Raw genomic sequence first — 72,089 nt, forward strand, 5'->3', positions numbered from 1 at the left:
GACATTTATGTAATAATACTTGTGTAGACATGCGTTGTTTTCATTTGTCTTGAGTAGATATTTTGAAGTAGGATTGCTGGATCATGGGAGAGAACTATGTTTAACTTTCTATAATACTGTTAAATGTACTTCTAATATAGTAGTACCATTTTGCATTCTTACTGACAATATACACATTTCACTTGTTTTGCATTTTTATTGATATATGGTCTTATCAATCTTTTCAACCTTATTCCTTCTTATAGGTGCATAGTGGTATTCTATTCTGGTTTAATTTGCATATCCTTGATGACCAGAGATGATGAGGCCCTTTCATGTACTAACTGGCATACTTTTTAACATCTTTTGTAACCTGTTCAAACATATGGCCCATTCATGGGGATGTTTGATTTCTTATCTTTGATGTATAAGCCACTTATGGCTTCTCAATATAAACCTTTTTATACATACACGTTTTGCCATTTTTTTCTTCAAAAACCAATGTTTTGGTTTGATTTGGGGTATGAAAAATACACAATAATGAGATGCATGCCCACAAAAGACCAGCAAGGACCCTAGGTTTGCACCTCTGACCAATCTTTGGGATCTGTGCAAGAAGGAGGTAAATGCTAAGGTAGAATTGCAATTGTCTTGCCCAAATGTTGAAAAGTATCCCAGTTCAGAGGCAATCTACAAAAATTAGAAAAAAATATTATTATTTCTTGCTATAGTCACTGAAGGAAATCTCTTCAGGTCACTGGTTGATCACTGAAATGATTAAACAGAGGTTTTAAAGACCCGCAAGACAAGGAATACTGCCTTTGCAAAAATATCTTGGAAAATTCACTAATGGTACTACAGCCCTCAAAAAAGACTGACATGAAACCTCAGAAAGCAGAAAAAAATATGATTTCTAGTGTTATTACACTGTAATATCTAAAATGCCCAGTTGTTCACTGACAAAAATTTCAAGATATACAAAGAAATAAGAAACTATGGCCCATTCATCAGAAAAAAAAAGACAAACAAATACTGATAGAAACTGTCCTTGAGGAAGTCCAAGCACTGGATTTACTAGAAAAACACTTTTTATATCAACTACCTTAATGATCAAAGAGCTAAAGATAACCATGGAGAAAAACAACTAAAAGAAACACAGATAATGACATATGAACAAATTTTTTAAAATGTCAAGAAAGAGAAAAAATTAGAGAAAAAATAAAAAAGAAAGAGCTGAAAGGAAGTAGAGCTGAAAATTAAAATACTGGAAATAAAAACAAACAACAACAAAAAAAACCCCTATGTATGGAGCCAGATTTCCCCAATAATGGGGGAACACTTTGTAAAATAAATGATTGTCTAACCACCATACGGTATACCTAAAACCAAGTAATACTAAAGCAAAGTAATACTAAATGTAAACTGTAATTGAAAAATAATAAAACACCCTAGAGAGTTTCAACAACAGATTTAAACAGGCAGAAAAAGAATCAATAAAGATAGGACAATTGAAATTACTGTGTCTGAGAATCAGAAAGAACACAAACAAATAAAAATAAAGAGTCTAAAAGACCTCTAGGACATCATCAAATATATATATATATGATTTCCAGAAGTAAGAGGCAGGGGGAGGAGGGATATTGAAGAAATAATGGCTGAAAGATTCCCAATTTTGGTGAAAGACCTGAATATACACATTGAAATAGCTGAAAGAACTCCAGATAATATAAAGTCAAAAAATATCCAAACTGAATGCATTTTAATTAAACTATTTAAAGACAAAGGCAAAGGGGGAATTTTGAAAGCAGCCGGTAAGAAGAAACTGGTCATTTACATGGGATTCTCAATAAAGTTAACAGCCAGCCAAGAATTATCAGAAAATTATGGATGCCAAATGGCAATGGGGTGACATATTTGAGGTCTTGAGAGAAAAAAAAAAAAAAACTGTCAACAAAAAATTCATTATCTAGTGAAATGATCCTTTAAAATGAGGGAGAAATGCAGACAATCCTAGACAAACAAGAGAGTTTGTTTATTGTAGGCCTATCCTGCAAGAAATGCAACTGAAAGTCCTTCAGCATAAAATGAAAGGGTGCTTGATAGTCTCTCAAAGCCACACAAAGAAATAAGACTAGTAAAGGTAATTACATAGGTAAATATAAAAGCTAGAATTATTGTATTTTCAATTTGTGACTATAGTTTTTGTTTTCATATGGTTTAAAAGACAAATAGTAAACAAAATATAAATCTATGTTAATGGTCACATGATATATAAACATATAATTTGTAAAACAACAACACAAAAAGATAGGGAGAACTGTGTAGAAGCGGAATTTTTGTATGCTACTGAAACTAGGATAGTGTTAATTTATACTAATTTATTATAAATGTAGGATGTTGATTTTAATCCCCACATTAAGCATTAACAAAACAGCATGAAAATATACAGGAAAGGAAAGGAGAAGAGCGAACAAATTCAAACACAACAGAAGCCAAGCAGTATTAGAGGATCTGAGGAACTAAAAATATATGACATAAAAAAAAATAGCAAAGTGACAGAAGTAAGTCCTTCTTTATCAATAACCTTTTAAAATATAGATGAATTAAAATACAACTATAAGCCATCTACAAGAAACTTACCTCAGAGTAAAAGATACAAATGAGTTGAAAGTAAAGGAATGAAAAAGATATTCCATAAAAACAGTAATAAAAAGGGAGCTATGTTGGCTATTCTAATATCAGACAAAACAGACATTATATCAAATACCATTAAAAGTGATGAATAAGAACATAACATATTGATAAAAGACTTCATCCATGAAGAAGATTATATATATACACACTATATAATTATATATGCATTTATATATATAAATACACATACACACAATAGAGACATAAAATATATGAAGACAGATATTGACAGAATTGAAAGGAAAAGTATCTCTACAATAATAGCAGAGGACCTCAAAACCCCACTTTCAATATCAGATAGAGGATCATCCAGACAGAGGATCACTAAGAAAATAGATGACTTGACCAACCCAGGAAACTTATTACACCTAACAAACACTCCATGCAACAGAAGCAGAATAGACATTTTTCTTAAGTGTACATGGAACTTTCTCCAGGATAGATAATATATGTTAATCCAGAAAACAAGCCTCAATGAATTTAAGAAATTTAAATTATATAAAAAAAGGGTTAGAAATCATTTAAAGGAAACTAAAATATTCAGAAATGTAAAATTTAATAGTATATTCTTACTCAACCAATATGTCAAAAGATACTTTGAAGTGAATAAAAATTTATGAGATGCAGCAATATTAGAGTTCAGAAGGCAATTTAATAGCTGGAAATGCTTGCATTTATAAAGAAAAATATCTCAAGTCATATATCTAACCGTATGTTTTAAGGATCTAGAAAAACAAGAGCAAACTGAACACAAAACTAAAAGAAAGAAAAATAATAAAGATTAAAATGGAAGAAGTAAAATAGAGTATAGAAAAATAATATAGAGAACAAATTAAAACAAAAGTTTTTAAAACATATTTATAAAAACTGACAAGCCATTAGCTAGACTAAGAAAGAGAGAATATGCAAATAATTAAATTAGAAATAAAAAAGATGACATTACTACTAATCTGACAGAAGTAAATAGAATTATAAGAGTATACTAAGAATAATTGTACACCAAAAACAGATAAGCTAGATAAAAATGGAAAAATTCCTAGAAATTACCAAAACAGACTTAAGAAGAATTAGAAAATCTAAACAACCTTATAATAAGAAAAGAGATTGAATCAGTAATCAAATACTTCTACAGAAAAGTCCAGGAACTTATAGTTCAACTGATATGTTCTCTCAAACATTAAAAAAAAGAAATATCTTTGATCTTCGTCAAAATCTTTAAAAAATAAGAGGGGCAAGTAATTCTTAATTTACTCTATGAAACCAACATTACCTTGGTACCAAGGCTAGTCAAAAACACCACAGGAAAGAGAAAGAAATCAATATCTCTTAATAACACAGAAGCAAATGTCTTCAATAAAACACCAGTAAAGTGAATAAGCCAACATGTAAAAAGGATTACACACCATGATCAAATGGAATTTATTCCAACAATGCAAGGACTGTTCAACATAAAAAAAAATCGATGTGATATACCATAGTAATATAAAAACAACAACAGCAAAAAAAAAAAAAAAAAAAAAAGATGATCATCGAAATTTATGTGGGAAAAGTATTTGACAAAATTTAGTAGCACCTTTTCATAATAAAAACCCTTAGAAGATTAGAATTAGAGGAAAACCTACTCAAAATAAAAAAGAACATTATAAGAAGCCTCAAACTACAATTAAACTTAATAACAAAAGACTGAAAGTATTCTTCCTAACACCAGGAATGAGGCAAGGATTTCTACTTTAAACTTAGCCACTAAACATTTTACTGAAAGTTTTACCCAGAAAAATCAGTCAAAAAGAAATAGAAGGCATCACCATGGCCACTTGGCTTAGCTGGTTGGAGCATACTCCCATGCCCCAAAAATGGTTCATGCTTTGCAGGTACGATTCCCAGTGGGGGCACACACCTGGGTTGTGGGTTTGATCTCTGGTTTTAGTGCTCACAGGAGGTAACCAACTGATGTTTCTCTCTCCTTTCCTCTCTCTCTAAAATCAGTAATAAAATCAGGTGACGATTTTAAGAAATAGATAAAAGCTCTCCAATTTTGGAAGGAAGAATTTAACTGTTTTTATTTGCAGGTGAAATTATTCTATACCTAGAAAACTCTGGATGGGGGATCACCTTAATAAAGCTAACCTAAAAGAATTAACAAACTTGCAGTTTATAAAATCAACCCAAAAATCTGTTTTCTTTGTATTCATCTGCAATGAACAATTCAACAGGAAATAGTAATAAAACAAGTAAATTTGCATTAGTATCCAAAAGAATAAAATGCTAAAAGATAAAGTTAACCCATGAGGTAAAAGATGTATATGAAACACTAAAAAGGGGGAAAATTTCCTCAACATAATAAAGGAATGCCTAATAAATAGACCAACATCCTACATCAAAATATTTAATAGTTAAGATGGCAAAAGTACCCAAAGAGATCTGCAAATTAAATACAAACTCTATCAAAATTCCTACTGGACCCTTTTCATCAGAAATGAAAAGGGTGATTCACAAACCATATGGAATTGCAATGGATTCTAAAGAGCTAAATTGGTCTTGACGAGTACGCAAGGTCGCTAGTAAGCACCCTGGGCTGGGGCAAGCCCTAGCTAGCCCAGGTGGGTGGAGGATGCTGCCAGGCGAGGGAGCATGCTCAAGGAACCAGCATGAGAGCGCAGAGCAATCCACAGAAATACAGGATCTCTGGCCAAAGGGGTCATAAAGCGGCCCAAGCAGGAGTTAGACACAGACAGTAGACACCTCAAAGGCTCAAACAAACAACCCAAGGTCATTAGGGTCAAAAACTGAATCATCAGAGGCAGGCCCAGAAAGAAAGATAAAGGGAAAAAATAAATAAATAAATAATAAATAAATAAATAAAAAGACCCACCTACTACAATAGAAGTTTAAACCACAAAGTCAGGAAATCTAGACAGCCCAATTGAAGCAGAAGCAAAAATAATAAATAAATAAGTAACTTACTTAACAGAGTCTCACAAAAATGGGAAGGAAAAGAAGTTCCCCCCAAATGAGTGGAAAAGGGGACTTCCCACAGAGAGAGCTAAACGAAATAGAGGCAAGGGAACTATCAGATAATTCGTTCAAACGATGGTTCTAAGGAGCTCAATGAGCTCAGCCAGCTCAAAGATAACTACGAGAAACTGCACAGAAACTATCAGGATCTTACAGCAAACTATATCAACCTGGAAAAGAACATAGAAACTATCAAGAAGACACAAGAGGATATGAAGAATACCATTCTGAATTGAAGAACACAGTAGAAGGAATCCAAAGCAGGCTGGATGAGGCCAAGGATCGAGTCAGTCAGATGGAGGATAAGGTAGAAAGAAGCTCCCAGAAAGAACAAGAAATGGAAAAAAGACTCCAAAAGAATGAAGAGGCATTTAGGGAAATGCAGGACAACCTGAAATGCAATAACATCCGTATAATAGGGATACCAGAAGGAGAAGAAAAGGAGCAAGGGATAGAGAACCTCCTCGAAAAAGTAATGATGGAAAATTTCCCTAATTTGAGGAGAGAAAGGCTCTCATACCCAGGAGACACAGAGGACCCCACTCAAGAGGGACTCAAGGAGGTCCTCTCCAAGACACATCATCATTAAAATGGCAAATGTCAAAGACAAAGGGAGAATCCTCAAGGCAACAAGGGAGAAGGAGAAAGTAACATACAAGGGGGCCCCGATACACCCAGGAGCTGACTTCTCAGCAGAAACACTACAAGCCAGAAGGGAATGGCAACAACCATTCCAAGTCATGAAAAGCAAGGGCCTACAGCCAAGGCTGCTCTACCCAGCAAGGCTCTCAATTACAATAAAAGGGGAAATACGGAGTTTCCCAGACAAGAGAAGGCTAAAAGAATACATCTCTACCAAAGCAGCACTCCAAGATATGCTAAGGGGACTGGTTGAAGAAGGTGAAGGAAAAGAATGAGAGAGGGAGGAACACAAGTACAAAGAGAAAAGATGAGTAAGTTTCTATCAGTAATATCTCTCAACGTGAATGGACTAAATACCCCATTCAAAAGACACAGGCTAGCTGAATGGATAAGAAAACATGACCCACACATATGCTGCCTACAAGAGACCCACCTCAGAGCAAGAGACCTACACAGATTGAAAGTAAAGGGGTGGAAAAAATATGCCAAGCAAATGGGCAAGAGAAAAAGGCTGGTGTTGCCATACTTGTATCAGACAAAGTAGATTTCAAAACAAAGGCCATAAAAGGAGACCCAGAGGGGCACTTTACAATACATAAAGGAAGAATCTATCAAGAAGACATCAACATTGTAAACTTATATGCTCCCAATAGTGGAGCCCCCAAGTATATAAGGAAACTGTTGGAGGACTTCAAAGAAGATGTAGACAGCAACACACTGATAGTAGGGGATTTCAACACCCCACTGTCAAAAATGGACAATTCTTCCAAACAAAACATTAATAAACATATTGTGCAGCTGAATGAAACACTGAATCAAAGAGACTTAACTGACATATGTAGAACCTTACATTCCAAAGTAGAAAAATAGAAATTCTTTTCAAATGCTTATGGAAGTTGTTCAAAGATAGACCACATGATAGGACACAAAGCAAGCCACAGCAAATTCAGGAAAATTGAAAAAATACCAAACTTTTTCTCAGACCACAAGGGCTTGAAACTGGAAATCAACCTCAAAGAGAAACTTCAAAAACTTGCAGACTCATGGAGCTGAACAGTATACTATTAAACAATGAATGAGTCAATAATGAGATAAGAGAAGAAATAAAATAAATTCTGGAAACTAATGAAAATGAACAGACAACAGTCCAAAACCTATGGGGCACAGCAAAGGCAGTCCTGAGATGGAAGCTCATAGCAATACAGGCTTACCTAAAAAAGATAGAAACATTTCAAATAAAAGACCAAACACTACAGCTTCCAGAACTGGATAAACAACAACAAACAAATCCCAGAGCAAGTAGAATGAAGGAAATAGTCAAGATTAGAGCAGAACTGAATGACATAGAGACAAGAAGAACAATTCAAAGGATCAACCAAGCCAGAAGCTGGTTCTATGAAAAGATAAATAAAATTGACAAGCCTTTAAGCAGACTCATCAAGAAAAAAGGGGAGAGGACTCAAATTAATAATATCAGAAACGAAAGAGGAGAAAAAACTGATACAACAGAAATACAAAGGATTGTCAGAAACTATTATAAACAATTATATGTCAAGAAATTTGAAAACCTTGATGAAATGGACAAATTTTTAGAAAAGTATAATCTTTCAACACTGAAGGAGGAAGAAACAGAAAGCTTGTACAGACTGATAACAGCTGGGGAAATTGAAGCAGTAATCCAGAAACTCCCGGCACACAAAATCCCAGGGCCGGATGGTTTCACAGGAGAAATTTACAGAACATTTAAGGAAGAGCTAACCCCTGTCCTTCTCAGACTATTCCAAAAAATCCAAGAGGAGGGAAGACTCCCAGACTCTTTCTATGAGGCCAGCATCACCCTGATCCTAAAACCAGATAAAGACCCTTCAAGGAAAGAAAACTACAGGCCAATTTTGCTGATTAGCAGAGATGTTAAAATCCTCAACAAAATATTGTCAAGCCTCATCTAGCAATGCATTAAAACGATTACCCACCAAGATCAAGTGGGATTCATCCCAGGCATACAGGGATGGTTCAATATACGCAAATCAGTAAACGTGATACATCACATAAATAAAAGAAAAGACAAAAACCCCATGATTATCTCCATAGATGCAGAAAAAGCATTCGGTAAAGTACAGAACCCATTTATGATCAAAACACTCAGCAAAGTGGGAATAAAGGGGGCATTCCTCAATGTAATAAAGGCCATATATGAAAAAACTACAGGCAACGTCATACTCAAAGGGCAAAAACTGAAAGCTTTCCCACTAAGTTCGGGAACACGACAAGGATGTCCCATTTCAACTCTTCTTTTCAACATCGTGTTGGAAGTTCTAGCCACAGTGGTCAGACAAGAAAAAGAAATAAAATGCATCCAAATAGGATAGCAGGAAGTAAAGCTAGCATTGCTTGCAGATGACATGATGGTCTACACAGAAAACCCTGTAGCCTCTACCAAAAAACTCTTCAACCTACTAAGTGAATTTGGCAAAACAGCAGGATACAAAGTCAACATTCAGAAATCAAAGGCATTTTTGTACACCAGTAATGAAATAGAAGAAGAAGAAATCAGAAAAAAAAATTCAATAAGCGAGAAGAAAAATAAAGTACCTAGGAATAAATTTAATCAAAAAGGTAAAGGACTTGTACGCAGAAAACTATACAACATTGAAGAAAGAAATTAAGGAAGACACAAATAAATGGAAGCATATACCGTGCTCATGGATTGGAAGAATTAATATCATCAAAATGTCCATACGACCAAAAGCAATTTATAGATTCAACCAATCTCTATTAAGATACCAATGACATATTTCACAGAAACAGAACAGATTTCAAAAACTTATATGGAACCTAATGGCCCCTAATAGCCACAGCAAGTTTGAGAAAGAAAAACAAAGTCTGAGAGATCACAATACCGGATATCAAACTATAGTTACAAAGCCACTATACTCAAAACAATCTGGTACTGGTACAAGAACACATCCATACACCAGTGGAACAGAATAGAAAGCCCAGAAATAAGCCCAGGTCTATAAGGGCATCTACTATTTGACAAAGAGGGCAGAAGCATAAAATGGAGCCATAATAGCCTCTTCAACAAATGGTGTTGGGAGAGCTGGATGGCCACATGCAAAAAATTGAAATTGGAACATCAGCTGACACCGTATACAAAAATAAACTCAGGGTGGATAAGAGACTTAAATATAAGTCGCTACACCATCAAAGTCCTAGAGGAGAACATTGGCAGGAAACTCTCAGATATCCCACGCAGCAATTTTTTCATTGATATGTCTCCTAAAGCAAGGGACATAAAGGAAAGAATAAACAAGTGGGACCTCATCAAAATAGAAGCTTCTGCTCGGATAAAGAAAACATCAGCAAAATGAAAAGGGAGCCAACCGTATGGGAAAGTATATTTGCTAATGATACATCAGATATAGGTTTGATCTCCAAGATATATAAAGAACTCACTCAACTCCACTCCAAGATGACAAACAATCCAATCAAAAAATGGGCAAAGGACCTGGGCAGTCGCTTTTCCATGGAGGAGATACAGAGGGCCAAGAGACATTTTGAAAGGATGCTCAGCATCACTAGCCATCAGAGAAATGCAGATCAAAACCACCATGAGGTACCACCTCACACCATTCAGAATGGCCATCATAAAGAGATCTACAAACAGCAGGTCCTGGTGAGGGTGTGAACAAGGGGGAACCCTAGTACACTGTTGGTGGGAATGCAGACTGGTGCAGCTGCTGTGGAAAGCAGTGTGGAATTTCCTCAAAAAGCTGAAAATGGAACTGCCTTTTGATCTAGTGATTCCCATGCTGGCACTATACCCTAGGAATACCAAAACGCCAATACAAAAGGACCTATGCACCCCAGTGTTCATAGAAACAATTTAGAATAGCCAAGTGTTGGAAGCAACCTAAATGCCCATCAGTAGATCATTGGATCAAAAATTATGGTACATTTACACAACGGAATACTATGCAGCAGAAAGAAAGAAAGAACTACTAAACTTCGCGACAGCATGGATGGAACTGGAGAGCATTATGCTAAGCGATATAAGCCAGGGGGCGAAAGACAAATACCATACAATCTCAGCTGTAAGTGGAACCTAAGCAACCATACAAAGATGCAAGGAAAATAAGACCAGCAACACTGAAATGAAAAGAAACCAACAGAGACAAGAGGGAATGAGGGAGGTGGGAGCGGGGAAAAAGGAAGGGAAGGGGAAAGTAAGGAACATATAGCAAGGACTCATGGACAAAACCAAAGGGGATGATTTAAGGGAAGGACGGAGAGAGGGGGCAAGGGAAAATAGTGGGGGGTAGGCAGAGACAAAATTATTTGAAAAAATAAATTATTAAAAAAATAAAATAAAATATTCACATGGATTGTGGATATTTTTAAATATTCTTATTTTGCTCCTCAGGATTAAAAAATATTGTATATAATAAACATGCTAGCAATACTTAAAGAAAATGATCTTGAAAAAGAACGATGGTGGAGGACACACACTATCCAATTCAAAACTTACTGAAAAACTATAATAATCAAAACAACATGGTATTAGCATAAGGCTAGGTGTATAGACCAATGGGATAGAAATTAGAGTACAGTAATAAACACACACATCTATGTCCAATTAATGTGCTGACATAACTCAAGAGGTATAGAATAGTATCTTCAAAAATGGTTTGGGAACAACTTGACATCTGCAAGCAAAAGAATAAAGTTAGATCATTACCTTCCACTGCATACAAAAATTAACTCAAAAAGAATCAATGGCTTAAATGTAAAAGCTAAAGCTATCAAACTCTTACATAAAAATCTAGGAGTAAATCTTTTTTTAATGTTTAGTTTGACAGACATTTATTTCTTTAGTTGAACAACCTTTGCACATAAAATATATGGTTCAAGATTTTTGAGTGTTAAGGAATTTAGGTCTTAAGAAGTTTTATGAGTCTTCTACATGTTTTTTAGAAATCACTGAGTCATTTAAGGCTCCTGAAGAAAATAAGAAATATTGGTTAAAAAAGGAAATCAGCACTTAGATTTTGGAACCAAAGCACCTATTGAGTCAACAAAACCCGAATTGGAAATTGGGGGCAATTCCTTGCCTATATACCTTACACTCTCAAATTTACTCTGAAAAACAGAAACCTAGTCCACTGTAAGACATGAGGTAAACAGAATGCAGTAGCATGCTTTAACATTAATGTAGGCACAATTAATGGCCTGGAAAGTTCATGTAATAGTAAGGATTTTAAAGGTAATTTGAACAAGGATGAGAAAAATAATGGTAGACAATGCATAAGGTGAGACTGGAAACCATGAACTTGTATTAACACCAACTATATAACTTTTCACAGTAGCCTTATGGAGTTAATGAATATAGTGAGTTGACCCAATGGGACTTGTAAGACTGAATGGATTAAGCACTGATGTACTTTTTAATAAAGCCAACCATATTTTTTCCCCTAAGTAGCTAGATGGTTCATAATGGTTGCTAATTAACACAACACACATTAAAGTTAATTCCTTCTCATTTACCTTTTATCCAACTTCAGACAATTTCAATATACACTAGTTTCAATTACCATTTATACTTTGCATGAAATTTAGTATTCTACAGAATCCACAAATAACAAGAGTTATGCATGAGACTCTCCCTTTTATATGAAGGACAATGGTGCTGCTGAGATGTTTAATTTTAAGAGAACCTTCTAGCAACAGGATTGTTCAGTTCTCCTAAAAATGGTAGCATGCTTTCGAACTTTTCTCCTTTCAGAAGTAGCAGTTCAATTGGGTTAAGCTAATAGGGTGGACCCCTTAGTTAACTTTCACTTTTCTGTATAGGATAATGAGAGCAAATTTGGATCTTTCATATTTCCAAGCAAAATTCAATTTAAAAATCTTTGTTCTTGTCCAACTCCATAAAGCATCCCATTGCAAGTAAACCAGCAGAGTATTGCATTACTGCAATAAAGCTGTAGGTCTCATCACATACACCAACAAATCCACATGGCTAGTTCTGTATTCCTCTTTCACAGAATTTATTTTACACCTGTTATATTAAACAGCATTTTAAACACTGACATAGAAAACTCCTTAGTAAGATAAAGCAAAGACCAAAACTTTTTATGAGAAACAACATATACCTTTACTTGCAGTTTTCAAATATTATTGCACTTTAACTTTTGTAATTTGACAATGTATTCTTGAAGCAATCTGCAGACAACTAGTTTTAACAAATTAAATAATACTTTTAAAAATATATGACTGTCCTAAATTGTTTATTGGGTAATAATTGTACTGATATTACTTATATGAGTGGTAATGATGAAGCTGGAATGTGTTGCGCCTTCTCCAAGCTGCACGGCGAGGACCACCAATGATGTGGTAGGATTGTGATTCTTTCCAAAGCCATGGCTCTTGTCACCTACAGATGGCAGCTCTCACATCTCTCTGTGCTTGTGGACTGGTTTTCTGATCCACTGAGTATCGGGATCACTGCTGATAGCTTTGTGAAATGAAATGAAGATAACCTCAAAAGAAAATCTGTGCATGGAATCTTCACCAACCCACTGAGAACTCAGGACTCTCAGAGCCCCACAGTGGCATCCAGCTTGCTCCTGGCAGCAGACTGAAAGCTTTCAGCAAATGTTAACTTGTTAACACCATGATGGACAGTCTTGCAATAGACCACATCCTTAGGAAGTGAGTGTTCGTGGCCACCATGGATCACACGAATCCAATATATGACATAATCTTACTTGGCCTTGATCCCAACCTGCAGCTTTATTGGGCCAGTGGGGCATGGCGCCCTGTGAGGCATAGAGAGCTGGAGGTACGGCCAGCAGCACACCATGAGAAGGAAACACATTAAATCAGCCTGCTTCTTCTTCCATAGCTCCCGATGTATCAGTAAGGTTACCCGAGGGCCAAATGGATGGGAAGAACATTTCTCCCCAGGAGGAAATATTTATGAATGTAGATTTGGCCAGGATTCATAGGTATAATGCCAAAACTGTTAATGACAAAAGAAAAATAGACAACCAGACCTCATAAAAAATAAAATCATTTGTGTATTATAGAATGTTTTCAAAAGTGAAATGATAACCTACACATGCAGAAAATGAATCACAAACACATATCTGGCAATGATCTATAACCCAGAATATATTTTAAAAGTTTTTATAAATCAACAACAAAAAACTGATTTAATAATGGACAAAAGATTTCAATAGACATTTTTCCAAAGATATACAAATGGCAAAGAAGAAAATGAAAAAATGTTAAATAATTAATCATTAGGAAAGTGGAAACAAAAGCTACAGTGAGATACTTATTTATACATATTAAAACGGCTTATAAAAATAATTTTAATGGAATATAATGTCAGCAAAAATGTAGAGAAATTGTAACACTTGTTTATTACTGATGGGAATGTAAAAATGGTATAGTCATTGTGGAAAACACTTTCATGATTCCTCAAAATGTAAATTATAGAATTGCCAGATTACTCAGTAATTCCATTCCTAGGTATGTACCCAAAAGACTTGAAAACATATGTCTGAACAAAAAACTGAAGAGCATTATTTACCACAGTCAAAAAGTTGAAACAGCCTAAATGTTCATCAGTGAGTATGTAGATAAACTAATTATGGTACACTGAAATGTTATTCATCAACAATCTAGTTGATCTACTGGTATATGCTATAATATGGATAAATCTCAAAAATAGCAAGTAAAAGGAGCCAACACAAATGATATGTGTTTGATTCTATTTTTATGGAATATCCAGAAGAGGTAAATCTATAGAAATAGAAACAGCAGTCATGTTGGTGTTTTTCATGGCCTGGGATTAGAGGGGAATTTGGAGCGACTGCTTAATAGTTATAGGGTTTTCTTTTGAGGTGTATATTTCAAAATAATTAACTTTATGTTATATAAATTTTACCAGAATAAAAATGTCAGAGTACATAGCTGGGCGATTTGAAATAAAAATTAGGTTAAGTTGTGCATATGAATTTTGGGGCACATTAAAAAAAAAACACAATAAGTCCTTTAATACCATTTACTTCATTTCTGAAAAAAATGTTGGGATAAAGTGGTTTTTTGTTACATATTGATGGTTTCATCAAATTTGTACTTATCTTAACCGTATTGACTTATCTTTTAGTATTACTAAAAAAAGTGGTTTTATTTATTTATTTATTTATTTATTTTTGTTTCATTTTGTTTAAGCCCTTTAATGACCTCCCACAGCTCAGGACAATAATCAAAGTCCTTAGAGTAGCCTGAAAGAACATAGATGATTCCTGCTTGCCTCTTTAGCCTACTTCTGTGCTGTTCTGCTCAGCGCTCCCCACCGCCACTTGTTCCTGGTCCAGCCAGGCTGACTGTCTTTCAGTTTCTCAAAAATGCCAAGCCCCTTACAAAATTCAAGCTCATGTATAAAAAAAGTTATTTAAAAAAAAAGACATGATGTAATCATGTCTCAGAGAAATATATTCTTAAATTTAATTTATCAAACCCTTGGTTTATTACAAAGACATTTTCTTGGACAATAATAAGAAAATATTTTAGTTATTTTTGGAACAAAATTATTATATGTAACATGTGAGTGTTTATTATATTTAGACATTTAAAAATCAGACAAAGTTCCTAAGAAGGAAAAAAAATTCTTGTAGGCTTTATCAGCACATTTTCATTTAGGCAGAAGTAGTCTATTTACCCACTACTTTTCAGTTTCACCAGTGCTACTACTTTTAAAATAAATATTACAATGGCTGTGACAGCCCAAACTATATTATACAAGATGGTAATCCAGAATCATATTATTTAGGGAGACATGAAGCCCTGTGAGGAAAAGTGAGGAGTAATTCAGTTAAAGCTAAGCTTTTAAAATATTGTATCATCACTAAAAAGTTCATGGATATTTGCCTTCAGAGAGATGGCTGAAATTTGAATGTCACTTAAATTCAATAGGGCCTAGCTTCCCTTCATCTCTACTCTGACTCTATGTTGACTTCAACCCAGGTGGCCTGTGGCAGCTACTGATAGCACTAAACTCACACCATTCTTGATATTAAAACACAACTCAGAAATGAAATCCTCTCTTTCCTATCACTCACATTCAAGTCCAGGATCCCCTGCAATTGGACCAAATTAGGTCAAAGGCCTATCCCTGTACCACTATGAAAACTAAGAGAGTTTCGCAAAGTACAAGATACATGATAGCACTGGAGGCATAGATGTATTGAGAGTTGTGGAGCAGATGGTCCTCTGTCAGAGCATTAGGATACAGTGACCAGCAAGAAAGATGAAGATATGGTAGGAACAAGGGTAGTTCCAGTGCAAAAATAAACCTATAATAATGTACAGGACGACAATTTCCTAAACAAAGAATTACATTCTTCTTGGGCTTCTTCTGCCCTGGAGACATCAGAGAGGATTTAGGGATATGAGTGTCCCAGATAGGAAGTATAGGGAGTAGGCCAGGCGTACAACAGTTCTGTACATCCTGAAGCTTTCAAAAAATGAAAATGGATGAGGCTCTTCTTTGACAAAACAGAGACAAAACTAGGTATACCAAAGAAGATTGTGATTTAGCCAGAAATAGAAGAAGAGACACTAGGAGAGTAACAAATTTTGTTGTTGTTGTTATTGTTTAGCTACCCTCAGCCATATGTGAAATGGAAACTAAATAAAGCTATAGGACAGATATAATAGTCTGAGTAAAGATTCAAGTATCAGGAGTTTGCAGGATATATGGGTTAATTTTATAAAAGAAAAAAAGATGGCATAGGAATTCTTGGTATGTACATGCATTCTGCAAGACTGAGGTCTGAAATGTATCTTTCATACATGTGGTAGGCCAGAATCCAAAAAATTGTCCATGCCATAACCATGGGAACCTGTGACTATGTTACTTTATATGACAAAAGGAACTTTGTAAATCTGTTTAAGAACTTTGAGATACAGTCATGATTTTTGTCATGGTGTTCAAATGCAGTCTGGTTTTAGCACTTTCTTTTTTCACTTTCATGAGGAGTTACTTCAAATCATTGCTATTTTCTGCCAGTAAAATGGTATCACCTGCATATCTTAAGTTATTCATATTTCTTTTACCAATTTTCACTCTTTCTCAGAGTCTAGCATGATTTTTCATGTATGTTTGTGTACCAATTAAATACCAAGAAAACAAAAATTATGACTGCAGAAGAAATACACAACTTTAACATCAACAACAGACATTGAAATCATTGAAGATTTTGCTTACTGTGGTTCAGTCATCAGTTCAAATGGAGACTGCAGCCAAGAAATCAAGAGAAAGCTGAGGCTCCAAAGGGTAGCAATGGAAGAATTAGGAGAGATCAGCAAGAGCAAAGATGTGTCAATTGAGAACAAGGCGTATGTCATCCACACTTTTGTAGTCCCAATTCTATGTACACATGTGAAATTTGGGCAGTGAAGAAGTCTGATAGAGGAAAAAATTGGTTCATTTGAAATATGGTATTGAGGGGAACTCTGTAGGTACTTGGGAAAGCCAGAAAGATGAACAACTGTTTTCTAAAGCAAATTAAGCTTGAAACATTGCTGGAAGCACTAAGGACAAAACTGAAGCTCTCTCTGTCAGACCCATTATGAGAAGACAGTGTTCTTTGGAAAGGACAATAATTTTGGGAAAAATAGAAGGGAGGAGAAAAAGGAAAAGACAAAAATGTGAGATGGATTAACTCCATAAAAGAAGTCATAGGAATGAGACTACAGGAAGAGAACAGGGCTGTGGAGGACAGGGCATGTGAATATCTCTCAAATGTAGGGTCATCAGGAATGGGAGCCAACTAAATAGCACATAATACACACACTTTAAGATGTAAAGATTATCCTGGATTAACCAGATGGGCCCACTATAATCACATGGATAATTAAAAGCAAAGAAACTTTCCTGACCGTAATTAGAAAATCAGACAGAGAAAGAGAGAAAGCAATATGAAAAGAACTCAAGCCATCTCTGTCAGATTTGAAGATGTAGGAACAGGCTATGAGCCATGGAACGCAGGTGGTCTGTAGAATCTGGAAAACTCAAGGAATAATTCTTCCTTACATCCTACAAAAATGAGCCAGTCTTCCCAACACCTTGATTTTAGCCCTGTGTGAGCCATTAAACAGAAACGTAAGATAATAGATCTGCGTTGTATATAATTTTGTTTGTGGTAATTTGTTAGGCAGCAATAAGAAACTAATATAACAGTCTGTAGTTAATTATATATGTATATATACATTTATATTAAAATTATATACATTTATGTAATTCTTACATTATTGGTGATGAGCACAAAGAAGGGAATCAATGGAAAGAGACTCTGCCTTCCTTCATGCTAGTATCTATCCAATGCAGTACCGCATGCAATACTCCCCAAAACATGCAAGAAACTTGTATTATTCCAATTTCACTAATGAAGAGACAGATTTTTTGCCAAATGTTAGAAACTAATAAATACTAGAGTCAAGCTTCAAATTCAGATTTTTCTGTTTCCAAATTCTAGCCAATTCTACTCTATTAGAATTGGCCTCTGAGGAATGTCAGAATAATATAATCATTCCTAAAATCGACCAAGCAAGGAGTCAGCATAAACTGAGGCAAGCCTTTTCTAGTGCTTTAGAAATCCCCTCTGCGTCTATCCATAAATCAATCAACTTTCCATATCCTGAGCAGCAGCATCCGAGGCACTGAAAACAAGTGACTAAGAGAAAAACAAAATGTAGGTTCTGTCATCAAGAGGCTTGTAATTATTCTCAGAGACAAGAGAGGAAGAAACTTGGAAAATATAATTAAACACTAAATTATACAGAGCTGGAGATTCCTAGCTGGAAGCACCAGTGGGATCTGGAAAAGTCTTCATTGAGAGGGAAGGGTTTGAACTGATCTTCAGTGCCACTGAATTCCTGCGATGCCTTCAGTCCAGGCTTGCCCTTCTGTCTCAGTACCCGATGGGTACCAGGCACTCGCTGGGTGCAGGGAGGTATTGCCCTGTTCTGAAGGCATTCATATAACCATGGTATGAGCTTGTCATGGACCAACTTTGTGTTGGGATGTGATTTTTACGCATCAAAAACTTTAGCTAAAAATTGTATAAGAGAGTGTTATCAAACCTGATGTTGTAGGACTGATTCATTAGATTCAATATTATGCCACAGTTTGTTGTTTGTTTTTTAATAGGTTTATACCTACAGTAGTTCAAACTTTGGTAGTTTCCCTGTGTTATTCAAAAGACACTGTCTAGCCAATTTATATTTAAGTTGAACTCCAGAGGAGGTCACTTCTGGGACTCTGAAGACTGAGAAATACTGGATATTGGCAGAATTGGAGGAAATAGGTTAATGTTTATATTATTCTAATTTCACTACAATATCTGGAGAGTAATTCTTTGATAAAGTATAATATGTTTAGAATTTATTAATTTATAAATTCTTTGTATAAACATACAGACACACATACACATTGCATTATACTCACCTAATGTATACTGGGTGTTTTTTGCATTCTGATGTGAGAGTAGTTAATTTACAATTAAGTGCATTTCAAAAATGGTCTTTTTATACCTTGTAGCCCTTGAGTTCTTTTCATGCTTCTCTCTGTCCCTCTCTCTCTCTCTCTTTCTCACTCTCTCTGATTCTCTAATTACAGCCAGGAAAGTTTCTCTACTTTTAAGGATCCATGTGATTGGAATAGGCCCATCTGCCTAATCCAGGACAATCTTTACATCTTAAAGTGTGTGTATTACACATTATTGAGTTTGTTCCGATTCCTGATGACCCTACATTTGAGAGATATCCACATGCCCTGTCCTCCACAGCCCTGTTCTCTTCCTGTAGTCTCATTCCTATGGCTTCTTTTATGGAGTTAATCCATCTCACATTTTGTCTTTTCCTTTTTCTCCTCCCTTCTATTTTTCCCAAAATTATTGTCTTTTCCAAAGAACACTGCCGTCTCACGATGTGCTCTGGAGTAAGACAGCTTCAGTTGCATCTTTTTTGCCTTCAGCAATGTTTCAGGCTTAATTTGCTTTAGAACCCAGTTGTTTATCTTTCTGGCAGTCCAGGGTATCTATAGAGCTCTCCTCCAACACCAGAGTATGAATGAGCCATCTTTTTTCCTATCTTTTGACTGATTTATTTAATTCTATTTTATCCCCTAGGGAACTGACCTTGTTTCTCTGGTAGTTAACTCTCTTTTCAACATAGCATTAGAATCTTACATCTTTTGCTTTCACTCCCTTTGGAGAATGTCAGTGAAATACAGTTCCAGCTCAGCCTTCCTTTCTTTCATTTTCTTTCTTTCTTTTTTTAACACCCTGCAAAAAACCTGTTGCCAGGAAAGCTTTGCCAGCCCTCCTGAGCAGACTTGCCCACTCACTCTGAGAGGCATGAAGCCCAGATTACAGGACATAATAATGGAATGTATCTATGGTGTGATATATTCTACGTGGACAGCTAGTCTATTTAAGCCAGTTATCACGAAAGCCTAATTTGCAGAATTCCAAAATCAGTCACAACTTAAATAGCTTACAGGCAAGCCAAAGCCAGAAGGAGTTAAGAAAAATCTTTGAAGAGAGGTTGGGTATGTAGCTGTACAGAAAATAATTTTTTTAAATATTAAATATTTTGAAGGTGCTTAAGTTTGCTATTATAAGCATATTTCTTCAAGGTAACTACTTTATATATGATTGGAATTCTAAAATTAAGCAAATTAAAATGTAAAATAATCAGAATTTTCTACCCCATTCTTATTTGAATAAACCTTATTATACATTGTTTTTACCAGTGTTATTAGGTAAACAGTGTTAATAGGTTATTGCCACATAGAGTCAATGTCGTTCACATGGTTTACATCGATTACAGCAGCGCAGGTCTCTTGTCTCTCTTTTCTCTCTCTCTCTCTCTCTGAATATAAACTCATTATGATTTTCCTTTGGCTGGCATTTGCTCCTTTGACTTTCCCCCATATTTAAGAGATGGTGTATGCTCCAAACACATAACATTATCAACTTTAAGGGCTGCAATTGATTGACTATTTTGACAAATCTACCTCTCTAATTCCTGGAGCCATATGGACTTGGGGGATGCCATATGGAATAAAGTACTCTGTCTCATGAAATGATCCAAAAGCATTTTTTTTTATTAGCGGTTATTCCCTTGAACTGAAAATTCATTAGATTTTGAATATTCCATCTCTAAGGATAGTCATCTAGCCAACTACATATTCTTAGCAGCATTTTTACTGATGGAAGTATATTACTGAAGTAGAAGTCCTTGATAGGGGTCACCACATTTTTAAAATTTTCAGGAGAAAGATTACTTCCATATTCTTTGTACATTTATTAGGACTCCTTTTGCAGAAAGCAACAGAAAACTGCCAATTATTGGCTTAAACAGTGAGGAAAATGGTATTATCTTGTATAATAAGAAGTCTCTAGCATCACAAAGGGCTGGTTAAATCAGAGGCTCAGTGATGTCCCTGAGAATCAGCATTCTTTCTCTCTGTGCCTTCTCTCCTCCTAGTCTTTCAGCTCTACTGATTCTTCAAGTGGCTACCCTCATGGCTGCATCAAACTGGACATGACATTCATACATGACAGTGTCCAATGGAAGCAGATAATTTCTTCCTATCTTTTGTGAGAAGAAATCTTTTCTCACAATTCATTCTGAGCTATGTTACATGGACATTCCAAAACTAAGCACGTGCAAAAGAAATGGGATTTCTGTGACTGGGTTAAATGAAGCTTGTGGCTATAGGAGAAAGACCTGAATCAAATCAGTGTTATCCTAGAAAGGAAGAAAGAGGCAGGAGCTAGACAGAGAGCTTTGCAACCCACAAGATTTTCTACACTTCACATTTCCTTATATTTAGAATTGACTTGGCCAGACCACCTCTACCAAAATCTGCTAGTTAAATCTTTTACATGGAGTAAATAAATACAATTATACCAAAGACCATCAGAAAAATATTTAACTGAAATTTGACACAGCTCAGTAATGGGAATTTGTTGACATTGACCTTTCTTTCTAGGACTATAATGCCTACTTCTTAGAGAATATCATACGGAAAATAAAAGGTAATGTGGAATTGTTTTTCTCCTTCATTACAAAATAGCTATAGGAATGTTTTCAAATCACTAATATCTAATCTGTAATTCTTTTTTTATATATAGAATGTGATATTTTAACACATATGAAATATTAATGAAGATAAAAATGTAAGACGAAGGGCATTTAAACACTCAAAACTGGGGTTTCTTTTGGCAGACTAGGTACAAGACCTCCCAAGTTGTAAAAGTGTACTATTTACAACTTATGTATATACATCATCTGTTCTCATTTTTTTGTTTATAATTCATTTTGATTCATCTTTATATTATGTACTGAAGTTCTTTTATCTCATTAACACTTTTTTATTTCAGAAATCTGTAAATGAACATAATTAAGAAAGATTTTTAAGCACTAGTTTCTGAAATATTTATGATTAACCTGCTGGCTATGCTTGCCCTTTTTATATTTATATAATTATTATATATTTTCTAATACATAATTTTTCAAATAATTTATTAATGCTATTCAGGTTTTGACCTGTCTATTTCTTATTTCCGCATTTAAAGATTTTTAAAATATTTTTATTTATTTATTTTTTCAAAACATTTGTCTCTGCCTACCCCCACCGCTTTCCCTTGCCCCCTCCCTCCCTCCTTCTCTTAACTCTTCCCTTTTGGTTTTGGCCATTAGACCTTGCTATATGTTCCTTGACTTTCCCCTTCCCTTCCTTTTTGTTTATCAGAATCAATCTCACTTTTTAATATTCTAGTAGAGCTGAAGTTATTAAAGATAGCGAAGGTTGTGCCATTTTTCTATTTAGCTAGAAAAGAACATGGCAACACATTTAGAAGAACTTGAGGGGAAGAGTAGTATTAAATATTAATGTTCCATAGGAGGAACATATGAGACACATGGTCCAGATAATTTTCCAGGGTATTCATGGGGACAGCTTAGTGCCAGGCACAAATAATCTAAAACTGATTTTACTTTATTTTTCATTTTTGAGTATTTATTTATTTATTTTTATTGAATTTTGGGGGTGACATTTGTTAATAAAATCATGTAGGATTCATGTATACAATTCTGTAATATGTCTTCTGTATAATGTATTATGTGTTCATCAGCTCTAAGACTGCTGATTTTTAAGTAGCTTTTGAATTCTAATTTTGGTTGATGAAACTCATCCTTTAGTTGTTCACATATAATTTAATATAAATATTCTTGTATAATTTCCAAGTTCTTGTTTTTTCTTTTCTTTTTCTTTTTTAGAAAGCAAACGAAATAGACCTAGTAATGGAGCTGTGTCTGGCTCAAAGGAATAGCCAGCATCATTTACTGAACTGCAACAATTTAGTATGATTCTCACAACCTACATGCCATATTAAACTGTATATTTACCAACTAAGAACCAAGATTAGATTACAATTGCTTTTAGTAACAAATTAGTTTTCTTTCATACTTTCACCCAACTAAATCAACATTGAAAAAGAAAACAGGAAGTCAAGAACTTGGCACCAATTCTCAAAGTGTTCCTAGACCTTCAGTCCTCCTTAAATGACTAAATTACTATGGAAATCCATTTTATGCCTGTTTACTCTCCAAAATCCCTTAATGGATGGCAAAGAAAAAAAAATTGATAATGGTCATAGTGATGCCAAAAGCTGAAGCTCATTTTCCCACATAGGAATTTCCATACATATATGAAGCAGTGAAATTTTACAGAGACTTGCTGATTCTGGAGAATTATGCTGCTAGATTGGGCCTAAGAGTAGTTGTCTGAGAGCAATCTAAAGATAACTACTGGAAGTTAGCTAGATTTCTTATTTAAAATAGCACAGAACTATACATACGCATGCTAAGAAAGAAGCCTTGTTACTGGGTACCTATTGTGCCTCAAAAAAATACTTTCTATTTTTTAAAAAAATTATGTATTTATAAAAATACTTGGATGGAATTTAAGCTCTTTTTCCTTATTCCAGCTATTCATTTAACACATATTTAATTTAACACTTACCATGTGCCAGGCACTAATGTTTCAGTTGGGAAATACAAATAAGCAAAAAATAAGAAGATAATGTCAGATATTAAAAAGTGTTTTTAAAAAAGCAGTATATAAGGCATATGTGCATATTTATTTTCTTGGTGTGGGTATATCAGCTTCAATTGTGTGGCTGACCCTTGGACAGGATGGCAAAAGAGATGACATTTAAGCATGGTCATGAATGACAAAAATGAATAAGCTACTGGAATATTTGGACAAGGTTTTCCCAAGAAAAGGGAAGAGTTAATACAAAGGTCCAAAGACCTAAAAATAAAAGTGTTGTTATGTTTAAGGGCAGCGAGGAAACCATGCAGAGTTGAGATTGTCCTTGGAGGGAAACAGTGGAGAAGATGCAAAGGGAAAAAAAAGACAGAATCCAGATCAGTGAATTTGTCAGCTCTACAACAAAGTTTGGGCATAATTTCTTCCTGTTACAGTGAGCTTTAGGAAGGTAAGGGAATGAGTCATGAATTTAAAAATCATTTTGTCTATAAAATGTCTTTATTGTGGAAAATAAATTATAAGGAACAGAAACAGGAAGGAGTAAGTTACAGTTTGGGTGGATGACATTATTCTTTATCTATATCAAAGCAAATAATAATGGTGTCTTGGATGGTGTGTGGTAGAAATGAGATTCATAAGGCATAGATAAATTTGAGATATATCATGAAGGTACTTTCAAAAGGACCAACTGGTGAGTAGAATGTAGAGAAATAGTAGGGAGAAGAGAGTACATACATGATTTGGGTGGAGAATTTGCTTGTGAGGTGGTACAGTTAATTGTTATGGGAGAGGATGATAGAGGAACATACTGGGGAGTGAGGACATGGAGATCTCTTTTGTATATATAAAATGTGAGATGCAAATGAGACATCAGTGTAGATATTTCAAGTAAGTAGTGGATATGTGACTCTGGAGTGTTAAGAAAGGATTTAGATGTGGAATTTTAAATTTAGAAGGTATCAGTTTTTTTAAAAAGAAATACAGTTGTGGAACTGCTTAAAATTAACTAGGATATAAAGTGTAACTGCTCATCAAATTGGGACCCCTCAGGGAGGAAGACGGCAGTAAAGGAGTCTAAGTCAAACTGGCCTGGGCACGAGGAGGAAAACCAGAGCATGTCACATCATGGTTTGGGAACAGGGCTTTACTGATGTCCATGACAAGAACAGTTTGTATGGACTACAGAGAACAGAAATGTGATTGAAATGGATTAAAGACAGAATATAAAGTAAGAAAAATGGAGATAAAACACATGGACAATTTTTTTTTGCGTTTTTTCTTTGTTTTGTTTTTGATATTTTTTTGAACTTGGAAAAGTATCATAAAAATGAGGTTGTGGTTGGTGAGGGAAATCTGGATTCCAGAAAGACACTGTTCTCTCTTTTAAAGAGCAGACTTTTGGTAGGTATGTTTATATGCTGATGGTAACTATTAATAATACACCAAATAGGATAATCCTCCCTAGTTTCTTTCTTTGGAAGAAAGAAAATAGAAGTGTAAATAGCCTAGAGGGAAGAGTTATGGCAAAGAGTGACTCTGGCATGTCTTCATGACAGAATCAATCTCCCAGCTGTGCCCACATGACCCTTCTAAGATTCATTGTAGGTGATGGGAATAACTCAGGAGACTGAAGTTTGTTAAGTAAGAAAAAGAGGCTTTAAGACCAAGCCCTTGGAAACTCAGAACAAGTTTCATTCATTTATTCAATAAATTCTGAGCATCTAATATGTGCCATTTACCCTGCAAAGTACTGAGGATCAAATAATACATAAAACCGATATGATTCCTGTCCTCTTTAATATATTTCATTATATTTATGAAGTGTGAATTGTCTTATGGTATATACATAAAGAAAAACATGTACCCTTGCACACATGCATTAAAACTATATTCATGGCATTTTAAAATAAAGATTCTGTAATTGTCTATGTGTCCTAAAATTTTAAGAAAAATGCAGTTGCTAGGACTAATTATCATAGGCACTCATCCCCCAAATTACTACAGAAATCATTAGGGTTTCCCATAAAGACTGCAGACACTGGCAAATTCCTAGAAAGAGAAAAGCAAATATGAATTGTACTATTTGTACTAAATGTTTGGGATTTATTGGTAAATTTATTTCAGGGCTGTGTATCAGAAAAAAACAACAACTTTCTGTCCTATGTTGAAGGTTTAAGTGATTAATGTATTTGACTTATGATCACCGTTTGTTCATTACTTTTCCAATGAATTTGTTTTGAAAACAAGTGAAGAGCAGTTCTCCTTTCTTTTCTTAAGTGTTCAGGTATGGTGTACTCAGATTTTTCAGTGGATACCAGCTGAGGCACTGTGATTCTCTGTTTCAGTGGTTGGTTTGTTACCTTCTTGTAACTACCAAAGTGGACCCAAACAATATGTGATCCTAAAGGCATCCCTAGTTCATTGCAGCTGATAGGAGACCAGAAAATTAGTAGTAGTCACCCCTTATCCACAGGAGATATATCCCAAGCCCTGCACTGTATGCCTGAAACCACAGATAGTGCCAAACCCTATATGCACTGTTTTTTCCTATACACACATACTTGATAAAGTTCAACTTATAAATTAAACAATTTCACATAGATGGTTTGTTCTTACTTTAGATCTTAGCAAACTGCATACCATTTTTTTCTTTCCTTATGAATTCAAGGACTTCCACCTTTTCACTTAGAGGAAGTACTTTTTTTTAGTCTTTAAGATTTTTTAAATTTATTTTTAGATGGGGAGAAAGAAAGAGAGGGAGAGAAACATCAATGTGTGGTTGCCGTTTGCATTTCCCCCACTGGGGACCTGGCCTAAAACCCAGTCATTTGCCCTACACTGGGAATGACGTGTGACCCTGTGTTTCACAAGCTGGAGCTTAATCCACTGAGCCACATCAGCCAGGGCTAAAGGAAGTACTTTTTTAGAAAATTAATCTTTATTGTATTTTTCCCATTACTATTTAAGTACTATTGTGCTTTGGAGCCATTATTAAGTAAAATAAGAGTGACTTGAACTCAAGCATTGTGATACTTCAGCAGTTGATCTGATAACCAAAATGGCTGCTAAAAACTAAGGGCAGGCAGCATATAAAGTGTGGATGTACTAGAAAAAGGGATGACTTAAATACTGGATAAGACAGAGAGGGAAGGTACAAGATCCAATCATACTACTCAGAATCGTGCACAATTTAAAACTTACAAATTGTTTATTTCTGGAATTTTTCATTTAACATTTTCAGACTGTGGTTGACTACAGGTAACTGAAACTGCAGGAAGCAAAACCGTGTCTGAGGGGGACTACTGTAAATGGATGGTTTGGTATTACTGCAAATAAAAAAAAGGCCTGAGGGAATAAAAAGGAAAGTACTACTGCATTGCTTTATTATGTACATTAAAAACCATATACCCATATACAAAATAAAAAGAATTTTAAACCTGGAATATATATATATATATATATATATATATATGTGTGTGTATATATATATATATATGTATATATATATAATGTAAATTATTGGCAAGATTTTAGTTCTTGCCTTGCGTGATGGATTCATGTGTACTCATGATTAGTATATTACTGATACCATAAGACATAAAGTATAATTTAAATGCAAAGGGACTTTGCATGGACCAAGGTTGATGAGAAATAATAAATTAAAAAATTAAATAAACCCAGTTCTATGCACTAGAGTTTCTAAAACATAGGTTTTTAAAAGCTTAAGATGTTTATGGTAATATTAAACAACGTTTAAATGTTTTCCAAACCATGACTGTGTCATTCAATATTATCTAAAATATAGTACACATTGCATTCCCACTTAGCATTACTGATATTGGATATAAATCCACATTTTAAATAATACACTTTATCATTTATTTACTTTTACATCAAACTCTTGTAATTTAATTTTTTTTTTAATGTCACAATGTGACTGACGAAGAGCTTGTGTTAGGAACAGGATATACCAAATCCTCCACTGACTGGTTGACATGGACTTGTCTTACCAGTTACATCTTAAATTAGTGGTTTCTTTACAAAAATAACTTAAATCATATGTCCATTTCGTGTTGACTGAAACTACATAGTCCAGTTCTAAATCTGCTTAACTAGCTACACATAAACTGCACTATGTAATGATATTTTGGGCAACTGGATGCATGAAATTGCCCTGTCCATGAGTCCCTATGGAAGAACCCCTTTTTCTCTTTCAGTTGCCATGGCTACCATATGGGACTCATGCAGAACCAGTACACAAGTGGAGTGCAATAGTGTTGCCATACTGGTTATTAAAATACAAAGTTGAATCTTCTTAATTCCAGGTATAAATAGCCACTGCCCTGAGCCTCCCAAAATATCTACTAATCTGACCCTCTCTCTAGACTTTCATACCTCCCCAACCTGCAGCAACTAAAGCATTAACATCTGCATCTCAGTGGCTGGTGTTTATTCTGAATAGTATCTCTGGTCAATATATAGTTTTGGTATACATCCTTGGGCCTCTGACATTCAAACTGGGTATGAAAATGACAAGAAGTTTATATATTAAATATCAGTTCAGCTCAAATTCCTTTTTATTTGTTTAGGTAAAATAAATAGGCAGAAATTAATTATCATATTCTCTCCCTGAAACCTACTTTAAGACCTCTGGACTTAGCATATAAGGTTTCTTTGAGATAAAAAAATTAATCTGTAATTTTATAATCTAAAAGTGAAATTCTTCAAATTCAAAAGTACATTTATAGTGTTTCATAAATAAAATTTCACTTCACAATTTTTTAGAAATATATCTCTTCTAAACATATTTACTGATATTTTTATATGTAAATATTTTTTATATAAGCAAAAATAAGGGGAACAAAACATAACTAGAACTTCAAATTCAATCTTCATGTCTTGGTCTTATCAACTTGATAAAAGGAGACTCAAGTACATGCAATTAAGGGGGGTTATGAATTGTAAATGTTTCAGTGGTTGATCATATTACAAATTTGGGCTTTCTGTTTGGCTGGATACTCTGGGCACAATTTTTCTACTTTTATTCAATTAATTTAATAATGTCACTGCCTGAAATAACATAAGATATAGAAAAATATCAAAGGTATTAAAAAATGTCACCTTTCTTGTATAAAGAATGGTATTTTGTTTTCTTAAAAACAAAAACACAAATACAAAGGATTTGTGTTCAATTTTTCTCTGTGAAGACACCTAGGAATCTCTGTGTTACCCCACAGGTAGACACTAATTGATCTTCAAGTAGGTTCATTGGCATTACCAAAATGAGCAGGAATATGTTGGGCCATCAAATCCTCTGATCAGACACTGAAGAAATTGAAGAAGATACAAATAAGTGGAAGTACATACTGTGTTCATGGCGAGAATTGGTATCATTAAAATGTCCATGCTACCCAAAGCAATCTATAGATTCAACACAACTCCTATCAGGATTCCAATGGTGTATTTCACAGAATTAAAAGGATTGTTTCAAAAATTTATATGAAACAACAAAATTCCCACAGTGGTCCTGAGGAATAAGAACAAAGTTGGAGGAATCACATTACCTAATATCAAACTATACTATAAGGCCATAGTAATCAAAACAGACTGGTACTAGCATAAGAACAGACACATAGACCAATGGAACAGAATAGAGAGCCCAGAAACAAACTCACATCTTTATTTATTTATTTTTCTAACATCTTTCTTTTTTTCTTTTTTTATTGTTCAATTACAGTTGTCCCCATTTTTCACCCATTACTCTCCCCTGCCCTACCCTCCCCCCACCTCCGACATTGAATCCTCCCATCTATTCTCTCTGTCCATGGGTCCTTTATACATATTCCTTGACTTGACCCTTCCCCTTCTTTTACCCATTACCCCCTCCCACCTCTCCTCTGGTAACTGTCAGTTTTTTTCTTTATTTCCACATGTCTGGTTCTGTTTTTCTTGCTTATTTGTTTTGTTCTTTAAGTTCCACTTAAAGGTGAGATATTATGGTATTTGTTTTTCAGTGCCTGGCTTATTTTCACTTAGCATAATACTCTCCAGTTCCATCCATGCTGTCTCGAAGGATAGGAGCTCCTTCTTTCTTTCTGCTGCATAGTATTCCATTGTGTAAATATACCATAGTTTTTTTATCCACTCATTTGTTGATAGGCACTTAGACTGTTTCCAGCACTTGGCTATTGTAAAATAATGCTGCTATGAACATTGGGGTGCATAGGTTCTTTTAAATTGACATTTCAGGATTCTTAGTGTATAATCCCAGCAGTAGAATTACTGCATCAAAAGGCAGCTTCATCATTAGTTTCTTGAGGAAATTCCATAGTGTTTTCCACAGTGGCTGTAACATTTGGTAGCCCAATCAACAGCATACTAGGGTTTCCTTTTCTCCACAACCTCGCCAGCACTTGTTTTTTATTGATTTGTTTATAATGACCATTCTGACTGGTGTGAAATGGTATCTCATTGTGGTTCTAATTTGCATCTCTCTGATGACTAGTGATGCTGATCATCCTTTCATATGTCTATGGATCCTTGTGTGTCCTCCTTGGACACACTTGGAGAAGTGTCTGTTCAGGTCCTTTGCCCATTTTTTAATTGGGTTGTTTATCTTCATGGAGTTGAGTCATATGAGTTTTTTATCTATTTTGGAGATCAAACACCGTCCAAGGTGTCATTGGCAAATACATTTTCCCATGTGGCTGGTTCCCTTTTCACGTTGATGATGTTATCTTTATTATTATTATTATTATTATTAAACTTATTTATTTTTTCAAGTACATTTGTCTCTGCCTTCCCCTCACCACTTTCCCCTCCCCCCTCTACCCTCTCCCTCCCTCAATCCTTCCTCATTTTGGCTTTGTCCATGAGTCCTTGCTATATGTTCCTTGACTTGCTCCTTCCCTTCCTTTTCCCCCGCCCGCCCTTGCCTCCTACCCTCTTGTCTGTTGGTTTATTTTTCTTTCAGTGTTGTTGGTCATATTTTCTTTGCATCTTTGTTTTGTTAGTTAGGTTCCACTTATAAGTGAGATCATATGGTATTTGTCTTATGCCCCCTGGCTTATTTTGCATAGCATAATCCTCTCGAGTTCCAATCATGCAGTCGTGAAGTTTAGTAGTTCTTTTTTTTCTTTCTGCTGCATAGTATTCCATTGTGTAAATGTACCATTATTTTTTTTTATTTTATTTTTCTTTATTTTTATTTTTTATTTTTTAATATTATTTTAATTTATTTTTTCAAATACATTTGTCTCTGCCTACCCCCCAACCACCCTCCCTTGCCTCCTCCCTCCTGCCCTCCCTCAGCTCTTCCCCTTTGGTTTTGTTCATGAGTCCTTGCTATCTGTCCCTTGACTTTCCCCTTCCCTTCCTTTTCCCCGCCCTCCCTCCCTCCTTCCCTCTTGTCTCTGTTGATTTCTTTTTCTTTCAGTGTTGCTGGTCTTATTTTCCTTGCATCTGTGTATTGTTGATTAGGTTCCACTTATAGGTGAGATCATATGGTATTTGTCTTTCACCCCTGGCTAAGAATACCAACACGCCAATACAAAAGAACTTATGCACCCCAATGTTCATAGAAGCACAATTTACAATAGCCAAATGTTGGAAGCAACTTAAATGCCCATCAGTAGATGATTGGATCAAAAAGTTATGGTACATATACACAATGGAATACTACGCAACAGAAAGAAAAAAAGAACTAAACTTCGCGACAGCATGGATGGAACTGGAGAGCATTATGCTAAGTGTACCATTATTTTTTGATCCAATCATTTACTGATGGGCATTTAGGCTGCTTCCAGCACTTGGCTATTGTAAATTCTGCTGCTATGAACATTTGGGTGCATCGGTTCTTTTGAACTGGCGCTTTGAGATTCTTAGGATATAGTCCCAGCAGGGGAATCACTGGATCAAAAGGCAGTTCCATTTTCAGCTTCTTGAGGAAATTCCACACTGCTCTCCACAATGGCTACACCAGTCTGCATTCCCACCAACAGTGTACTAGGGTTCCCTTTTCTCCACAGCCTCGCCAGCACCTGTTGTTTGCTGATCTGTTTATGATGGCCATTCTGACTGGTGTGATGTGGTACCTCATGGTGGTTTTGATCTGCATTTCTCTGATGGCTAGTGATTCCGAGCATCCTTTCAAATGTCTCTCGGCCCTCTGTATCTCTTCCTTGGAAAAGTGTCTGCCAAGGTCCTTGCCCTTTTTTTGATTGGATCATTTGTCTTCTTGGTGTGGAATCATGTGAGTTCTTCATATATTTTGGAGATCAAACCTCTATCTGATGTATCATTAGCAAATATATTTTCCCATAGCGTTGGCTCCCTTTTCATTTTGCTGATGTTTTCTTTTGCCGTGCAGAAGCTTCTTATTTTGATGAGGTCCCACTTGTTTATTCTTTCCTTTATGGCCCTTGCTTTAGGAGACATGTCGGTGAAAAAATTGCTGTGTGGATATCTGAGAGTTTCCTGCCAATGTTCTCCTCTAGGACTTTTATGGTGTTACAACTTATATTTAAGTCTTTTATCCATCTTGAGTTTATTTTTGTGTATGGTGTCAGCTGATGATCCAATTTCAATTTTTTGCATGTAGCTGTCCAGCTCTCCCAACACCATTTGTAGAAGAGGCTATTATTACTCCACATTATGTTTGTTCCCCCTTAGTCAAATATTAGTTGCCCATATACACCTGCGCTTATTTCTGGACTTTCTATTCTGTTCCATACTAAGCTTTTTCTCAGACCACAAGGGCTTGAAACTGGAAATCAACCTCAAAGAGAAACTTCAAAAACTTGCAAACTCATGGAGACTGAACAGTACACTATTAAACAATGAATGGATCAATAATGAAATAAGAGAAGAAATCAAAAAATTTCTGGAAACAAATGAAAATGAACAGACAACAGTCCAAAACCTATGGGACACAGCAAAGGTGGTCCTGAGAGGGAAGTTCATAGCAATACAGGCTTACCTAAAAAAGATAGAAACATTTCAAATAAAAGACATAACACTACAACTTCAAGAACTGGAGAAACAACAACAAATAAATCACAGAGCAGGTAGAAGGAAAGAAATAATCAAGATTAGAGCAGAACTGAATGACACAGAGATGAAAAGAGCAATTCAAAGGATCAACCAATCCAGGAGCTGGTTCTTTGAAAAGATAAATAAAATTGACAAGCCTTTAAGCAGACTCATCAAGACCAAAAGCGAGAGGACCCAAATTAATAAGATCAGAAATTATAGAGGAGTAATAACAACTGATACCACAGAAATACAAAGGATAGTCAGAAACTACTATAAACAATTATATGTCAAGAAATTTGAAAACCTGGATGAAATGGACAAATTTCTAGAAAAGTATAATCTTCCAACACTGAAGGAGGAAGAAACAGAAAACTTGATATGTTTTCTTTAGCGATGCAGAAGCATTTTAATTTGATGTAGTCCCATTTGTTTATTCTTTCTTTTATATCCCTTGTTCTAGGGGATATATCAGTGAAAATACTGCTGCGTGGCATATCTGCAATTTTCTTGCCTATGTTCTCTTCTAGGACTTTTATGGTGTCACAACTTATATTTAAGTCTTTTATACATCTTTACTTTATTTTTGTGTATGGTATAAATTGGCAGTTGGGTTTCATTTTGTTTCACGTAGCTGCCCAGATCTCCCAACACCATTTGTTGAAGAGGGTATTTTTACTCCATTTTATGCTCCAGCCCCCTTGATCAAATATTAATTGGCCACAGAGACATGGGTTTATATCTGGGCTCTCTGTCTGTCCCATTGATCTATGTGTCTGTTCTTATACAATACCAGACTTAAACCCACACCTTTATATTCAATTAATATTTGACAAAAGAAGCAAGTACATATAATGGATTAAAGATAGACAGTTCAATAAATGGGTTTGTGATAATTGGACAGATATGTGCAGAAAAATAAAACTATACTATCTTCTTATACTACACACAAGGATAAACTCAAAATGTAAAAGACTTGAATGTTAGATCTGTAACCATAAAAATCCTAGAAGAAAATGTAGGCAGTAAAATACCTGACATTACTCATAGCTACATTTTATCTGATATATCTTACCAGGCAAAGGAAATGAAAGAAAAAAAAATGAGATTACATCAAGCTAAAAAGTTTTTGCATAGCAAAGGAAACCATCAACAAAATAAAACAAAACCGCACAGAATGGGAAAACATATTCGCTGATATATCTGATAAGGGGCTTATATCTAAAATTTATAAAGAACTTACAAAACTCAGCATCAAAAAAGGCAAACAATCCAATTTATAAAGAAAATTGGACAAAGGACCTGAATAGACATTTCTTCAAAGATGAAAGCCAACAGACATATGAAAAGATACTCAACATCATTAATCCTCAGAAAATGAAAATTAAAACCACAATGAGATCACCTCACACATGTCAGAATGGCTATTATCAATAAATCAGCAAACAACAAGTGCTGTCAAGGATGCGAGGAAAGGGAACCCTTTTGCAATGTTGGTGTGAATGCAGATTGGTGCAGTCTCTGTGGAAAACAATATGGGGATTCCTCCAAAAATTAAAAATGGATCTGCCTTTTGACCCAGTGATCCTACTTCTGGAAATATTTTCAAAGAAACCTAAAACACTAATTTGAAAGAATGTAAGTGCCCCTATGTTCATTGCATCATTATTTATAATAGCCAAACTTTGGAAGCACCCCAGGTGTCCATGAATGGATAAAACAACTAAGGAACATTTAACAGTCGAATGCTACTTGGCTGTAAAAAAGAAGAAAATTTTACCCTTTAAAACAGCATGGATGGACCTGGGGAACATTATGCTAAGCAAAATAAGCCAGTCAGGGAAAGACAAATACCATGTTGTTTGACTCCATGCAGAATAATGAGCAAACTGAACTAATAAGCAAAATAGAGACAGACTCAGAGACAGGCTGACAGCTATAGAGTGAGGTGTTAGGGGGTGGAGAAATTGAGAAAAAGGGAAAAAGTGCTCATGGACATGGACAACAGTGTGGTGATTGCAAGGGGGAAGGAGGTAAAACAGGATTAAATCATAATGAAAAAAATTTTTTAAAAAAACCTCTGGGCAGTTTTGAATTGGGCATAGTAGGATGAATAAAACATTCATGGAAGGAAGTTGTTATAATTAGAACTTTCCCTCTTTAATTAAGGGACAAAAACTCAAGTTTACTGAAAGCCATGGAGTCTTCCAGTTTCTAAAGGAACTAAGAGGATAAGTTTACTTAACACCAAGATCATTTTGGTGCATCACACTGAATTCTGTTGTTCGGAGAGAGGATTAGTAAAGACCATAAATGTTTTCTTTGTGCAAACACATCTTAGATTCAAAAAAGTAGAAGCCCCCGATCAAATTCAAGCCCCCAATCAAACTAGACCTTAAAAGCACTAAGGGCATCAAAAGCAATCTGTAGTCCACAAAGCAAAACAAGGCAAAAATCAAATAAAATCCTCAATACATAATGAGATTCTGTTTTAATAAAATAAAGCATATACATCACTATGGATTACACATTCTGGGGTATGTTCACATTATAATTTCTATTTTGATATTTATAAGCTAATGGACAAAAAGGACAAGTAAAGTAGTACCATGTGCCCATATGCTACATGAAGGATAGAGGAAAAAAATTCAAAACTTTAAAACTACTATGCTAATAAACAATTTACTTTCCAGATAATTTTTTCTGTGTCTCATTTTTTCCCTTCAGCTATCTCAGTGTGTTATATTGAGGGTTATAACGACTAACTATATTGTCAGAGGTCAAACAGGAGTGGAGCAAGGGTTAAAGTCCAGACCTATCAAACCGGACTTTATGCATGTAATCAGAATTCTATTATGATAGGGAAGACAGTCATGGGCACCCTTATGCTAGGCACTTTACATACAGTCATTCATTTAACCTCCACAACATTAATCTTTCTCCACATGGTTATAGGTTAAAAAGTACATGTTGAAAGAATAAATGTAGTCACAGAAAAACAAATGCATTTTATATCTGGGCCAATATGGGAAAAGAGAAGGAAATTGCAAAAGGCAGAAGCCAGAGCTCAAACCAGAGGTGATTGTGACAAATGTAACACTACCCACCACAGCCCAGGAGGACACTTCTTTTAGAAGAAAAATATTTGAGCATTTTTATTTAATGCTTAAAACAGGATTACTTCAGCAGGCATGAAAACTTGGGGAACATCCAGACATCTGGATTAAAAATTAAAAACACACTGAGATAATAAAAGTTGATAGAAATTTGACACAGGCCCTTCTGCCCCTCAAAGGCATTGTAATCATGGCAGTTCTATTTTCTTTGACATCCGATCACTTTCTACTAATAAGTTTAATTGGCATTAACTCAGAAAGCATCATCCCAGATTTTAGAATAACACATATTTTGATATAGCATAGAATATGTAAAAAATAGTATTTTCTAAAGTAGTCACTTTAATGAAGAAACAATTACAATATCATTGCTTGAGTTATTTTTGGACATTGTTACACTGGTCTCATTTCTGTATCATATATTCTCCTACTAATTATATCAGTTAGGCTACTTTTGGTTGCACGGAACTAGGGACCCAAGTAGAGTGAACTAAACAGCTGGGAGTTTATTTCTCTCCACAAAAAGAAGCCCAATGGAAGGCAGGTGCCAGCAAAGGTTTTGGTTAACTTCATGATGCCATCAGGGGCCAAAAGCATAGAGGCACCTACATCTCCATTATCACATCCATATTCAAGGTAAGAAGAAGGAAACAAATAGGAAGATTAAAGAATTTGGCTTCAAGAGATTTTATCTTCTTATTCAGGAAAGAAGCAACTTCTGCTACCCATCTCTTATCCCATACTCTCCATCCCATATCCTTACACCCCCTAGTAGATCTCCCCTTCAGGTCTCCTTGATTGCATTGAGTATATGTGGACACATGCTCACTCTTTAAATAGTCCCTGGCCAGGGGGGAGGAGAAAAAGGTAAGTATCTGACATCTTCAGCATTTATCTCTGGGCAGGCCTAGAAGGTCAACCCACCTTGGCTTCAGGTGATCTCATCCAGATGCCTGACAAAACAAAGTTCTATTTGCAGGGGTTCCTGGAAATGGGGTAGGTAGTTGACTGCTGAGTAACCACTAAACCTCTGTATATGACCACAGGATTTTCAAATAAGCTAGAGTGGTCTGATTAAAATTACTGTAGATTTTGTTATTCAAAAAGAATAACTAAAATTCATGTTAAAGCATCTTTATTTATCTTTATAAATAAAACAAAGACTGGGACCACGCATACGAAAAGCAATTGATATAAAAATTTAATTAAGGACTTGTGATTTTATTTCCTTTAAAATTAAATAAAATTACACTATTTAGACCAACACATTTCAATCTGCAGTTTTGAAATATGGAGTGTTTCTCATACTAAGAAAATAGAATGCTTAATATAACTACTGTACATACTGCTTCCTAGTTCTAGTAAAATATTACTTTTCTTCTATGTCATCAGTGTCGCACCATTATATCAAAAGACCATGAACTGTAACAATATATTTTTGAAAAAAACTTTAGATGGCAATGGCAATGTGTAAATGTGCTCATTTCTGTATAATGAAAGGTCAAATTCCTATAAGGTGACTATACTTAAATGGAGGAGGGAATAACTCTACTGTTAGATTGTATTTATTTGTTATATACTTCAGTAAGACACTATTACTTATTTAATGCTTTAAAGATTTAATTAATGTTTTCTTATCTTGGTTATAAACAACGTAAATGGTAATATCAGAGGATAAATGTTAAGAAAACAATAGAATACTTCAAATAGCCTGATTTTTTTTAAATGTTATTTACAACTTAATCATTTCAATTCTGTGACATTAATAATTTATCAGAAGCTGCATTCTGGAGTAGGGCAGCGGTAGTTCAATACATGTAATTTATCTTCTGGAATCACTGCTAATGGTCAGTTAACCTAATATGTCCTGAGTGACTCAGCTTGTTAGTAGACAATTTAGTAACTGTCCAGCAGTTGGCTCTGTTAGAAATTCCATCATCTGTCATCCTCCCTGGAAAGTTCCATGAGAGTTATGCTAGAAATGCTGAGGCCTTAGATTAAATACTAGATTGTACTCAGGTAGCTCTTACATAAATAGTCATAGGCAGTGTCAGATGTTTCTTGATAGCAGCATACAAAAAATGAACAAGTTCAGAATTCTGTTAGGGTGATATGTTTTTAATCTTAAACTATGCAAAAACATCTCATTCTTTCAAGACCAAAACTGACTTGCTTTTATAACTCAAGAGCCCTCAGCTTCACCAAATTTCATGTGGTATGTATTCTGGGCATCAATCAGAAAGCGTCCCTCGTATAATAATTTAGAAAGTAGATGAATATCAGAACCAAATTTTCTCATAATATCAAATCAAAAGCATGGGGGAGGGGAGCAACAAATTTCACCAGTAGCCTCTGAGGCATAACAGAGCATCAACATTAGCAAGAGGCCTAAGCAGGAGGGAAAAACAAACCAAAACAAAGCAAGCAAACAAATGAGAGATTTTAAGATCCTTAAAAGAAAATGTCATTGATAAGATATTCATTTTCTTCCTAGGTAATTATTTAACCATTAAGTAATTTTACTAGTAAGAAAGCTGGTCTATTTTGAAAACGTACTTTCATTTCATGTCAGAAGAAAAAATTTTAGTGAGCCATTATCAGAAAGGACATCTTTCCTAGATTAAGATAATGATCAGGCTAATCTGTCCTCCAAAATCACAGCTTGTCATTATTTCTCAGTCTTAACTAAGTGTCAGCTGCAAAAAAAAAAAAAAAAAAAACAAAAAAAAAAACAAAAACAAAAAACAAAACAAAACAAAACAAAACAAAAAAACAGGGCACCATGTCATGCAGTGGGTTATTTAGGTTGGACTTTACCTAATAGTTGAAGAAAGCATTCATCCTCTCTTTCACTCCTGAATCCAGTGTCTGGGCTAAGTGACTTTTCTCTGACATGTAGACAGGGTAAGGCAATAGATCTTTCTCACCCAACATTGTCTACACTGCACTAGCAAAGGGGACTGAGCACTCTGATGGCTTGATTGGTTGGGAGCTTTAACTGGGAAAATTCTGAGTGGATTTTTTTCCTATAATCCTTGAAAGAGAACATTCATATGTGTGTGTTTTTAATTTCAGGGAAACTGCTAAGTTTTGTTCATAGAAGCAAGGGAAACTGTGAATAGTTTACCAAGTCATGAGATTTGTTACTATTCCTTCAAATGTATCCATCATTCTTCTTCCCACTACAGACCTGTCCTGCTTTAAGGTAGAGATGTTAATCTGTGTATTTGTTGGGTTTAAGGGAAAAAAGGGACTTTCAAATTGTTTGTCTTGATTTAATTGTTCATGATTTGGAATCTATGTCTGTAATATCCTTTTTACAATCACAAAGAGTTTTAAATGTAATGCAATATTTATAACTGAAATTTTGTTTACGATTTATAAAATCTCTTAAAATCATTTATATGTTCTAAAGAAAAAAAAACTCATCATTTTTTATTTTTTCAGGAAAAAATAAATAATGGAAGAAGAGGTAGTGGAGAAGAATCTGGGAATATAAGGAGTTATATAGGAAATGAGGAACAGGGGAGAAATGTGTGAAATACATACAAACAAAAAAAGACAAAAACTGAGTCAGTGAAGGATAAATTGAATTAAAGCAAGCAGTGAGAGCCACAAGCAGAGCAAGCAGTCCTCCATAATAAGAATGTTGCCTGTGAATTTTGCAAGAGTCTTTAAAGTAAGAACCAACATATAAATGCCTACCGGGAACAAGACACAAGAGAAACACTTTTTCTTTAAACCAGAAAAAGAAAGAAATGGTATGTTTAACTTTACCAACCATCTATACAGTGTCAAATGCTTTCCAAAGCTCATCTCTCAAATCAAAGCAATACTTGCTTGGACTCTGCAGAGCAAACAAAGGTGTTTGAAGAAAATTATGCTCTAATCCATCTGTAGTTTTTTTGTAGGTGTTTGGGAAAGTGAACTCAATACTTAACAGGAGAATCTTTCCTAATATTTCAGGTGACTAGGATTGCCAGCTAGAGGTATCTATTTAAAAGCCTTGGATGATAGAATGAGGTCTTTGCTAGTCTCTGGATTTTTATGACACCTGAATTCTTGCTTTGTTTCTACTTTTTCTAAAAGCTGAGAGCAGAAAGAGATCTTGTTTCTTACTTATAACTGTATGTCTGTTGTGGACACTTCACATTGAAACATTTAATTCTTGTTTATAACCAACAAAGTTATGATTTTCCTTTCCCATTTCCTCTTTTCTTTTTGTCACATTTAGTGAGAGAGGATTGACAAGGTGTTCCACTCTTTAGTACACTTCCCTACTCAAGGACTTGATTAACACATTCTGGTCAATAAAGTAGGCAATAATTAGTTTTAATAATTAATACATTTTTGCTAAATCAGCAAATGATTTCGAAGCCTGAAATATTTAAAAACACTATTCAATAATGCCATATATTATTAACTTCGGGGCAAATATAGCTTTTAGAAAAATGTTTTGAAAAGCAGCCCCCTGTAAATATAAGGTGGTATGCACCATATGGAGACTGGGTTTTTGACATATGGCTTGAATTAACAAGTTTAAAACTGTTAGGATCAGTTTTTCTTTCACTGAAGGCAAAACCACAAGATTCAGAAGTGAAATATGCTCCAGTCACTGATACAAAGGCTCACTAAACGCTCTGTCTCTTGGGCTGGAATTTTTCCTTGGCAGTAAGTGCAAGTTATCAATAGTAAGACAAGTTGTAACATGACGGAGGAATCACAAGGCTGCCAAGCCTTAAGATTTCACTTCAAATAGTGCTTACGTGGGCCTACCCCACACTCACTCACAAAGGACCTTGCCTCTTTGAAAGTGGCTTTTGAATGATGATTATTACATCCTCAAAATAAATTGTTGTTCCTGAGTTGATATAAAAGATATTTGAAAAGGCAAACTTGAATGACAGATTGAAAATGGCTCAGGGCACCATGTCTTTTGATTTTTCCTAATTGAACTTTTGCAAGATGAATTGAACAGGAAAAGTTTAAAGATCCTGAGTCTGTATTACACAAATATTGTTTCATTTAATCAAAACTGCCTTTGAAGTGTGATATTTGTGGGCCACCTGTAGCTTTGAAATTTAAAGTCATATAAAAACAGTGATGTTGGAGAGGACAGTATGCAGGTACAATAAGCTGCTGGACAAAAAAAAATCAAAATAAAAAATGCATTTTCATATTCATGTTTCCTTTTATTGCCCTTTCATTATTTCAGTGAGCAGAGCTCTACAAAGTTGTAAAGAAAAGCATTACTGCATCCATACATTCACCACGTTTATTTTTGTCATTGGAAATATGTTTGTTTGTGGCTTAGCAACTAAACTATATTTATTTCAAGCTTTGAAATAGTCCATCAGTGTTGAGCCTGATTAATTTGATTTCACTTCTTTTCTCTGCAACTCCCTATATGAACACCATTATCAAATGCCTCTCTCATAGAAAACCAATGATGCAGTTTCATTTTAGAGCTTGGCCTAAGTGGCACCAAATATATTTGTAGCCAGAATGAGAGACCACTATACAGAAAGAATATTCTACTAATTAGGGGAACCTGTCACTTAATAATTCTTTATAATGATTGCACAGTTTGCAAAGCACTATCATGCATACTATCACAAGTTATAGAGCAGTTTTGGGAGAGAAGTGGTGTCCTTCCCATTTTATAAATTAAAAAAATGCCCATGCACCCCCCTCCAAAAAAACACCCAAAGATTTTCTTTGTGGGACATAGCTAGTCAGTGATAGAAGGGGAACTTGAACTTGTAACTTAAAGCTCAGGTTCTAAGCTGTCCCGACTACATCCTTTCCCACAAGCTGGTTGATCACTCCTGGGTGAGGGAAGCCAACATCCTTGTCCTATAGCACTCACCTTGAAAGTGAGGGAGATGCATTTTGGATACTGTGGAAGCAGGTAGTTGGTACAGTGTAAATGTTTGATTGTCACTGTCGCCTTCCTTCCCTGTCTGGTCAAAACGGCAGGGAAACTGCTGGGAGGAGAAGAGCCGGATTGGCAGGATATTTGGTTAGATGAAAATTCTGGAGACCCCCAGGGTCTTGCTTTTTTCATTACCACTAGGGCACTAATTATCCTAAAAATATATTTCAAGGAAATTCATTTTTCTGCTATAAACTCACAGAGGCCTCTCTTTTGTGAAAGCACTCTGGGTAACACTGCCACCATGGCTTTGCTTCATTTTTCTCTACAATTTTCTGCAAGTCCACATGGTTCTTCTTGATCCCAAGACCCTGTTCTTTCATAAATACCTTTATAGATGTGTGGAGGCTTGAAGTGAATCTGGTAATGATTATTATTCTTTTTCTAAGAATTTGTTTCTGCACTTATATAACTTTTTTGGCCTAGCTAGAGAAATTCCACTTAATCCTTTAGCTTAAAAAATCAGGAAAGAAGCACAGAGCAGAGACTTGGGGAGCATCTGGTTCAATCCAGTTCTGTCATAAACAAGAAAGCCAAGGCTCAGAAAGTTGAAGTCACTTGCACAAAATCACAGAACTGTCAAGGCTAATGCCCAGACCTCTGTCTCCCAGCTGTAGGACTTTGCAGTCAAATCATATTGCCCTCCATGTTATCTACTAACACACAAACAGACAAACAAAAAGTGCATTGTTTCAGAAGTTTCAGTTTCATCACTCCATTTATCTCCTGTCACATTTTATTCATCTTCACAGTATAATTCCCTCCTGACCTATAATAATTTTTTTAAATTATTATTTGTCCCTCCTTCTTTCCCCCAGGAGAATGTAAATGATAATATGCTGGTAAATGCTTACCAACTATATCTCTTAATGGGAGGAGAAACACCTGACTTGTGACAATTCCTGGTTTCTGTGATGCAAATCCACCCATCGTGGTTGAGTTCCAGCTCCCAGTGTGACTGGATAGAGTTAGGAAGAGACCCACAGTCATCTAATGGGAACTGGGCAAGTTGGCTCAGTGCACTCCTGGGACCACTGACTCCATCTGTCTTCCAAACACTGGCAGAGACTGACACATACTGGCTACTCTATTAATATTTGTGGAACTGCCTTACAAGAGTCATGAAAACCAGTCTTCTGAAAATTGTTGAAGTTACTCTGCTTCTGTTTTCCCTCTAACATGTAAGGCAACAGCACCTCTTTCTTGGGAAGAATGTTCATTTTCCCAGTTTGCCTCCTTCTGGTTGATGGACATTGGCCGGATTCTGTTTTAACTCTAACTTGAAATAGAAGAGAGCATAAAGAGTTTTTCAGGTAAAATTTTATATGCAGATTGAGAAGAACTGCATTATCATAATGAGATTCTGCTGTTTGGGAACACTGCAATAATAATGGGATTCTTAAACATTTGAAATGACCCCATTCATTCTACCCATTTGGAATGCAGGTGAAGCTCTCTGGCAAGCATTTACACAACCTCGTCCTCTCTTCAGCCTCCACTCAGGAGCCACTGGCAGGTTAATCAGCTCTGATCTAGGCATTAAGCAACTGAGAATCAGTGTTTTTGTGGCAGGAGAATGTAACCCATTACAGCCAGAGTTATACATCTTAATAATGAGAAAAGGAAATTCCAGTTTTGCTTCAGTAATTAGTGTTACTGGAACTTAAGTCAAAACCAAATATAGGGAGTGCTTGGCTCAATCATATATTTCTGACATTTTTATTTGCAAAATACTTTCTAGGAAACATGACCATCGTAAGGAACATGTCCAATAATTTGGGCGAATGTAAAGCCAAAATGTCCATGACCATGTGAAGAAGGAAAGGAGAAATAAAATTAAACAATTAAATAAAATTACATCCTTCTGTGCTGAAGAAAAGAACTGCATCTTCAAATATTAAGCAGCTTTTCAAAGGACAGTGCTTATTTAAATACAAATTATAGTGTTTTCTGTGGAGAATTCCAACAAAAGATCAACGAGACCCAACAGAAATGTAACTCTATATATCTCACATGCAAATGTATATATTTTGCACGTGTGTTTTATAGAAAATTATTAAGAATGATCAGAGTCAGTTTGGACCTTTCTCATTATACCATTGAGTGTAACGAATTGAGAAATTCAATAGGACATTTAGCCCAAGGAATTTCAATACTAGAAAAGGCAAATGGTCTCTGAAAATGTATACATGAAGGAATTTTAGGTAATTAATCTTTTTCAGGAATTTATACATGCAGAAATTTTATTTCATGTGATAACATTTCATTTCAAGGGGATGATTTGAGAGGGAATAATTTTAACCATGGAAAAGTCTTAAGAAATATAAAATCCTGCAAGGAGTACCTCACTGACAGAGTTCGTGTTCAGTACCTGAATGCCCACACTTTCTTGGACGCAGTGCTCAGATGCAGACATCTTTCTTTGCCCACTGTATCCTCCCCCCACACACAGTGAGTGCCAGACATATGTACACTGATTAGGATGACAGGAAATGATTTCAATTGACTCAGACAACTAGTGGAAAACTTAGCCCTGTGATTCATAACTGTAATGATGAGGAAAGACTTCATTTTGGGTTCATTATTGAGACAAAACATCTATTTTTCTTTATGAATGTTCTGACTTCATCTTTAGTAGTCAGAGCAATGTTGACCTAAAACAAAAAAGAAAAGTTTAAGCAGTTGTGGTTCTTCAAAGTCAGCCCAATTAAGTTGTCTAATTTTGGTTCCAATGGAAAATATAACTTTCATATTTTCTTCTTTTCCCTTTTTTGAATATCTTGGACAAAATCTAGAGCATGTTGGACCATTAAATGAGGAAAGTTATGGAAATACTGCCATAGAAGAAAGCATTTTTTTTCCTACTTACATGAAATTTGCTAATAGCTGAACAGTCTGGTGGCTCACTTAAAACACAGCCATTTACAATATAGAGTATGAGTCAGCTGCCTTACCTGAGAAAACCTGTTCCCATTAGAGCTGTTCTCTTAAGAAAGTTTATTTCAAGCCTCTTCATAATCAGCTATTATAGGGTCATTAATAGAGTTATGTAAGGTAAGGAACAGACCAATATTTAATTACCTGTCCATCAAAACACAATTAGTAATTTCCACCTAAAAAAAGCAATGATTTCTTTAATGTGCTGATTAAAATATATTAGAGCAGTAGAAATATTTTACAAGCGATTTTTTTAAAGTATAGATTATTATGAAACCAGAGTTTTATAATATGTACTTAGATACTGATACAAATCAAAACAAAGAAAAATATTTTATTTTTCCTTTGAAAAAAATGATCAAGATTTCCTTATGAAAAACAGTAAGATTAAGTTCCATATCAAGAATTTTACTGTCTTTCTTTCAAATGTGTGGGTCAAGAGAACTTGAAGAAATTTTATTTAAAAAGTATGGTGCTATGGATTTTGGCATCATAATAAATATTTGACATTTTAAAAACTTCAGTAACTTAAAAAGTTGTTTTGTGAGGGACAAACTGTCAGTATATTTACTTATTAGGCAGCCCAACGCCACTATTTTCCTTCTTCTGCTCTCTGTGACTGATAAATGTCCAAACATTTTGGAAGCCCTAATTTAAAAAGTTACAAAACAAAAAAGTGAAAATCAGTCCTAAAAGGGACATATTTAACCTAAAAATAGATGAGCTTTCATAACTCAGGTGAAGATCTCTCTCACTTTTTCTCTCTCTCCCCACCCCACTTCTGTCTGTCTCAGGCAAACAGTTATGTTAATAGTAAGCTTATAACCCCATCATTTTACTAACAGTCACAGAGCTATATTTAAATTCAGAGTGCTGCTGTGAATTCTATATATCTTGATAATCTTGTTTATAAAATTCTTGCATTTGCCAGCATCTTTGCTCCCTGGTGACCAGAGAGCTCTGGCTGCTACCCTCTTTCTCTCTTTCCAGCTGGTGCTACAGTGAGACAGCCAACTCCACTGTATGGAGACCTCTCCTCCTTTCCTTCTTCCCCACCCTCCAGGCCCTTGAAAGAACAGGAAGTATACCCACAGGCTGGGGCCCAAATTCATCTCTTCAGCTCCCAGGTGAGCATATTGGGGGTTCTGCTGGGTTTTTTTTTAACCTGACACTTCAATGAACAGAGTTTGCATGAAGGAGTTAGAGATGCTGATCCAAAGGAGCTCAACTCCTTCCTGGCTTTGGGTGACCATAAGCAACCTCCACACTTCTGCCAGTCACACATCCATTCACTGCAAGATAATTATGCAAATATATACTAACTAGGCTTAGTTCCCTACTTAGACTTCCTTCCCACTCCCTGCATCCTAGCATGGGTGCTGACAGTGTTTTGGAAGAAGTACTAAATAGCTGGAAGGCTTTCTGAATATATCTATCCTAGCCTGTCAAAGCTAGAACAGCGACAGTCCATCTGGGCCTGGAAGACAATTTCCATGGTGTAAAATACTCTCAATTCTTTCCTACCAAAGACAACCAGCTGGTGCTACAGTGAGACAGCCAACTCCAGTATGTGTAGACCTCCGCTTCAAGCTAAAGAGTGGCCTGGGATGACCTTGAAGCTACATCTTCAGAAAAGTGAACAAAAACACTCATGAGGGGACAAGGTGGTTAATTTATTCATATCACTATTTTAGGCTGAAGCTGTGGAAGGTGACTATAGCAGAACGATCAAAGCTCTTGAACAATTGATAAAAATGTATTTTTCTTTCAACTTTCCAGATATTAAGCATAAGGAAGGATTCGGGGAAAGACTTTGGAGCTTTTTGAATAAATGTCTCATTTTTGGGGTGTCTATCTTAGCCAGAAGCCCTTTCTGGCACTCTTCTATTCTGTGATTGTACATACCACTATAAAATTATAAACAGCATTTGAAGTAAGATATGTGTGAACAGCAGAGGAAGTTGTTTCTTTCCCTGAAATTCATGGGATTCTGATCACCCTTTATTTCTTCAAAAAACAAAGTTTGTGAATGTGCATCATGGACCCAAAAACACATCATATTTTCAACATGTCATAATATATTCAAACTTTAAAAAATTAAAGATAACAAAAAAATCTTGTCAGAAGCCAGCAAATAAACAAACTTTAAGGAGAAAAACACTTTAGAGAAGAAAAGGTAAGAACTACATCTAACTTTCTCTGACAAACCATTAAAGGAGAATAAAATGAAATATTTAAAGTGTTGAGAGCAGAGAACCACCACTAACCTAGAATTCTATACCCTGAGAAAGTATCTTTTAAAATGAAATAGAAATGAGGGCTTTCTCAAACAAAAATTGAAAGATTTGCCAGTAGACCTATCTTGCAAAATGTGTTAAAAGAAATTCTTTCCTTTTTATTCAGGAGAATAAAAACATTAAGGAAAGAAATTTGTATCCACATCAAAAAAAGAAAAAGGATCAGTTAATAAAGAAGTGAAAGTAAAATGAAAACTCATTTTTCTTATTTTTAATTGATGTAAAGACATTTTGTTCAAAATAATAATAGCAATAATGAATTTGATTATCATTGTGTATCCATAGATATACATACAAAAGTATACAAATCTGTTTATGCATCATTATGTATAATGAAACAAATTACAGCAATTATATAAGAGAAAGTTAAAAGAATTAGGAATATTTTATTATTATGAGGTTCCTGCCCTGCCATGAAGCAGTATACTGTTTTTTGAAAGTATGGAAAAGAAAAATAAAAACAAAGAACAAGGGTAACAAATAGAAAACAGTAACAAGTATGGTAGATATTAATCAAATTATATCAATAATCACTTCATGTAAATGTACCAGTTGAAACACAAAGACTGTAAGATGAATTGAAAAATAAGATCCAGCTACATATTATCTATAAGAAACACATATTAAATATGAAGAAGCATAGAAATTAAAGGTAAAGGTATAAAGATATAGCTAACACTAATCAACAGAAAACAGGAATAGGTATATTAATTGCAGACAAAGCAGATTTCAAAACAAGGAAAATTATTAGGGACAAATAGGGATACTACAGAATGATAAAGTTGTCAACATTGCAAGAAGATACAACAATCATTAATGTGTATTCATCTAACAATATACTGTTGAAATATATGAAACAAAACCTCAAAACCTCAAAACCTGAGAACTTCAAGGATAAATAGGTAAATCTACTCTTATACTTTGAGACTTTAATATCCCCCTATCAGAAATTGACAAATCCAGCAGGCATAAAATCAGTAAGGACATAATTGAACTCAACAGCATCATCAATCAACTATATATAATTGTCATCTATAGATTACACCATATGTTATCCAACAGAAGAATACACATTTTTTCCCAGAAGCTCCCATGAAACATTCACTAAGATAGATCACATTATGGAGTATAAAATACATATCAAAAGACTAGACAGAAATTATACAATGTCAGATCTCAGATCACAATAGAATTAAACTAAAAATCAGTAACAGAAAGATAGCTGAAAAATTCCCAAACACTTGTAAATTAAATAATAAATTTTTAGAATAACACATGGGTCAAAGAAAAAATCTTAAGCAAATTTTAAAATTATTTTTAAATACAAATAAAAAATATGACCATCAATATGTATGGATGTAATGAATGCAGTGTTTAGAGAAAAATTTATAGCAATGACTGCATATATTAGCAATTAAGTTTTCACTTTAGAAAACTATAAAAAGAAATACAAATTAACCTCAAAGTAGCAGAAAAATATTATAAAAATTAAGATAGAAGTCAATGAAATTGAGAACAATAAAGCAATAGAGAATGTCAACAAAACCAAAAGCTGGTTCTTTGAAAACAATAATATCAGTGTCTGTAGCCAGGCTAACTAGGAAAAAAGAAAGAAGGCACAAATGATTAATATTATATAAGAAAGAAGAACATTACTACATGTCTCATCGACATTTTGAAAAATGAAATATTATGACTGACTCTATGCTCACAAATTTGATAACTTAATAAAATGAACCAATTCTTTGAAAGACCCAATCTTCCACAACTCACACAATAAGAGACAATCTGAATAGGTATTTATTATTATAGAAATTAAATTAATAATTAATAACCTTCCAAAACAGAAAGCACCAGGCCTAGATGTGTTCACTGGTAAATTCTAACATTTAAATAAGAAATTACTCCAATTCACTGCAATCTCTTACAGAAGATAAGAGTACAGAGAGTATTTCCCAATTCACTCTATGAGGCCAGCATTACCTGGATATCAAAGCCAGACAAACTACAGACCAATTTTTCTCATGAACATAGACATAAAAGTCCTCAACAAAATATTAGTAAATTAAATCCAACAATGAATAAAAATGTATGCACCATAACCAACTGAGGTTTATTCCAGTTATTCAAGGCTGGCTCAACAGCCAAAAATTAACTCATATAACCTATCATATTAACAAATTAAAAAATAAAAATTGCATGATCAAAAATGCAAAAATCACATGACCAAAAATGCGGAAAAAGCACTTGACAAAATCCAATGCCCATTCATGATAGAAACTCTTAGCAAACTAGGAATCGAAGGGAACTTTCTCCACTTGATACAAAAAAAAAAATCTGACTTCAGGCCAAGATGGAGGCATAGGTAAATATGCTTTCCCTATTCGCACACCCAAAAAAGAAGGACAAGAACCATTTTAAAAGCAATAAACAATTAGAACTGCCAGAAAATCAAACTGTATGGCCGTGCAACAACCAAGGGGCTAAAGAAGAAGCATTCATCCAGACTGGTGGGAGAGGTGGAGACAAGTAGCTGGGGCAGGGAGGATGTGCAGTGAGGCAGCAGCTGACAGACCAGTAGGCAAGACAGCAGCTGAAGGACCAGGCATTGCTACATTCCCATGCAGATAAAAAATGGAGAGAAACAACTGGATAGGGAGACAGGCCACACAACCCAGAGTTCCAGCACCAGCAAAATAAAGCCTCAGAACCTCTGGCTGTGAAAGTCTATCAGGATTGTGGTGGTGGAAGAAACTGCCAGTCTCTCAGGAGAGTCTGTTGGACAATCCCACAGGGTCCTAGACAATACACAAGCTCACTCACCCAAGAATCAGCACTAGGGCAACAACTGGAAGGGTTCCAGTCACTTGTGTGAAGCAGGGGAAGTGAGTGAAAATGGGTCAAGAGCTGAGCAAGTAACATTGTTCCCTCTCCAATCCCTCCTCACAACCTCTAGCTATAAAAGTCCGTAGTGGTTGTGGCAGCAGAGGAAATTGCTGGTCCCTCAGGAGAGTCTGTTTGAGGGGTCCACAGAGTCTTAGAACATACACAAGTCTACCCAATTGGGGAATCAGCAGAGGGCAGCAACTGGAAGGGTGCAAGTTGTTTGTGGGAAGTGAGGGAAGTGACTAAGAGCAGGGTGATAGCTGAGCAAGTGGCATTGTTCCCTCTCTGATCCTTCCCCCACATACAACACCACAACTCATCTAGGTGAGTTGCGCCACCCTGACATATACCTAAGGCTCTTCCCCTTACAACATAACAGATGTGCTAAGACAAAGAAATATGGCCCAAATGAAAGAACACATAAAAACTTCAGAAAAATAACTAAGCAACAAGGAGATAGACAACCTATCAGATGCAGAATTCAAAACACTGGTAATCAAGATGCTCACAGAAATGATTGAATATGGCTGCAAAAATAAAGGATGAAGTGAAGGTTATGCAAAGTGAAATAATGAAAAACATACAGGGGAACAATAGGGAAGGGAAGGAAACCAGGACTCAAATACATGATTTGGAATAAAAGGAAGAAATAAACATTCAACCAGAACAGAATTTAAAAAAAAAAAAAGAAAGAATTCAAGAAAATGAGGAGAGACTTAAGAACCTCTGGGACAACTTTCAACATTCCAACATCTGAATCATAGGGGCACAAGAAAGAGAAGAGGAAGAGCAAGAAGTTAAAAAGTTATTTGAAAAAATAAGGAAGGAAAACTCCCCCAACCTGGCAAAGGAAATAGACATACAAGTTCAGGAAGTTCAGAGAATCCCAAACAAGTTGGACTCAAAGAGGGCTGCGCAAAGACATATCATAATTAAAATGTCAAACATTAAAAATAAAGAGAGACTCTTAAAAGCATCAAGAGAGAAAAAGAGAGTTGCCTAAAAAGGAGTTCCCATAAGACTATCAGCTGATTCTCAAAAGAAACCTTGCAGGCAAGAAGGGGATGGCAGGAAATATTCAAAGTCATGAAAAGCAAGGACCTACATCCAAGATTACTCTATCCAGCAAAGCTATCATTTAGAATAGAAGGGCAGATAAAGGGCTTCCCAGACAAGGTAAAGCTAAAGAAGTTTATCACCAAGCCCTTATTATATGAAATGTTAAAGGGAATTATCTAAGAAAAAAAGAAGCTCAAAACTATGAACAGTAAAATGACAACAAACTCACAACTATCAACAACTAAATCTAAAAAATAAATAAGTAAATAAGCAAACAACTAGAACAGGAACAGAATCACAGAAATGGAGATCACAAGGAGGGTTATCACTGGGCAGGGAGAAGGGGGAGAATAGAGGAAAAGATACAAGGAATAAAAAGCATAATTGGTAGGTAAAAAATAGACAGGCAGAGGTTAAGAATGTAGAAAATGGAGAAGACAAAGAACTTATATGTACAATCCATGGACATGAACTAAGGGGGGGATGCTGGAGAGAATGAGGGTACTGAGAGGAGGGGGATATAGGGGTGAAAAAAATGGGACAACTGTAATAGTATAATCAATAATATATACTTAAAAAATCTACACAATATATATAATGGAATACTACTCATCATAAGAAAACATGGAATATGGTCATTTGAGACAACAGGGAGGGACCTTGAGAATATCATGCTAAGTGAAATAAGCCACCCAGAAAAATCTAAGAACCACATAATTTCATTCACACATGGGATATAAAACTGAGACTTGTAGACTCAGAAAATGTATTATGGTTACCAGAGGGAAATGTTTGGAGGGTAGTAAAGGGTAAAGGGGGACAGATATACGGTGATGAAAGATGACTTGACTTTAGGTGGTGGGCACACAGTGCAACATACAGATCATGTATCATAGAAATGTACACTTGAAACCTATATAATCTTATTAATCAATGCTACTCCTGATAAATACAATTAAATAAAAAACCTACAGCTAATATCATATTTAACGGTAAGAAAATAGAAGCTTTTCTGCTAAGATCAAGAAAAACTACATGATGTCCTTTCTTATTGTTGTTTTTCAACATCGTATTGGAAGTCCTAACTAATGCAATAAAACATGAAAGGAAAATATAAATTCTATAGATTTTGAAGGAAGAAATAAAGCTATCTTTGATCACAGACAGCATGATTATTTATATATAAAATACAAAAGAATTGAGAAAAGACCTTCTGAAACTAATAAGTGATTATAGAAACATTTTAGGATACAAGGCTAATATACAAATACCATTGCTTTACCATATACTATCAATGCATAAGTAGAATTTGAAATAAATATATATTGCCATTTACATCAGCAGCAAATAAAATTAGGTATAAGTACAACAAAATATGTACAAGATCTATACAAAGAAAACTATAAAATTATGATGAAAGATATAAAAAAGAACTAAATAAATGAAGAGTTATTCTATGTTCCCAGATAAGAAGACAATATTGTCAATAGTTGGTTTTTCCTAACTTGATCTATAGATTTGTGCAAACCCAATCAACATCCCAGCAAGTTATTCTAAAGTTGATATGAAGAGGCAAAAGACCAAGAAAAGCCAACATAATAATAAAGGAGATCATTGGGGGACTAACACTACCTGCCTCCAAGACTTACTATAGGGAAAGTGGTGGAGGATAGGCAGAGACAAATATATTTGAAAAAACAAAGGAAAATATGACCAACAACACTGAAAGGAAAAGAAATCAACAGAGACAAGAGGGAAGGGGGGGGCAGGGAAAGGGAAGGGAAGGGGAAAGTCAAGGAACATATAGCAAGGGCTCATGGACAAAACCAAAGGGGAAGAGCTGAGGGAGGGAAGGTGGAAGGGGGCAAGGGAAAGAGGTGGGGGGAAGGCAGAGACAAATGTATTTAAAAAGTAAATAAATTAATTTAAAAAAAAGAAAGAAAAATATTGAAATCATAAAAAAAAAAGAAAAAAGAAATTAAAATAAAATTTAAAAAAAAAGAAAGTTAGAGTAACCAAGACAGTATGGTATTGGATAAATAATAAACAATAGATCAATAAAACAGAATTGACTCATATAAATATGATGAATTGGTCTTAGACAAAGTAGCAAAGACAGTATAATGGAGCAAACAGAGTATTTTAAATAAATGATGCTGGCACAATTGAACATTCACATGCAAAAAATAAATCTAGGCCCTAAAGTTACATTTTCACAAAACTTAACTAAAATGGATTATAAACAATCAAGTAAAATGCAAGCCTATAAAGTCCCTAGGAGGAAATATAAGAGAAAATCTAGGTGATCTTGGGTATGATGAAAATTTTTAATGTAATACCAAAGGTACAATACATGAAAGAAAAAATTGATAAGCTGAGCTTTATTTAAAATTAAAAACTTTTGTTGTTCAAAAATCAATGCCAAGAGAATAAGGAGGCAAACCACAAAACCTCATTTTAAAATATACTTAGAACTCTTAAAACTCAACAATAAGAAAAAAACAATGAGGTTGTGGAGAAAAGGCAACCCCAGTACACTGTTGGTGGGAATGGAGACTGGTGTAGCTACTGCGAAAAACAGTATGGAATTTCCTCAGAGAGCTAAAATAGAACTGCCTTTTGACCCAGTGATCCCACTGCTGGGACTATACCCCAAGAATCCTGAATCACCAATTCAAAAGAACCTATGCACTCCTATGTTCATAGCAGTGTTATTTACAAGAGTCAAGTGCTGGAAACAGCCTAAGTACCCATCAGTAAATGAGCGGATCAAAAAACAGTGGAACACTTACACAACAGAATACTACGCAGCGGAAAGAAAGAAGGAACTCCTATGCTTCGAGACAGCATGGATCAAAATGGAGTGAATATGGCTGCAAAATGGAGATGGTGAAAGACACATACCATATGATATCACCGATAAGTGGAACCTCATCAACAAAACTAAAAAATGAGCAAACTAGAACCAGAAACTTGGAAATAAAGAACAAACTAACAGTGATGAGAGGGAGTGGGGGAGGAGGATAATTAGAGAAAGAAGGGGAAGAAGCAAGCAAAGGAAGATAAATAGAGGGCTCATGGACATAGACAATGAAAGGAATAGACTGTGGGAGTGGGGATGGTGGGATAGGGGTGAGCAATGGGGAAAAAGGTGGGACAACTTAACTGAACAACAATAAATAAAAAACGGTTAAAATCGTAAAGAAAAGAAAAAAAAACTCAATTGAAAATGAGCAAAAGACCTAAACAAACACTTCATTAAAGAAGATATACAGATGGAAAGAAAGCATATGAAAAAAATGTTTAACATCTTATGTCATTATTGAATTGCAAATTAAAACAACAATGATATACCACTACATACCTATTAGTATAGACCAAATTCAAAACTCTGACAACACCAGATGTTAGAGAGGATGTGGAGAAACAGGAACTCTCATTCATTCGTGTGGGGATGAAAGGTGGTACAGCCATTTTGCAAGACAGAAAATTCTTAAAAAAATTAAACATACTCTTACCATATGATCAAGTAACCACACTCCCTGGTATATAACCAAGGAAGTTGAGAACATATACTCATGAAAACACTTGAAAATTATGGTTATAACAGCTTTTTTCATAATTGCCAAAACATGGATACAACCAAGAAAGACATCCTTCAGTAGATGAGTGAATAAACTGTGGTACATATAGACAATGAAGTATCATTCAGCTCTAAAATGAAATGACCTATTAAGCCATGTAAAAATATGGAGCCAGCTTCAAAAGGCTACATACTATATAATTTCAACTATGTGATATTCTAGAAAAAGCCAAATTATGAAGACAATAAAATACCTGTGCTTTCATGGGTTGTGGGAAGGAGAGGTGAACATGTGGAACACAGAGGATTTTTAAGCCAGTGAGACTATTCTTTATGATACTACAATGGTGAATACATGTTGTTACACATGTGTCCAAATCCATTGTAATATACATCATTAAGAGTGAACTTTATTATTTTTTAAAAATCTTTATTGTATTTCTTCCATTACCATTTAGTCCCCTTACACTCCTCTACCCGCAGCAACCATCGTACTATTGTCCGTGTCCATGTGATCTTAAACATCACTGTCTAGAAAATTCTGCTGCTGTGTCTTGCCCATTAGATCAAATCTCCTTGGATACTGACTCCAGTGTAGAACAAGCCTCATTCTCTGGACACTGTCAAATGGGCTGCTGAATCCGAGGACCAGCTCTGCAGATATGTAAGTTCCAAGGTGCTGCTTCCTTCATATTGATTTCCACTGGAGTCTGAGCATGTTCTTCAGCCAAGCCAGTGTACCAGAGTTAGGACAATTTGTGCTCATCAGGATAGGACAGGCTATCTGTACCAAAATTATCTCTTTGCCTCAGCAATTCCATATCTAAGAATTGTTCCAGATGCTTGGAGATGTCTGTAATAATATATAGCAGCATTTACATTTAGTTTCCATTTAACATCTCTTCCACACCCCTCTGTTACTGAAGAGCTGCTGGTTTCCATGTAGAGAGACCCTTAGCTCTGCCTTGAGTTCTCTCCTCGCTTGGCTGGGAGTACCTGGCAGTAGAGTGGGGGAGCCTCTCTTGGAGCCCTAATAGTGAACTTTAATGTGAATTATGGATTTTAAGTGATAATTATGTGTCAATGTAGGATTGATTGTAACATATGTAACATCATAGTGTAGGGTATTGATAGAGGGAGAAGTTGTGTGTGTATAAATTGGAGTATATGGGAACTGTCTGTACTGTCCACTCAGTTTTTCTGAAAACCTAAAACTGATCTCAAAAATTAAGTTTATTAATCTAAATTAAAAAACAAAATGCAATTTTGGAAAAAGTGGGATGATTTTTCACCCTACAGTAATGAAAAAGAATGAATGAATGCAATAGCATGGATGAATCTCATAAGCATATTGTTGACCAAAAGAAGACACAAAACAGTACATTCTTTATAATCCATTCATATATTGTTTCTACAGCAGAGAAATTCAAATTATGTGGTTAGAGATGCATAGAAACTATAAAGAAAAATAAAGAAGATTACCTGGAAGGGAACAGGTACACTTTCCTTGGTTAGGTCTGGGGTTGTGATGAAGGTTTCTGGAATTTGGAAGTACTCTCCTTAAGGGCTGGGAGGGTGGCTTCACAATATTAGCTGTGTAAAATGAATTATAGTTGTAATAATTTTATTTTTTTGTATTTGTATTCTATTTCTCAATTTTAAAAGATCAAAACATAAGAGAGAGAAGAAAGTAGCAATATACCTCAGGAAACAAGGCCTCCTTTCTTTACTTATTCTGGAAGAGCATGCATTAGAGCAGAGTCTACATAGATTTTTGAGTCAGAATGCCTGGTTAAAATTCTGTTTTTGCCATTTCTTTCTTTTTTTTTTTTTACTATGTGACCTTGGAAAAGTTGCTAAATGGATCTGAACCTGTCACTTTCTCTGGAGAGAAAATTTAAGAAATTTGGATCCATTTTATTGAAGACATCAACTATATTATGTACTTGAAACTTTACTTATATCCTGGGTATCATATAACATTGAGACAATTATATATATATATTATATATATATAAAATATATATTATATATATAATATATATAATATATTTATTTATTTATTTATTTATTTATTTATTTATTTATTTATTTCACAAAGCTGTTGTGAGGGTTGAAAGACATAGTGAAAGTGAAGTGCCCAGCAGAGTGACCTATGCTTGTTAGATGATCAATAAGTGTCAAGTTGCTTGTCTGCTTCCTTATCTTCATGGTTTTAAGACTGTTGTTCACTGTGACTATAGTACTACCATACTGGCAGGAAATTTATGTTCTACATTTGATTTCAGAAAAATTTGTCCTGCAAGGCATCAGAATGTACACGTGGAAGTAGTATGCTGCAGAATGTGGAAAGTGAGGACCATCTTTTTCAGCAATGTATGGTATAACTTGAAGTTCCTACTGGCCAGCCCTCACCCACTCTTCCTTTAGAGCCTAGAAATGGGCCCCAAAAGCTAAACTCCAGGTTTACCAGGAGGGAAGAACTGCAAATATTTCACAGAATGAGCAAGATATGAATGCAACAGTAAAGAATAGAAAACACCAAATTCCTGCTCTTCAGAGAGGGACTACTCCATTACAGTGTCAATGAGACCATGACAGTCCACGACAGTCCTGCATGGTCTCTGCCATGAAGGAAGATTGCCTGGAGGTAAGCAGGTACATTTTCCTTGATTGAGCTTGAGTCATGGTGGGCTCATGTACAAAGTAAACATGAGCATGTTTGTGCCTCTACCAAGGCATGCAGGTGGGTTGGCCTTGCACTTGATTATGTAGTATAAATTCAACCACTGTTTTGAACACACTGAAAGGGGGTAAAACCAGGTATAAACATCAAGAAAATATCCACTCTAGGGAAGAAACTTTGTTGGGCTTTAACTGTATTAATTCACTTGGTCTTCATGTTGCCCTGTTTTAGAACTGAAGAAACAAAGGCCCAGAAAAATTAAATCTGTAATGTTAATGGCATGAAGTACTAGAACCAGTTTATACAGCCCGGAGTTAAGCTAAAGTATATTTTTTTCTCCATGTTAACTGGAGAGCTATTTATTAAGCTTTCTCCATAGGATGTCATATGTCAACATTTGCACAATACATCTTGACTCATAAAATTTTAAGATTAAATTATCTCATTTGGTCAAAAATTTATCTAAATAATTATCCCCCTATAGGATTCCTCACACTTTAAACATTTCCATAACCAACATTGACCTTCCATGGGAGAATATATGCTTCATTTTACATATTTATTTGCTCCTCACAACTTTCACTCTCCCTCAGTGTATGAGTTCTCCATGGAGCAAAGCTGGGAAAATGCTTCTAAACTTCAGCATATATGATTATCTGGGTCTTCCCAGCACTGAGAAAACCACAAGAAGGTGACATCTCTCCAGAAAGCCTATAGAAGGAAGCTTCATAAATGCAGTTGGTTCTCCTTGGGACTTCAACACAACTGTGTGCTTTATGACATGGCTAGGAAAATGCAGGTTTCCCAACAAATACCACCTGACTTAAGATTATACCTGAAGGACAATAGATTGAGAAACAAACTGAATCTTAAATATATAAATAAAAAATGATATCATAGTGACCTTTTTAGTACAAGTGTTCTGAAATCTGCATGCCCACTAAAATCACCTGTTGTTCTTTTTAAATGGATAGACTCTAGAGCATAACTCCATCTCTGGGGGCTCTGATGCACATCCATTTTGGTTTGTTTTCATGTTCCAAGTACTTAGGCCAGAGAGCTATCACCCTGCAATGGAGTAACTCTACTGATACCAAAGGCAGACAATAAAGTACTGCTTTGGTGTTCTTGATTTAAATATAAAGAAATTGGAAATACCCTAATGTGTAAGAATAAAGAAAGTGTTGAATCAAATACAGAATCCTTACAAGCACAGGGCTCATTAAAACTCATATGATGAAAGGAATTTAGAGACTCAGTCACTCCTGCTCAGTGGTCCACCCCACAGCCCTCAAATCCAGATGGGTTTCCACTTTTGTGGGACACTATTCTGACCCACTTGCTTAGCCAAAGTTACAGATAAGTGTCCCCTCTTCCCTTTGATGCATGTGAAAAACTCTGGGCCTTATAGTCACTAGAGACCTGTAGGCAACTCGGAAAGACAGGAGATTGGGACAGGTCCATTGGGGCCCTCTTCTTCCTCCATCTCTCCCCTTCATCATCCCAGTGCCCTAAGGAGCTTTCTTCTTTATGTCCTGTTCAGTTTCCTCTGTCCTTGGACATGTGAAAAAACTGAAAGACAAAATTCCCCAGTTCTCCCTCTTTTTGTGGATTTTTATCCTTTAGAAATCCCTTTCTCTTTCCATAAACCTTTACTCTTAAAATCACTGCTTTATCAAGAAGGTCAAGAAAGAAAGCATTGAGACTTTTCTGGAACAATAGTCTTTTCCTCTTGATGCTCCCTGTGTCATGAGCTTCAGGACTCTCCCCTGGCTCCAGACAGCTGTTAGGAGACATGATGTGAAGGAAAGAATTAAACAGCAATCTTTCTATTTGTGCAATATTAGATTTATTCCAATTAAAAAGGACTTTATTTTTGTAAATGGTAACTTTACTAATGTGGTCATTTCCCCACATTCCCAGAAACCTCTTTCTTTTCCTTCTCCCATCACCTGGGCTGCACTGGTATATGGGCTTTTGTGGGCCTGTGGTTGATGGTACCACATTGCCCAGCAGGACTAAGGACTTGGTCTCACTTTGTAATTAAGGCCACAAAGAAGAGACCAGCCAAAGCTGGGACCAAGGCCCATGTGCCACAACTATTTACTATACAAGCAACAATGGAGCACCCAGTTCCTGACAGCAGGAGCAGAGTCCCAGCTCATGTCACATCCCAGCCTCTGAAAACACAAAATGCATACCCACAGCAGAGATCCTTAAATCTACTCTCAACATCTGCTTCTGGCTCAAATGATCTAATTTTTTGTTCCCAAACACTCATTTCTTTCTCTTACTAGGTTATTTCCATTGTGTCCCTTTTCATCTATCTACCAGCACCAATACTTATGCAAAATTTCATTATCATGAAATATACTTAGACCAATGAAATCATTATACTTTACAGCTGGTATGCATCTCAAAGGGATAGCAAAACCAATTCCTTCATTTCATCAGCAACAGCCAGAAAGATTATCTGACTTATCCAGGGTTACACAGCAATGCCATAGCAATACAGAACTCAGAAATCAAGTGTAATATTGTGTTTCTCGGGCCTCTCATGTTGTACTCATACAAGACAATTACATTTTCACATTTAACAATGCACACACACAGACACATACACTTTGTTCTCTAGAGACATACATGCATGCTTTTGATTATCTGCCTTAAAAAAAATATTGCTTGTCTTGCATATCCTCCACAACTGCATTAGCTTAGAGAACTAAAAGTTGAGTCTGCATCTACATTTTTTTAAAGCTCTCCCTTTTAGAAGCAATGCCCATTTTGAAGTAAGCATCCACATATGTGAAAAATGTCATGCTTTATATCATGTGGTGCCTCTGGGCATTTTGTCAAATTATTTCCATTTTTCTACTTTGGGTCCTAATGATCCTAGGCACTCACTATGCAAGGAGGGAAATTCACTGCCTGTGCCCCTCCCATTTGAAATACCATGGAAAGTAGGAAAGGACATACAGGCTTGGTGCCCTTTGTTACAATGCATCACGGTTGTCCTTGTCCTCTATTCACACTTGTGACTCTGTTATTGCTATTGCCTGCATGTACATAAGTGCCTGATAATCTTAAGCCTGGCTTTTCTCCTTTGGAACAATCTCTGTTATTTATGTCCAAATGCCAACTTTGTGCTTTCATGTTGCTGTTTCCACTGCTACTATAGTATCTGTGTATTTGTCTTGGGATTCAAGCAACTAGCTGTATATAGAATACATGCATTCGGCATGTTTTCCCCATGGAAACAATAGCAGGACCTCCTACAGTCTTATGCAATACCTCCATTTAAAAAGGCCTCCACTGGGTATTGAAAAGAAAGGCACACCTATTAGGACCAATCTGGTGACAAGAGCAATAGGCACAGTCTTCCTTTAATTTTAAAATTTTCTTGCTTTTTTTGCATATTAAACACATCTTTAAACAGGGACAAACCCTTCTCAGGCTGCAGTGGGTCTCAGGAGAATGGGGAAGCCAGCAGGACCTGGTTTACAAATTTTCATTACCCAAGCATATTCTCAAACCTTCTGCTAATTGCCAGTCCTGGGTCTGGTGCTGGCTCTAGGACTTACTTTCAGTTAAATGAGCTGGCCACCCCTTAAACTGAGAAGCCTTCTTTAGGATTGATTACAATGTCCACAAAATAGTTCCCTTAATACAAAATGTTTCTATTTTCCTGGGACAGTAAGAGTGTCAAAAATTAGATGAAATATTTTAGGAATGGGACTATTCAAAATTTCTTTTCTTTCCAAAATCACAGAAAATGACTTACTAGGAAAATAATAAAATATACAATGTGATGCAATTGGAGAATATGTTGTCATTGGTAAAATAGAGAGGCTAAAACAAAATACCTAGGTGGAAATAAGGGGTCCTTTGCTAGCCTTGAGGTTAGGACACTTGATGATGCTTGCTTATGCTTCCTCTTAGACTCTGCTCAGAGTTGTAAGACTGCTTCCACAGGACATGATTCCGGGTCCTGGAAGGCCTTGCTCCTGGCAAGGGAAGACTGGAGGAATTCTCTACCAGCCTTTGATAGAAGCCTGAAGTTTTAGTCTGAGAGATTAATGTTTTTTAAGTTAAAGATTTGTGCTCTGACAACACACAAATGATCCCAAGAGGAGGTAATATTCTGAAGTACTGTCATTTGTTTATGTTTCAGAATGAAAGGTTTGTCAAAACTTTACATGGGAGAAGATTTGGATAAGGTGGAAGAAGTGCCAAGGAGGGAGGATTTAGACCATGTTGGTTTAGGAAGGCAGGAAAGGTTCTGGCAAACATAGAGACATGAGATAGAAGAAGAATGTTAAAACTACCACTTTATTTCTGAGCCAGCTCAGCCCTGTTTGCTATGGCCAAAACTGGGGAGTTCCCTTTCCATTGAAGTGTTCTAGAATAGGCTGAACAAGCACCTGGCTGGCACAAATGCCATAAACAGGATTTAAAAATCATGTGCAGGACTGGTCTCTGTTGATGCAATCATTAGTTTAGCAAACATAGACTGTGTACCTTCTACCAGATGCTGTGATAGCATGTAGATATCTTCAAATAGCTCCCTATGTCAATAGGGAAATCCCACCGACTCTGTTCATGAACCTTATATCTTTTCATGGAGTCTGTAGAGTGTAATAACATTTTTACTTGAGTAAAAAATGTTAATAAAGGCTTTACCTGAAGTGTTTGAAAGAAGCCAGTTCAGTGATGCACAGTGCTTCTAACCCTGCCATTGCTTCTGAGAGAGCTGTGTATGAGAACTGCCTAAGCAGAGAGCTGCAGGACTCCCTGTAAAGAGATCTGATGACTAAAAAAGAAATTGCATACCTTAGATGTTCAAAGTGAACTCCCAAACAGGATTCCAAAGAGCTGTTTCTTAAGAACCACTTTAATAAATAATTTGCCGAACAGAAAAGACAAATATTCACTAGAAGTAATTGGCTTTTAAAAAGTAACTGATTCAAGAGAAAAATCAAAGTCAAATCCAGCCTCTATCATTTTTGTTCACAACACAGTCAAGGGGCTTCTAAATCACCACTGTTCTCTGCCTGTCAGAGCCCACCCACAGGGAGCAGAGCTGTGAGCTCAACTCAAGCTCAGACAGCAGTGGAAGTTGTATCTGAATTAAGCCAATGAATTGTACTTAATTGTCTTTTTTCTTCTCTTTAAGAATCTTCCCTTTTCCCATCCCAGTGTTTGAGGTCAGAAATATCCGTATCTTCTCCTCGGTGGGATCTGAATCTGACAATATAAGTAAGACAGCATGATCAGCTTCTCAATTGACAGACCAACTGTGGTTAACAGCATCTAGTCAATAACACATCTTCTAATGAGATCAAAAAGGTGCACATATTTTGGAAGCAAAGCCATTTGTTCACAACTAAATATCACATGATTATGATATAAAAATGTTGGTAGTAGAGGCATAATAAAAGTAAACCAGATATCCATCTTGATGCTAATTCCTATAAATATAGGATCCCCATTTTTAACATTGTGCTTTACAAAACATTTTCACATAAATTATTGAATTTAATTCTCAAGACATAAAAATTAGGTAGATACATTACCTTTATTTTAAATGTGAGTAAACTGAGAGTAAGAAAGTTTAAATTTCTGTAACAGAGTATAGGTGAAACACCTAAGATTTGAACCAAGGTCTTAGAATTCTAACACTAGCATTTCTTCAGCTAAAATATATACATTCTCTAAAGTATTGAGGTTTTGACAATATAAAAGGCTTTTAATTATGGGAATATAACAAATTTTTTATTCTGTAATATAATCTAACTATATATTAACAGTTATTAACATAGGGATGACAAATAGAGGTTTCAAAGCAAGCTCAGAGGTGGCTGCCACCTGCAAAGGAAACAAATTGTATGCCAGGGAAAATATAATGCATAATTAATTGAAATACTGAGATTCAAGACATTAGTGATAATTGCAAAAATTAGGAAAGTCTGAAAAATTAGGTTAGATTTGATAAGAAATTTGCCAAAAAGCTTCAAAGGAAGGATAGAGTGAATATGTATAGAAGAGATGGTAAATGGTACCCAAATTCAAGTAAATTCTCACAACTTTGTATAGTTCCAGGAGATCAGGCCATAAGACAGTAGAGATTCTGTCCAAGATGGAGACTGATAAGTAAATGCCAGAACACAAACTAGGATGTGAGACAAGGCTGTGGTCATAGCAATATTCTCAGGGACCTAAAGGGGAAATGTAAAAATGGTGGCCTGCTGGGGTTAAGGGAAGATGATGATCTTATGGGCACCTAGAATAATACAAGCCCAAATGCTCAATCTACAGCATCCACACTTGGTCCGTACCCTCCCAGTGTCTGCTGTATCTGTACCTCCTGAAATAATGTGCTTTCCCAAGCTTGGCTCAAAAACTACAGGTGAGAAGAACTGTCCCTCAGTGCCAACAGCTGAGTATGGCTTTGGCTGACTGACAGATAACTGAGAAAATTATGAGCAACAAATAAAGTCAGTGATTGTGGTAAATACAGCATTTACGTGTAACCTGGCAGATAGTCTTTGTTCTCTATGAGAATTGGTGAAATGGAAGAGAATCAATAATAATCGTTAAGATTCTAAGACCCTTGAGCAAGTCAAGTAATCTTCATTAAGGGGTTTTAGAACCACTGTTCTTATCTGCCTCTGTCTGATTCAGAGATCAATTTTTTTATCTATTTTTTTAATTTTATAATATATTTTGACTTTTATTTATTGTTTTTAATTTCTTTTTTTTATTTTAATTAATTTATTTACTTTTTAAATACATTTGTCTCTGCCTTCCCCCCACCTCCTTCCCTTGCCCCCTCCCACTTTCCCTCCCTCAGCTCTTCCCCTTTGGTTTTGTCCATGAGTCCTTGCTATATGTTCCTTGACTTTCCCCTTCCCTTCCTTTTCCCCATCCCCCTTCCTTCCTTCTCTCTTGTCTCTGTTGGTTTCTTTTCATTTCAGTATTGCTGGTCTTATTTTCCTTGCATCATTGTATTGTTGGTTAGGTTCCGCTTATAGACGTGATCATATGGTATTTGTCTTTCACCCCCTGGCTTATTTCGCTTAGCATGATGCTCTCCAGTTCCATCGATGCTGTCATGAATTTAGTAGCTCTTTTTTTCTTCCTGCTGGGTAGTATTCCATTGTGTATATGTAACATATTTTTTTGATACAATCATCTACTGATGGGCATTTAGGTTGATTCCAACACTTGGCTATGGTCAATTGTGCTGCTATGAACATTGGGGTGCATAGGTCCCTTTGTATTGGCGTTTTGGTATTCTTAGGGTATAGTCCCAGCAGGGGAATCACTGGATCAAAAGGCAGTTCCATTTTCAGCTTCTTGAGGAAATTCCACACTGCTTTCCACAATGGCTGTACCAGTCTGCATTACCACAAACACTGTACTAGGGTTCCATTTTCTCCACAGCCTTGCCAGCACCTGTTGTTTGTTGATCTGTTTATGATGGCCATTCTGACTGGTGTGACGTGGTATCTCATTGTGGTTTTGATCTGCATTTCTCTGATGGCTAGTGATGCTGAGCATCCTTTCAAATGTCTCTGGGCCTTCTGTATCTCTTCCTTGGAAGAGTGTCTGCCAAGGTCCTTTGCCCACTTTTTGATTGGATCATTTGTCATCTTGGAGTGGAGTCAAGTGAGTTCTTTTTGTATCTTGGAGATCAAACCTCTATCTGATGTATCATTAGTGAATATATTTTGCCATAGAGTTGGCTCATTTTTCATTTTGCTGATGTTTTCTTTCGCCATGAAGAAGCTTCTTATTTTGATGAGGTCCTACTTTTTTATTCTTTCCTTTACGTCCCTTGCTTTAGGAGACATATCAGTGAAAAAAGTGCTATGTGGGATATCTGAGAGTCTCCTGCCAATGTTCTCCTCTAGGACTTTGATGGTGCTGAGACTTATATTTAAGTCTTTTATCCATCTTGAGTTTATTTTTGTGTATGGTGTCAGCTGATGATCCAATTTCAATTTTTTCCATGTAACTGTCCAGCTCTCTCAACACCATTTGTTGAAGAGGTTATTATTGTTCCATTTTATGCTTCTGCCCCCTTACAAATATTAGATGCCCATGTAGACCTCGGCTTATTTCTGCGCTTTCTATTCTGTTCCACAGGTCTATGCAAATGTTCTTGTGCCAGTACCAGATTGTTTTGAGTATAGTGGCTTTGTAGTATAGTTTGATGCCCAGTCTTGTGATCCCTCCTACTTTGTTTTTCTTTCTCAAAATTGCTGCAGCTATTCGGGGTCATTTATGGTTCCATATAAAATTTTGAAAAGTCTGTTCTATTTCAGTGAAATACATCATTTGTATCTTAATAGGGATTGCAATGAATCTATAAATTGCTTTGGGTAGTATGGACAATTTGATGATATTAATTCTTCCAATCCATGAGCAAGGTATATGCTTCCATTTATTTGTGTCTTCCTTAATTTCTTTCTTCAATGTTGTATAGTTTTCTGCATACCAGTCTTTTACCTCTTTGGTTAAATTTATTCCTAGGTACTTTATTTTTCTTCTTGCGATATAAAATGGTATTTTTTTTTATTTCTTCATCTTCTATTTCATTGCTGGTGTACAAAAATGCCTTTGATTTCTGAATATTGACTTTGTATCCTACAGTTTTGCCAAATTAACTTATTGGGTTGAGGAGTTTTTTGGTGGAGTCTACAGGGTTTTCTATGTACACTATCATGTCATCTGCAAACAATGATAGTTTTACTTCCTCCTTTCTTATTTGGGTTCCTTTTATCTCTTTCTCTTGTCTGACCGCTGTGGCTAGGACTTCCAATATGATGTTGAAAAGAAGCGTTGAAAGTAGACATCCTTGTCGTGTTCCCGATGTAAGTGGGAAAGCTTTCAGTTTTTGCCCGTTAAGTATGCTATTGGCTGTAGGATTTTAATATATGGCCTTTATTACATTGAGGAATGCCCCCTTTATTCCCATTTTGCTGAGTGTTTTAATCATAACTGGGTGCTGTACTTTATCAAATGCTTTTTCTGCATCTATCAAGATGATCACGTGGTTTTTGTCTTTTCTATTATTTATGTGATATATCACTTTTACTGATTTGCTTAAATTGAACCACCCCTGCATGCCTGGGATGAATCCCACTTGATAGTGGTGGATAATCTTTTTAATGTATTGCTGGATGCGGTTTGCCAATATTTTGTTGAGGATTTTAGCTTCTATGTTCATCAGCGAAGTTGGCCTGTAGTTTTCTTTCTTTGTGGGGTCTTTATCTGGTTTTCGGATCAGGGTGATGCTGGCCTCATAGAAGGAGTCTGGGAGTCTTCCCTCCTCTTGGATTTTTTGGAATAGTCAGAAGGACAGAGGTTAGCTCTTCCTTAAATGTTTTGTAAAATTCTCCTGGGAAACCGTCTGGCCCTGGGCTTTTGTGTGCTGGGAGTTTCTGGATTACTGCTTCAATTTCCCCAGCTGTTATCGGTCTGTTCAAGCTTTCTGTTTCTTCCTCCTTCAGTGTTGGAAGATTATACTTTTGTAGAAATTTGTCCATTTCATCAAGATTTTCCAATTTCTTGGCATATAATTGTACATACTAGTTTCTGACAATCCTTTGTATTTCTGTGGTATCAGTTGTTATTACTCCTCTATAATTTCTGATCTTATTAATTTGGGTCCTCTCCCTTTTATTCTTGATGAGTCTGCTTAAAGGCTTGTCAATTTTATTTATCTTTTCAAAGAACCAGCTCCTGGATTGGTTGATCCTTTGAATTGTTCTTTTCATCTCTATGTCACTCAGTTCTGCTCTAATCTTGACTATTTCCTACCTTCTCCTTGCTCTGGGATTTATTTGTTGTTGTTTCTCCAGTCCTGGAAGTTGTAGTGTTAGGTCTTTTATTTGAAATGTTTCTATCTTTTTCAGGTAAGCCTGTATTGCTATGAACTTCCCTCTCAGGACTGCCTTTGCTGTGTCCAATAGGTTTTAGACTGTTGTCTGTTCATTTTCATTTGTTTCCAGAAATATTTTTATTTCTTCTTTTATCTCATTATTGACCCATTCATTGTTTAATAGTCTACTCTTCAGTCTCCATGAGTTTGCAAGTTTTTGAGGTTTCTCTTTGAGCTTGATTTCCAGTTTCAAGCCCCTGCGGTCTGAGAAAAAGTTTGATATTATTTCAATTTTCCTGAATTTGCTGATGTTTGCTTTTTATCCTATCATGTGGTTTATCTTTTAAAAACTGCCATGAGCATTTGAAAAGAATGTGTATTTTGCTTCTTTAGGATGTAAGGTTCTACATATGTCAGTTAAGTCTCCTTGATTCAGTGTGTCATTCAGCTCCACAATATGTTTATTAATTATTTTTGGAAGATCTGTCCATTTTTGACAGTGGGGTGTTGAAATCCCCTACTATCAGTGTGTTGCTGTCTATATCTTTTTTGAAGTCATCCAACACTTTCCTTATAAACTTGGGGGCCCCTATATTGGGACCATATACGTTTACAATGTTTATGTCTTCTCGATAGATTCTTCCTTTAAGTATTATAATGTGCCCTTCTGGGTTCTTTTTATGGCCTTTGTTTTGAAATCTACTTTGTCTGATACAAGTATGGCAACCCCGGCCTTTTTCTCATGCCCATTTGCTTGGAATATTTTTTTCCATCCCTTTACTTTCAATCTGTGTAGGTCTCTTGCTCTGAGGTGGGTCTCTTGTAGGCAGCATATGTGTGGGTCATGTGTTCTTATCCATTCAGCTACCCTGTGTCTTTGATTGGGGCATTTAGTCCATTCACATTGAGAGATATTACTGATAGAAACTTACTCATCTTTTCTCTTTATACCTGTGTTCCTCTCTCTCTCATTCTTTTCCTTCAACTGCTTAAACCAGTCTCCTTAGCATATCTTGGAATGTTGGTTTGGTAGAGATGTATTCTTTTAGTCTTGTCTGGGAAACTCCGTATTTCCCCTTCTATTTTAATGGAGAGCCTTGCTGGGTAGAGCAGCCTTGGCGGTAGGCCCTTGGTTTTCTTTACTTTAATTATTTGTTGCTATTCCCTTCTGGCTTGTAGTGTTTCTTTTGAGAAGTCAGCTGCTATTCGTATCGGGGCCCCCTTGTATGTTACTTTCTCCTTCTCCCTTGCTGCTTTGAGGATTCTCCCTTTGTCTTTGACATTTGCCATTTTAATGATGATGTGTCTTGGTGTGGACCTCCTTGAGTCCCTCTTGAGTGGGGTCCTCTGTGCCTCCTGGATCCATGAGAGCCTTTCTCTCCTCAAATTAGGGAAATTTTCCATCATTACTTTTTCGAGGAGTTTCTCTATCCCTTGCTCCTCTTCTTCTCCTTCTGGTATCCCTATTATACGGATATTATTGTGTTTCAGGTTGGCCTGCATTTCCCTAAATGTCTCTTCATTATTTTGGAGTCGTTTTTCCATTTCTTGTTCTTTCTGAGAGCTTTTTTCTATCTTATCCTCCATCTCACTGACTCGATCCTTGGCTTCATCCAGCCTGCTTTGGATTCCTTCTACCGTGTTCTTCAATTCAGAAATGGTATTCTTCATATCCTCTTGTGTCTTCTTGAAAGTTTCTATGTCCCTTTCCAGGTCAATATAGTTTGTTGCAAGATCCTGATAGTTTCTGTGCAGTTTCTCATAGTTCTCTTTGAGCTGGCTGAGCTCATTGAGCTTCCTTAGAACCATTGTTTCGAATTCCATATCTGATAGTTCCCTTGCCTCTATTTCATTTAGCTCTCTCTGTGGGGAGTCCCCTATCCCGCTCTTTTGGGGGGAACTTCTTTTTCTTCCCATTTTTGTGAGACTCTGTTAAGTAATTTACTTATTTATTTATTTATTTTTGCTTCTGCTTCAATTGGGCTGTCTAGATTTCCTGACTTTGTGGATTAAGCTTCTATGGTAGTAGGTGGTCTTTTTATTTATTTATTTATTTATTTATTTATTTATTTATTTATTTATTTATTTATCCCTTTACTTTTCTTTCTGGGCCTGCCTCTGATGATGTCAGTTGTTGACCCTATATAACCGTGGGTCATTTGTTTGAGCCTTCCAGGAGTCTAATGTCTGTGTCTGACTCATGCTTGGGGCAGCTTTGTGACCCCTTCGGTCAGGGATGGATTATTTTTTGGGATCGCTCTGCAGTCTAACGTGGGCTCCTTGAGCATGCTTCCTGTGTGGCAGGATCCCCTGCCTGCCTGAGCTTGGGCATGCTTGCCCCAGACCAGGGGGCTTATTCTTGACCTCGCATACACGTCTGGCCCCCCTGGCCATCGAACTCCCCGGCATTGGTCAGTTTAGGGTCTTCTATTGTGTGTTTTCCCAGCTTTTGGCTCTTTGGGTGTGTTGCTTGCCCTGGCCAAATGGAGACTACCGAAATGGGAGGAAGTCAGCTTCAGGACTCTCAGGTTAATCGTATCTCGCGTCTCTCCTCCAGAGACTCTGGGCAGCTCTGTGACCACTTGGGCCTGGGGTCTACTAATTCTAAGAGCCGTTCTGCAATCGCAGGCCAGGCAGGTCAATTTATGTCTGCCCTTGCTGCACTGTGCACTCCCTCACAGGCCATATCGGTGCCAATCTGTGGGAGGCCTTGCTGGCCGGTGCAAGCATTCACCAGCCCATGCGGGTCACACACATGCTCGCCAACCCTTGCAGGCCACTCGGCGCAATTGTGTATGCCTGCACTGGGTGGTTTTGGGGTGCCTATCCAGAAATCAAACTCTTAATCATGATGCAATAAAGGCATCTTTTTAGTGAAATATTAACTTGTAAATGCCAAGGGATTCAGGAAGAATTTCACTTGTGCATTTCTGAAATAAGCAAGCCACCCTATCATCTGTGTTTAACGGAGAACGGCAGGTTGGAAAAACCCAGAGAGCAAATGGGAATTTGTTGAATGTCCTGATGCTAATGTTTGTATTTCTTTAGGTGAAGGAAGGAGAACTCTTTTTTGAAACTGCACCTTGTCTCCTAATGTCATGATTCTGTTCAACCACCATTGTAATTATCATGGAACTCTTGAACAAAGTTCTTATCTAATCTCCCTTATAGATGAATAGGCTAAGACAGAGGACAGTGTCTTACTTTCCACCTTGTTTAAGAAGTGGATTCTTCTTGTACTCCTCACCCCAGCCACAAGACCTTATCCTAACCATAAATCCAGGGAATTTTTAGTAAGAACAGGAAAGCCTAAGTTAACTTTTATGCAGACTTTTTTCTAAAACATGTTTCTCAACCTGGCATATGCAGCACAGAAACAAAACCATTCATTTTGACAAGTTGCACTAAACTGAGATCTGAACCATACTATAAGAGCCTGTCTGTGGATTCCATAAAATACTAGGAAATATGCATTTAACATCTGGTTTGCTAGATTCCTGCTGAGCAATGGAGGTTTGGGTGTGAGGCTGTTGGGGACTGGCAGATTGGCTGCATATAACTGCACAAATCCACACAAAGGGGTTATGTTCAGGCATTAATTGGGCATGTTCCAACAAAATCTTCAAGAAGCATGTGAGGAGCAATTAAAAAGTTGTTTTCCTATGCGGGAAGGGCAGTGGTAACTCAAGGATATGAGTGCTCAGCACACACCTTTTAAGAAATACAGATCATGAGGTAGATACATTGTAAAATGCAATTTGAATACCAAGACACTTTAAAGCATCTTGAAAAGAAGGTTAGAACTGATTAGGACTTGGTAATTTTTAGCAAGATAACAAAGGTGCATTTCTCAGTGCTACCCTGAGTTGGATAAATAGCTAGCTAGATGACCACATAATATTTTAAATTTTCATGTGACCCTCAATGGATAGCCACAAAACATATAAAACATATGAAGACTAGCTTATTATATTAATACTTAAAGGGTCCATTGACATAGATATTGTTAAATAATGCACCCGTTTGAATTTTATACTTTGTTTAATATATATTATTGTCCTGAGCAGTGTAGCCTAGTAGTAAAGCATACAGACTTTAAACTTAGACACCAGGATTCAAAGTTGAAATCTACCACTTTCTAATAGTAGCCTTAGGTGGTTACTTAAACTCTTTGTTATTTATTTTTCTCATTTTTACTATGGAATAATAACATATTCTTCAGAGTATGTTTGTGAGTTTTGAAGGAGCTAAAGATGGAGTCTTGTAGGCTCTTTACCTGAACCTCTCCCTGGATGGTTGGGCTCCCTGACCGTGGCAGTGAGGTTCCAAATGTCAGTCTTTCAGGAGAAAGTAAGAGGGGCTGCCATTCCCTTCAGGCTTAAGCTTGGAAACTAGCACAACATTACTTATGTTATATTCATTTTGGCAGAGCAGTCACAGAATCCACTCAGATTTAAGGAAAATAACAAACCTGCTTCTCAGTGGGAACTCTGTCAAAGAATATGTGGCCATCTTTAATTCACCAAATTGGGTCATAGAAATCTTTCCAAATCTAGTGAAATCTATGCACCCTCTTTTAGAAATGAACATGTGCAAATGTACCAGGCAAGATATTGGCTCAATGTGTTATTAAACACTAAAGATAACAGTGGCTTAAACAAAGTAGAAGGTTTAAACCTCTCTTACATAAAAGTCCAGGATGACAGAGGTAAGGTTTTAGTCACAAACAGACCTTTCTTTTGATTTAATGTTCCATTAACTCAAGGAGTGTTATCCTTCTTCACCAAAACTTTTTCAAAATCATCATGTTCATGATACAACATGAGGAAAAGAAGGAAAGAGTGAGGGACAGAAACAGAATGACAAAGAAGTTGCCCATATCATTTTTGCTCACACTTTTAGTTCTCTGGTCACACAGAACCTCGTCATTTTGTCACATAAAACAATTTCATATGCTTTATAGAAATCCTAAGCATCCATGCTAGGACTTTAACCAAGGATTTAAGGCTAATATCTAACTTGCTTAAAATTTTAAAATATAGCATTTTGGAGTTGGAAGTATCTTTTTAAATTACCTAATTATATCCTCTAATGTTAACAAGAACAGAGAAACCCAGAGAAGTTATTTCTTGCCCAAGGTCACATACCTAAATACCAGGAATATCCAAGTTCTCCTCAAGGTGCTCTTTCCACTATACCATGCAAAT

The 72,089-nt window shown here is 35.9% G+C and overlaps 1 pseudogene; it reads right to left on the reverse strand.

The window, feature by feature from the left end:
* Nucleotides 1-12,642: 12,642 nt before the first annotated feature.
* LOC129074268 (60S ribosomal protein L15-like) lies at nucleotides 12,643-43,964 on the reverse strand (annotated as a pseudogene).
* Nucleotides 43,965-72,089: the final 28,125 nt, after the last annotated feature.

This window comes from Pteronotus mesoamericanus, unplaced genomic scaffold (genome assembly GCF_021234165.1).
Source record: "Pteronotus mesoamericanus isolate MK-2021 breed Mesoamerican mustached bat unplaced genomic scaffold, CSHL_Meso_final contig_48, whole genome shotgun sequence".
Classification (NCBI taxonomy): domain Eukaryota; kingdom Metazoa; phylum Chordata; class Mammalia; order Chiroptera; family Mormoopidae; genus Pteronotus; species Pteronotus mesoamericanus.